This window comes from Nuphar pumila, chromosome 3 (genome assembly GCF_984573655.1).
Source record: "Nuphar pumila chromosome 3, dmNupPumi1.hap1.1, whole genome shotgun sequence".
Lineage (NCBI taxonomy): Eukaryota > Viridiplantae > Streptophyta > Magnoliopsida > Nymphaeales > Nymphaeaceae > Nuphar > Nuphar pumila.
Window position 1 is genome coordinate 21,184,780 of NC_143251.1, and position 72,089 is coordinate 21,256,868.

The 72,089-nt window shown below is 37.7% G+C and overlaps 2 protein-coding genes across 5 annotated transcripts in view; both read left to right on the plus strand.

Annotated features, from left to right (window-relative positions):
• Positions 1 to 21,421: 21,421 nt before the first annotated feature.
• LOC149842237 (calcium-transporting ATPase 10, plasma membrane-type-like) lies at positions 21,422 to 44,332 on the plus strand. 2 transcript variants are annotated; one of them, XM_089999024.1, is made up of 8 exons: positions 21,422 to 21,492; positions 21,771 to 22,226; positions 36,465 to 36,519; positions 36,609 to 38,557; positions 38,666 to 38,824; positions 42,725 to 42,896; positions 43,002 to 43,300; positions 43,656 to 44,332. In XM_089999024.1, exons 2-8 carry the CDS (start codon positions 22,050 to 22,052, stop codon positions 43,893 to 43,895), a joined length of 3,051 nt encoding a protein of 1,016 aa, XP_089855150.1. In that variant the 5' UTR covers positions 21,422 to 21,492; positions 21,771 to 22,049; the 3' UTR covers positions 43,896 to 44,332. The 2 variants fall into 2 exon arrangements, with proteins under 2 accessions (XP_089855150.1, XP_089855149.1); XM_089999023.1 differs by lacking the exon at positions 21,422 to 21,492 and having other exon boundaries at positions 21,641 to 22,226.
• A 24,462-nt stretch (positions 44,333 to 68,794) lies between these two features.
• The window catches only part of LOC149842238 (Radical SAM superfamily protein), a 7,023-nt gene continuing 3,728 nt past the window's right edge, over positions 68,795 to 72,089 (plus strand). For 2 of the 3 annotated variants that reach the window (XM_090001330.1, XM_090001331.1), the window contains exons 1-4: positions 68,795 to 68,954; positions 69,227 to 69,389; positions 71,551 to 71,661; positions 71,788 to 71,922. In XM_090001330.1, coding sequence (XP_089857456.1) covers positions 68,863 to 68,954; positions 69,227 to 69,389; positions 71,551 to 71,661; positions 71,788 to 71,922 — 501 coding nt within the window. In that variant the 5' untranslated portion in view covers positions 68,795 to 68,862. The remainder of the gene's footprint in view (positions 68,955 to 69,226; positions 69,390 to 71,550; positions 71,662 to 71,787; positions 71,923 to 72,089) is intronic. The other variant, XM_090001332.1, reaches the window with a different exon arrangement.

The window sequence follows — 72,089 nt, forward strand, 5'->3', positions numbered from 1 at the left end:
TAAAAAAAACTAAGACAATACTTTATATAATCCAATGAATTCAAATCCATATTCAATAAGAATCAACATATATAACTTGGAAACTAATTAAATAACTTGAAAACTTATTATATAACTTAGAAACAAATTATATAATTGTGAAAAAAACTGATCATACATATTTTTTATACAAGGGCTACATAAATTCTATATAAGCCATATAGATGAACCTATACAAGCTTGTTGATGTAACATGGCTATTTAAGGGATATAACTAGCCACTTGTTTGATGTCAAAAGTAAAAAAGAAAAAAGAAAAAAAATGTGAAGTGCAATAGCTATTAACAAGGCATAAGGTACAAATGATGAATTATGAAACCTAACAGTTGCTGAAGTTTTAACCACAGATTACTCTGTTATTGCATATCAGAATTTTGTACCCCAATACACATATTTGAAACTCAATCTAATTCTGGACAAGGCATAAGGTACAAATGATGAATTATGAAACCTAAACAGTTGCTGAAGTTTTAACCACAGATTACTCGGTTATTGCAAATCAGAATTTTGTACCCCAATACACAGATTTGAAACTCAATCTAATTATGTTTTCTACTATGCGACATGCGCCGACCCCAATTGTTTTGGGATGAAGGCGTAGTTGTTGTTGTTGTACTATGCGACATGCAAAATACAAACAATGGTCATGTAATGAGGCATAAATACCATGGCTTGAAGATGAGTAACATTAAAGCCACAATTAAAATTATAAGAAAATAAGGTGTCAAGCAAACTTAGCAAGAAAAGAAAACAACAAAAATAATTTAGAAACAGCAGATAGTAAAAATCAACCACTAATGTTGTTCTTTACCAGTTTTAAGAATAAACATTATGACCAACAGCAAAGTCAAACTAACAACTCAGACATTCACAAATAATCATTATGTTATACCGAGTTTTTAACATTAAATTAGTCGCTTGGTATTAGTTATGTAACAAGAATTGAACATAAACTAAGTTAACAAAGATCACACTAAGGTTTAAGATCCTGGAGTGCAGCCTATAGATTTAGGCTACATTTACTGAAAAGCAATGCAAGATGAGACCAATTAACCTCAAAGAGGATCACTTTCACGGTTTCACCTGAATCTTTATCAAGTGAACCCCTTTAGCAGATGATTGGAAAACCATAGCATCAAAGGACAAAATATTAATCAGGAATCAGATCCGAACCAACTCAACTATAAATTTCGCCACATCTTTATTAAGTGAGAAGCCCAAAATGCAACAGCTAATGACACAAATTTACAAAAAAAAATTGTCAATCAAACATTCAAAGATATAGAGAGGTGGAAGATCAGGTATACCTTTCTTCTTCTTCCGAAAGGCAAGCTCGGGTTAGGTTGACAGACGAGACAAAGAGAGGTGGGAGAGACCGAGACGAGAGGTGGGAGACGAGTGAGAGACTAGTGAAAGGCGAGTGAGAGATCAAAGAGAGATGAGTGAGAGACAAGAGAGAGATGAGAGAGAGCACTGCGAGTGAGAGATGAGTGACATAAGTTATGTCACAGAACAAAAATTGAAAAAATAGGTGTATACGCCTCACCTTGAGGTGCACGCCTCGGGGATTTTACGCTTTATACCTGCGCCTCAAGACATGTTTCTTGCCTTGAACTGAAATTTACCTGCGCCTCAGAGCTCAGATGTGTTGTCAGAGAAATAAAAATATCAAAGGCTCATATTCCGCTGAAATTTAATGCTGAAACATTTCTTTTTGGTAAAACAACAACAAAAAGCAACAACAACAACAACTACGCTTTCATCCCAAAATAATTGGGGTCGGCGATATGAACCAAAAAAGAAAATCATTATGGGTCTTCCACATGAATCCTTCTCCTCCAATCATTTCTATCCAATGTCATGTCCTCGATAAGGTTCAAAGCCTTCATATCCTTTCCTATCACCTCCATCCATGTCTTCCTAGGCCTACCCCGACCTCTTTTAACTAATATATTTTCCCATTTCTCCATCCTTTTAATTGGAGCATCATTAGGCCTTCGCCGATTATGTCCAAACCACCGTAAATGATTCTCTCTCATCTTATTTTCAATGGGTGCAATGCCTACCTTCTTACGTATCTCCTCGTTCTGAATCTTATCTTTTATTGTATTTCCACACATCCATCTCAGCTACACTCATTTTTTGAATATGATGTCTCTTGGCAGCCCAACATTCCGTACCATATAGTAAAGCAGGCCTAATAGTCGTCGTATAAAACTTTCCCTTCAACCGCAATGGCATTCTACGATCGCACAACACTCCAGATGCACTTTTCCATTTCATCCACCCAACCTTTATCCTATGATTTACATCTCCATCAATTTCTCCATACTTTTGAATGATAGATCCCAAATATTTGAAACAATCATCCACCGATATTTCTTGCTCACCAAGCTTCACTACACTCCCATCACTACTTTGTTGCTTACTAAACCGACATTCTATGTATTTTGTCTTACTCTTACTCAACTTAAAACCTCTTGCTTCCAATGTTTGTCTCCATAATTCTAACTTAGCATTAACCCTAGCTCTAGACTCATCAATCAAAACAATATCATCAGCAAACAACATACACCACGGCACATTTTCTTGAATTGATCTCGTAAGCTCATCTATCACTATAGCAAATAGGAAAGGGCTTAAAGCAGATCCTTGATGTAACTCAACCGTTATAGGAAAATTGGTTGTCACCCCTCCACAAATGCGGACATTGGTTACTACTCCTTCATACATATCTTTAATTATTCTAATGTACTTGAGAGAAACACCTTTCTTCATCATTGTCCACTAAAGAACGCCCCTAGGTACTCTATCGTATGCCTTCTCCAAATCAATAAAAACCATATGCAAATCTTTATTCCTTTCTCTATTTCTCTCGATAAGTTGTCTAAGAAGATGTATAGCTTCCATAGTTGATCTTTTAGGCATAAAACCATATGCAAATCTTTATTCCTCTCTCTAAAACAACAACAAAAAGCACATCTCTCAAAAAGGATTCATGTGGAAGACCCAGAATGATTTTCTTTTTTTGGTTCATATCGCCGACCCCAATTGTTTTGGGATGAAGGCGTAGTTGTGGTTGTAACAACAAAAAGCACATCTATAGGTACAGATTAAGCAAAAATACCTGCAACTATGATTTTTTATAGGGTCTTAACAAACAGATCACTCGTGTATATAGTTACTTGAACTTTAGTATTTAACCTCTCAAAAATTTAACACTTTATTTTCGTTTGGGATGGTAAACAAACTGAGCCACTTTTAGCTTACTCAGTTCAGCCCAGATCATAATTATGGGCTGACATAGTCAATAGTATACACCAATTTACTATTGATTATTCCTGCAGTACAGTGAAAAGTCATAGCATGTTGTTAAACATGCTATGATTTTTGCAGTATTGATGCCTACAACTTGATATAATAATGAAACAAATTCTAACCATGCATGAAGATGGTAGGTGTTTGTTAGCAAAATTCAAAGTGTTTTACTTGCGAGGATAACCATTAAGTGTTGCTTAATGAATGCATGTAACATTGGAAGAACTGTAAGTTTTGATTTACAGTTGCATGTGACTAGTCTCACTAGTGAAGACAACCAATGAAGTATTCATTACCAAATGCACAATTGGCAGTTCTACTCGTGCATTTATGTAATCAGCAATTCTTCATTAACATTATCTTTTTAAGTGAAGCAGTGGTATTTTAAATAAAATAGAAATATTCAAATAAAAGGCATCAACAATGACTTCAGCTGAAGAAGTATTCTGTTACAACATGGTGTTGTAACATGAGGTGCAACCTTGAGATTGTGTCTGATTGGCAAGATGGACTCTGAGATGTGTCCATCTTCAAAGATGTGAAAACCTGCAATACTTACGAACTGGATCATTGTTAAGTATCATCACCACCAAGCAATGGACATTCATCACTTTGTTTTTACCAGAGCATGTGATGATTAGTCCTCTTTATTTAACTTCTGTGGAGAGGTTGTCTTTTCTCTCTTCCTAACATGAATTGTAAAAATACTTTTTTGTGTCATTTCTATGTGATGGATATTGCTTGATGTTACAGACTGACTGGGATGGTGGTTACTACCCCATAACTCTCCACTTTAGCGAGGACTATCCAAGCAAACCCCCCAAGTGCAAGTTTCCTTCTGGTTTCTTCCATCCCAATGTATACCCATCTGGAACCGTGTGCCTCTCTATTCTTAACGAGGACAGTGTAAGTAAAAACATCTCATGTGCTCCATAATGCTTCAGTTTTTTGGGTTTTCACTATGATTTTCCAGAAGGGGCTCAGGTGGCTCAGGCGGACTTGATTATCATTTTGAGTTGAGAATCTCATTAATTCTCTGAATCCTTTGGCTGATCTTGATCTGGAGTTGCTGATGAACTCAAATCTGATTTTGGAGCCTCGGCGATCTGGATCGTTGCACTCCGATGGTAAATCACCCTTCGAAAACGATATTTGTGAATGACTGATGCAGAACTCTCATTTTCGGGAAACACCCACTGAGAAGCAAGAGAGAGTAGGGAGAGAGAAAAACAAAATCTCAAGAGTCACTAACGTCTATGCAACTGCAACCCTCTAACCATGTTTTATAATCCCTGAACGGATACTAAAACATGGAAGAGATCCGTTACCTGTTACAAAGTAACGTGATCCGTCAACGGAACAATTTGTTAACCATTTTCTCTTTTCTTTTTTATTTTATCCAAATAAAAAAATTAATGTGGGACAAAAATGACATTGGAGTTAGATTAATGGATATGGCCTTAAATGACCAATTACCCGAACCCAAACCCAAACCCAAACCCGGACTTGGCTCGGCACAGCACGGTGGGCGCACGCGTGTGTGTGTGGTTACCATACCATCCCCTTATTATTTGGAACAAGTGATTGAATCACCAAGTAGGATATAAACCCCACCACCAGTTTGTGATTCTTCAATATGAGACTATTCCACATCATCAAAGTCCAAAAAGTACTTCACAAAATGAGTGATTCTCAAATTGCTTTCTTCTTTGAATTATTTATTCATCTTTTCTCACATCCAACATTCTTCCACAAATTCAAAGAAAGAAAACAGGAGGAAACAAAGATGGTCGCAACATCGGAAATCTTGTAGTTGAGAAGATTGTTGGAGGACATAGTGCATATGCAATTACCCTAAAGGTTATGCCGTGACAACAAAAACGCCATCTACATAGCCGACAACTACACATTTCATCAAAGTACCAAGCATATTGAGATGGATTGCCACTATGTTTGTGAAAAATACCTTAAGAAAACTATTATTCTGTCTTATGTAGCATCTGGCTGATGTCTTTACAAAAGCGCTTTTTCATGATTTCATTTCTTACTTGGCAAATGCACTTTATATTGATGTAATAGGTAAATACCCATTAAGGGTATTTTGATATTTTCATTGATATGCAATAGGCTGTGCCCATTAGGGGCACATTGGTTACTTTGTATTTTTCGTTTTCTGGTTTTGTAATTTACATTTTTGTATCGGGCATTTTTATCAAATGCCATGTATAGTCGTTGGGAGCTCCCAACGACTCTATAGGGCTGTGTATGTATATATAGAGGGGTGCTTCCCCTTGGAAGAGTTATGCTTTCTCAAGCACCCTCTCTCTCAATAATATTCAGCCCATAAGTGGCTTATGTGTGTGCTTTTGTATTGACCAATAAGTGGACATTGTGTTCTTGTGTACTTGTAAGCCCGTAAAAGGCATCTACTTGTATTTTTCTTCTTTCATTACAAAACTAGGAAATTTAGGGTGGTGAATGTTGTAAAGAGAAGAGAGTCACAACCCATGTTATATCTTTCATGAACGCACTTGGTAATTTTGTCTCTTGAATTGCAAGGACACTATGGATAAACGTAATTCTTCCACAGCTACTCATGGTTTTCCTAAAACATATAAGTTTTTGAAAAAGTCACGATTCTTCCAAAAACAAATATCATATTCTTTTAGATTGACCACTTATTCTCTATAAACATGGCCTATCATATATTAAATAAGGATCTTAAATTTTCTTATGGTGTAAAACCCTAAGATTTAAAACTTGGAAAAACGTGTAAAACCTTTTTTTATATAGTAGCGGAAAAACAACCTTTTTCATTCCGTTTGAAAACATCGGGTGGGTTACATAATCGATCGATAACAGTAAGACATAATAACACTTATAAATAATTCAGATCAGAATCAGAGTATTTTCATTCCAAAATAAACCATAAGGTTTTTACAAAATTAGTATAAACAAGTACTCAAAAACTCCCATCTTTGGAAATGGAAGATGGCTGGCTCTTGACGCCGCCACAGCTTCCCGCTACGCTCTTGTAACTATTTAATACTTGTAATTTGTAGATGGTCAATATCCACAAGCCTTGAAATATAATAATAACACATAATTGCATAGAAATAGACATCATGCAATGATAGACAATTACAGTGCAATCAAATATCATATGCAATAATCTTATTTATGAGTGATTATTCAATTCATGATGACTTATCTGTATAAGTGAAATATTCATAATAGGCATCAATAACTTACAATTCTTTCATTTATATTTTCTTTCTTAGATAATGCATGCCATGCTTCACTGTATGTACAATACACTTTTTTTTCTCTTTTACAATACTCCTCTCTATAAGAATACGACTGGTGTCCCTGTATCTCAATTAAGATATTCTCAGATTATTGAAAGTTTGATGTATCTTGCAAATTGCACTCATTGGAAGTCATTGGATAGAGTACTTAGATACCTGAAAGGAACAATTTCCTTGAGTTTGCATTACAAGAGATTCATTGCCGTTCTTGAGGGATATAGTGATGCGAGTTGGATATCCATGAACTCTGAGAGTTATGACATAACAGGGTATGTATTTACCTTGAGTGGCGGCGCAGTCGTCTGAAGAACAGTAAAGCAGACCATCTTGTCACGATATACTTTTGAGGTTGAGCTTTGTGCTTTAGATATCACAGAAATGGAAGCTGAGTGGTTAAAAGGACTTCTAGAGGAACTTCCTTTAATGAGCAAACCAATTCCTTCAATATTTGTGCATTATGACAATATGACCACAATTACAAAAATCAAAAGCACAAAATATAATCAAAAGCAGAGGAGACACATCCAAGTTAGAATAAAATTTGTAAGGAAACTGGTGTCTCAGTTAGTGGTTGTTGTGAACTATGTTGGATCCAAAGAGAACACAATTGATTCATTAACGAAAGGACTAGATAAGTCATTACTCCTGAAATCCAAAGAGAAGATGGGATTGAAACCCATCAGTAGTTCATCTACAGTAGCAACCCAACCTATCTGAGTGAAGATCCCACAAAGTAGGTTCAATGTGGTAATAACAAGTTGTAGGGTAAACTGGATAACACATTCTTAATGTGATACTATGTATCTGTGTATTTTCCTTTGATTACTTTAGAAAGATGTTGTAGCTGCATGTTAAGGAAGAGTTAAAACTCTGAATGGGTTCAAAGCCTTCTAGGCGAGATGTTAGCAGTGCATCTCTAAAGAAGCTCACCTATGTGAGTGTGAATGTGTGGCCGCAGTTTAAGGAATTGGGTTATTCCTGAAGTCACTCATAAAACAGGATTCAGGCGCATGACCATTAACGTGTCGCTCTTAAAGATTACAACCAGAACCTTTATCGTGTTGTTGCTAATGGACACTCCTACACCAAAGGTTCAAGTTCAAGATTTTAATTCACTTCATTTCTGTGAGGGTAAAGTTAGTTAACTAAGGTAGTAGTTCAAACTGGAAGATACCATTACTGAAAGCATGATATGTTCTACTGCAGATTACTCCATCTTGCATCATGGTTTCTTTCTGTTTTATTCTTTTAATTTGTGACAGAATGTTGGATGTAAGAAAAGGAGAAGAGAGAATTCAAATAAAGAAAACTTTGGGAACCACTCCTTTATGGAGTGTGTTAGGACTTTGATGATGTGGAATAGTCCCATATTGAAGGATTTCAAGAAAGTTGTGGGCTTTATAACCTACAAGGAGATTCTTACACTTGTTCCAAAGAACAAGGGAGAGGGATGGCTACCACATGTGTGCGCGCGCGCCCATTGGGTCGTGCTGAGCTGAGCCAGGTTTGGGTAATTGGCCCTTTAGGGCCATATCCATTCTAAGTCCTATGATCTTTTTGTCTCGAATTACTATTTTTTATTTGGATTAAATAATGGTTAAGAGAAATGGATAACTGATAGATCAGTTATCGGGTCACGACCCCTCGTATTCAGTAACAGGTCTCTTCCACGTTTTGTAACCGTTCATGGGTTATAAAACATGGTTAGGGCTTGGGTTACAGACACATAGAGGAAGTCGCCTGACTCTTTGACTCTTCATTTTCTCTTTCCCCTGCTGTTATCTCTCTCTTTGGCTCTCCTCCGTTTTACAGAAAGGGGTTTTCTGCAACAGCAATTTCGAGAGGTTGTCTCCGAAGGATGATCTATCGTTAGAGTGCACCGATCCGAATCGTCGAGGCTATTGTATCTTGGAGGAAGGACGTCGAACCATGTTTGCACCGTATGTGGAGGCGAATCTTCTCTAAGGGAAGTACTTTCATACACCTTAGCCTGTTACATAATACTAACATGTTATTGTTGGTTTTATTATCATCTGAGGAATCCATTTAAATAGGTCACCATGTCTAAAAAAACAAGAAAATAAAAAATCAGTAAGACAATAACATATATACAATCATAAAAAACATTATAACTAAATAAAAATATGAAATTAAAATTGAAATAGACAAAATAAATTACATGGACACATTGTGACACGATTTCGCACTACTGCAGGTCTCCCTATATCATACAATGCATTATCATAAGTTTTCATTTCCTTATGAATTTGATCTTGAATGCTATACTCGGGGTTCGACCTTTTGATGTAATCCAAAAGTCCTTTATTGACTTTTTTGTCTATTTTAAACGTAGAGGAGTATCTAAATGCATGATTTAAATAATATGCTGCAACATGGAGAAGTTGATGAAGTTACCCGGTCCACCTATGATCAATGATGTTTTATATAGGTATGTACAATTTTTTCTTTCCCTTTAAATTATCTCTAATGACCTCTTTTGCTTTATCCATGGCCTCGTATAGACCACCTATAGTTGGTCTATCTTCATTGTTAACCAATCAAAGCACCTTCACCAAAGGTATAGTTATTCTTAACAACTTCACACATAAATCATAAAATACACTTCTGAATACAATATCTACAATTTCTTTGGGCTTTCTTTTTTGTGCATGAGAAAACATTTTTTTTAGTGCAACTCTATTCTTTACTATACTTTGCATTGTCAAAAAATTAGTAGCAAATCTAATAATGCACTATGAATCAACTCAGCACCACTAATGTATTTTCTCATTAGGCTCAAAACCCTTTCATGATTATAAATAAATTTAGTAATTTCTTGGCAGCATTCAACTGTCTGTTTTATCTCATCCATGGTGCTAATATATTTAAGCATGGGGTCTATGCAATGGGCAACACACGGGGTTCAAAAGAATGATCCAAAGTTTTTTGACAATTCTTTACCTGTTGCCCTATAATTTGTTGTGTTATCAGTAATAAATTGCATAATATTTTGAAGTTAAACCTCTTCTACAACAAACTCTGAGCAATACATTTGTTGTCTTGGGCATATCAGATAGATCAATTGACTTCAAAAACATAGTTCTTTTGGAAGCAATTGACAAGAAAATTGATCAAGGTTTTTGACTTTTTGTCTATCCACTCATCTGCCATGATGCTACACCCAGTTTCTCTCCATGATTGCCTCGTCTCATCACAATGGGCCTTCACTTTTTTCACATTAATATCTAAAACTTTTCCTCTTAAAGCATGATATGAAGGCATTTTGTATCCAGACTCAATATTGGTTATGACATCTGCTATGGCCTGAAAATGAAAGGAATTTGCCACATCGAAAGGAATAGAATCATTATAGAACCATCTCCCAACTGTGACATTTGCCATCTCGACTAAATGTTGAGGAGTCATAGTAGTACAAATGTCAGTTTGCACCCCAGGGGCAGTCCTAGGAGGGAAAAGCTCCTAATAGAGCCTTTAGCTCTACCTCCTCTCGAAAAATTCTCTCTTTTTTCTCCTATTCTTTTGGTGCCCACAACGACACTACTACTGGCACCAACTACATATTTTTCCTTCGTTGCAGAACTTCTTGCTTCTCATCTTATGCTAGGGGTTGTAAGATTAGAAGTAGGGAGCTCATCTTTGTAACACACATCCTTCCAAGGCTCTACGTGTCCTATTTCTACCTCATTCATCTCTCTTTTGTGTTTTTTCCCTCTTAGATCATCAATTAATTGTTGGCATTGCCATTTCACGACATCCGACAATTTTCTTGATGTTCATTCATGTACATGATGATGTGTCCCAGCTAAATGATGCTTCAACCGAGAGATACCACCAAAAAAAGAATTTTGACAATAGTTGTACTTGATTTTTAATCGGTTTTCACTAATTACTTGAGTGCCCCATTGTCATGCCAGATCCTTTGATGCCATCTTAAAAAAAAACTCAATAAGAAGCAAAAAATAAAATTTTTTAACCTTAACCTACTTGAGTGAAAAAATGGTGGAAATACACTTTTACTTGAGAAAATCATAAAAGCCCTCTCATTTGCGCACGAGTTGGCCCCCAAATCGATCTCAGGGCTCATAGGGTGCATGGGTTTCCTTTTAGCAACCTCTAGACAAATACAGAAGTCGGCCCTTAAGAGACCCCTTAAAACTCAAAACTTAAAAAGTAAGTTTCAAGTCTTTTTTAAGTGCGTCACACTTGTATCGTACGATACATCCTATATTGTGCAACACGATATATGGGTGTATCATACAATACTTTTGATACGAGCACAATACACACTCGTATTGCAATACAAGTGTGTACTGTATTGTATTTTAAAAAAGTAACGATATATATCATACCATATCATATGATATAATACAATACAATACGTAAAACACTGGTAAAAACCAAATGTGATGGCTCCTTAGAGCGATATAAGGTTAGGTTAGTAGCCAAAAGTCATTCACATGAATATGACATTGATTATGATGAAACTTTTGCACAAGTAGTTAGAATGACTTCAGTTAGAATCCTCGTAACTATAACTGTTATTATGAACTGACATGTTTATCAGATGTATGTCAAAAATGCCTTCTTAAATAGAGAATCAAAGGAAGATGATTACATGGATCCTCCACCAAGATATGAAATTTGATCATGAAAGGTTCTTCACTTAAAAAAGGCTCTGTATGGTTTGAAACAAGCTCTTAAGGTTTGGTATGATAGATTTAACTTTGTTATAGTTAAACTTGGTTTTAAATCTTGTTATACTGACATTGCTATGTTTGTTAAGAAATCTAATTCTGATGTTGTTATCCTTCTTCTCTATGCTGATGATATGATCATTACTGGAGGAGATAAACAAAAAGTAAGTTATATAAAAAACATTTTAAAGCAAATTTTTAAAATGACAGATGTAGGTTTCCTTAGATATTTCTTAGGAAGTGAGGTAGCATATTCTGCATGTGGTTATTTTCTAACTCAATCCAAGTTTGCCACTGTGATTATTGACAAGTCCGTCATTATAGATGAAAAGTGGGTGGATACTCCTGAAGTTATTAATGCAAAAACAAAGATTGGTAATGAAACACCCTTGCAAGACCAAACTTTTTATAGGTAGATGATTGAGGCTCTTACTTATTTGACTATTACCCGACCTAACATTTCTCATGCATCACATACAACAAGCTAGTCTCAACACTCACACATATGCGTATATGAGTGTTGTTATGCTCATTATTAGATATTTAAAAATTTTTGTCTCTAAAGAAATTTTATTGTCTTTCTTTTCTCCACTTGAACTAATTGCATAGACTGACTTGTTAAGTTGTACATGTAAATATATATTCACACACACACACACACACACACACACACACACACATATATATATATATATATATATATATATATATATATATATATATATATATATGTTTATTATTATACATGTATGCATATATTTTATAATGTTGTAATGGGTAATGCCCATTAGGGGTAAATTTGTCTTTTCATATTATTGTAATAGGTTGTGCCCATTAGGGGCACAACAATCTTTGATAAAAAAAATTTTTGCATTTTGTTTTTTATATTTTTGTTATAGGCAATTTTGTAAAATGTCCAAGGAATTGTTGGGATCTCCCTAACGGCTTTATTTCTCTCCGTTGGGGGCTCTTGGAGCCCTCTAAGTGTCTATATAAAGGGGTTAAAAACCCCTTTTGTTTATTAATGCTTTTCCTATTTCTACTTAATAAAAATTATATTTTTTATGTTCTTGTGTCTTGTATATGCACTTTGTGCTTGTGCAGTGCCTTAGTACTTTTGTATTGCTCTTTATTGGACTTGTAATAGTTCTTGTGCACTTTGTATTTGTTTTTTCTCATATTTCATTACATGACTTTGACTAAGGAGGAGATCCTAATATAGATGCTAAAGTAGAGGTTTTTGTGTGTTTATGGGTGATTCATTGCTATTTTGAAAATGCAAGAAACAACTTAAAGTGTCTCTATCGTCAACAAAAGCCGAGTATCACACCAAGATTGATGGGACATCACAAGTTCAAAACCCTTGCTGCAAGGTCGAAGCGGGGTGTACTCTCGGGAGGGTAAGAGAGACCTCAAGGGTCAACAGCCTGGTCAGCCAGGTTCATTAGCGAGTCGGGCTGGCCCGATGCCGACCCCTAGGTAAGAAGGACCTCAAGGGTTTTACCAACAGGAGGCCAGCCAATGTGCAGTCGGTGAGGATGGTGTTTTCTTGAATAAATAAAGAGAGCCTTAAGATTTATTTAAATAAAGAGAGCCTTAAGATTTGTTCACATGTGGACAAGGGATGCTTGAATAAATAAAGAGAGCCTTAAGATTTTTTCAGCTACTCCGTCACATCATGAACCATAATATTTTTTTTTTTGCTAGGCAAAGGGAAAAAGCGACCATCATGGTAAGGTTCAATTGATTGAATTGTTTAAAATACTTTTCATAACAGTGACTTCTTTAAAATATACTATTGATCTTCAAAGTTAGAAGGTTATTCTTATCTTTATGATAAAACTATAATTATTTTTTAAAATTTGTATTCGTTCTGTTATGTTTATATTAGAAATGGCTGATTGAAATTATTAAAATATTTTTAAAAAATATATTAATGATTTTAAAAGTTTAAATAATACCCTTATGTGTAAGATAAAATTAATAGTTTCTTTTTGAAAATTGTAGCATTTTTTTTTTGCATATATGTTAGCAATATTCAACTAATTGAAATGAGTCATGACTACAATACTTTTCAAAGAAATGGCTTTTTTAAAAATATATAACATACTTTTAAAGTTAAAAACTTGTGCTTACTTTTAAGATAAAATTACTAATATTTTCTGAAATTTTTATTTCACTTTTAGTTCTAAGAAAAGCAATTATATATTTTCAAAAATACCACCAGTTTGAGGGTATTTTGGGTTCTTCCATTAATAAAACACCACTAACATTTAAAGCCAGATTAACCCATTATTATATGGCGAGTTTTATTTTGTGCAACACATAGATCTCAAATTAAAGTTTGTGCTTCGATTGACGGAATTTGGTGGAATTGGAATCCACTAAATTCTTTGACAATTTTTCAACCAAAGAAGATTTCTTTTAGATAGCCAATACTGGGGTTAGGCAGAGCCTACCCAGGGGGACAGGGTGGGCAAGTGCCTACCTTGACCTGAAAATGGGTCCCTGACCCGAATGTTCTGCCCTTCTCTCTCTATATCTATCTATCTATCTATCTCTATATATATATATAGAGAGAGAGAGAGAAAAGAACGTAGGTGCTTGAATGTTAGGTACTTGTGATACGTGCTTGATGTATTTTTCTGCACTTTAGGTGTTTTTTTTGCAGGCTCATAAATGTTTTGGTCATGGTCAATTTAGGAGGAATCCATACTTGGATCATGTGTTTTCCATGAAAAAAATGATATTTAGAGCCTAAAAATTTTACAAAGATTTTAGACCGTTGATTTTTCGAACCTCATAAAAACCCACACATGTGTTGGAATCCAACACTTTAAAAACTAATCCTTATAAAATCAAGTACATAACAGTCAGAATTTAATAATAAAAGCCAAAAAACTAAAAATGCCATCAAACACTTATTGCAAGCACCTATGCTCTACTCTATGTATATAACCAACATTAGGTGCTTGCCATATGTGTTTGTTGAGCTTTTCTGTTCCTTTGATTTTTTTTTTTGCGTTTCTGACCCCATAAATGTGTTGGGCATGGTCGAATTATAAGGAATCCACACCTGGATCATGTGTTTGATATAAAACAAAAGATATTTGGAGCCTTAAACATTTACAAAGATTTTGGACCTTTGATTTTTATAACCATATAAAAACTGACTCATTTGTATGGTTAACATTTAAAAATAAAACCAAAAAACCCATCAATCACGTATCACAAACACCTAATGGTCAAGCACCTACACTCTACTTTATATATAACGAACATTAGGTGCTTGCGATATGTGTTTGACGGGTTTTTTTGCTTGTTTGAAATTTTTTCCTAGTTTCAACCCCATAAATGTGTTAGGCAAGGTCGGATTACGAGGAATCCACACCTGGATCATGTATTTTCAATGAAAAAAAAATATTTGGAGCCTTAAAAAATTTACAAAGATTTTGGACCAATGATTTTTTCAAACCTTATAAAAACTCAACCTGTATCAGAATTGAACACTTCAAGAGTTGATCCCTATAAAATCAAATACATAGATCACATTTGTATGGTCATAATTTAAAAATAAAATGAAAAAACCTGAAAAACTCATCAAGCACAATGTTGAAGCACATACTCTCTATTCTATATATATATATAGAATAGAGTGTAGGTGCTTAAACATTAGGTGCTTGCTATACGTGCTTGATGCGTTTTTCTACTCTTTCAGTATTTTTTTTTACAGTTCCAACCCCATAAATGTGTTGGACAAGGTATTTACTTGGAATCCACACCTGGATCATGTGTTTTTGATGAAAAAACTGATATTTTGAGCTTCAAAAATTTACAAAGATTTTGGACTGTTGAGTTTTTGAACCTTATAAAAACCCACCTGTCAGACAAAGAAAGAGTGTAATGCGTTGGTGCTGCCCACTTTTCGTTTTGCCCCCATTCTGCAATCTCAAAATTGTATATTTTTGGTATTTTTCTCATATCTAACACTCTATAGGTTTTGTTTAATGGAAACCCGTTTTTGGATAACGAGAATCTGAGCTTTAAATAGGTGTTTCCAATGACGTGAAATCAATGGCTATGAAGATACCAGTTTACAAGGCTCATAAAAACATTTTTTTCGTCTAAAAAACATAATCCAGGAGTCAATTTCCACTAAATTGAGCATGCTAAATACATCTCGCGATTCAGATCTATCATAAAACACTTCAAAACCAGAGGACAGAATTAAAATTAAGGCCTAATATCTTCAGTTCTTATATATATATATATATATATATATATATATATATATATATATATATATATATATATATATATATATATATATATATATAGAGAGAGAGAGAGAGAGAGTAGTAGGTGCATGAACATTAACGCTTGATGGATTTTTTTGCTCTTCTGATATTTTTTTGGCAGTTCTAACCCTATAAATGTGTTGGGGATGGTCAATGTATGAGAAATCACACCTGGATCATGTGTTTTCCATGAAAAAAATGATATTTGGAGCCACAAAATTTTACAAAGATTTTAGACAGTTGATTTTTCAAACCTTATAAAAATCTACCCGTGTTTCCGAATCGAACACTTCAAGAGTTGATCCCTATAAAATCAAATTCATAGATCACATCTGTGGAGTCATAATTTAAAAAAAAAAAAACCTTATATATATATATATATATATATATATATAAGTAATGCATTCCTTAGGCTGTTTCAAAAACCATAATTTTTAATATTTTTTCTCACATCTAACATCATAGATGTGATTTGTAGGTTTTGTTTAGTGGGAACCGGCTTTTGGATCGCCAGATTATGATCTGTATATAGGTTTTTTAGGTAATCCAAAAATCAATGGCAAGACATCAGAATTTTTAGGCTCATAAAATTGCATTTTTTCATCGAAAAACATAATCCAAGAGTCGATTCTTACTAAATCAAACCTAATAAAACACATCTAACAGCTCAGACCTATCATAAAACACTTCAAACTATGAAGCCTAATGAGACCTTACAAAAAAAGAGCCTAATATGTTAATATGTTCAGTTATATATAAAGTAGAGCATAGGTGCTCGAACATTAGGTGCTTACTATACGTGCTTTATAGGGTTTTCAGGTTTTTTCATTTTATTTTTAAATTCTTGCTGTACATATGTGATCTATGTAATAGGAATCAGCTCTTGAAGTGTTCTATTCCGACACATGGGTAGATTTTTATATGATTAAAAAAATCAATGGTTAAAAAACTTTGTAAATTTTTGAGGCTCCAAATATCATTTTTTTTCATTGAAAACACATGATCCAGACATGGATTTCTCGTAAATCAACCATGCTCAACACATTTATGGGGTCAGAACTACAAAAAAAAATAAAAGAGCAAAAAAAACCCATCAATCTTGTAACACAAGCACATAATGTTTAAGCACCTACGCTCTACTATATATATACATATATATAGTGATTGGAAGCTGCTCACACAGTTCTAAATGAGCATGCTAAATGATTTTTTTTTGTTTTTTTATTTATAAATAAATTCTCATCATACATATGTGATATATTTTCTTGATTTTATAGGGATTAGCTCTTGAAGCATTCAATTCTGACAAATGGATGGGTTTTTATAGGGTTCAAAAAATCAACGGTCCAAAATCTTTATAAAATTTTGAGGCTCCAAATATCATTTTTTCATCAAAAACACATGTTCCAGGTGTGCATTCCTTGTAAATTGACTATGCCCAACACATTTATGGGGTCGAAACTGCAAAAAAAATACCGAAAGAGCAGAAAAACCTATTTAACACCAACATGTGAGCAATTATCAATCTCTCTCTATATATATATATACATATATAAAGTACATAATTTAATACCCCCTCCGCTAGCCGGTACTCGGTGGGAACATATGGAAGTTGAATGGTGTCCCGTAAAAACTCATCACGAAAATAATGGCAGTCCATCTCTACGTGCTTTGTTTGTTTATAGAATGTGTGATTGCTGGCAATGTAGATAACACTCTTGTTGTCGCAACATAACTTCGAAGGAATGAAGAATTGTTATCATGCAAAATTTTACTTTTGCAAGTCAACTGACCTTTTGAAAAAGTTTTTAAAAAAATCATTTTCATTTCGAAAAATATGAGAAAAAATTGAGAAATTGGGACTCGCCTGTTGGTACGAGGTTTAACCGTTCTTGACACCTTAACCAGGGGTAATTAAACCAATGATTGAATAATATGCCTTATTTTATTTAAATGCTTAAGAGGTTATTTTAATTCCTAGAATGCAGAAAGAATCAAAGACTCATATGTTATGATTTTATTTTATTTATAAATTCTGACCATACATATGTAATCTATGTACTTGATTTTATACCGATTAGCTCTTGAAGCATTCAAATTTGACAAATGGATGGGTTTTAATAAGATTCAAAAAACCATCTGTCCAAAATCTTTATAAAATTTTGAGGCTCCAAATATCAATTTTTTATCGAAAACACATGTTTTAAGTGTGCATTCATTGTAAATCGACTATGCCCAACACATTTATGAGGTGGTAACTGCAGAAAAATACCAAAAGAGCAGAAAAACCTATTTAACACCTAACATGTGAGCAACTATCAATCAATCTCTCTCTCTCTCTCTCTCTCTCTCTCTATATATATATATATATATATATATATATACTCTCTCTCTCTATATATATATAAGAGAGAGAGAGAGAGATTCACTAGAATATGAGAACCAAAAGATGAGAAATTGAAAAATAGGCATTTTCAATACTTTTTTTGTAAATACAACCATGTGGGTGTGCTTGGGATGATGAATTTGCTATGAATCAACCATTGGATTGTGTATTTTTGATGAAAAAATATGATTTTTGAATGCTTGAATATTTATGAAGATTGTGAGTCATTGATTTTTTAAAGTCTTATATGATGATTCAAGAGCGTGTTCTTATAAAATCAGGCATGTAGATGACATCACTATAGTTAGATTCAATAAAATAAAATAAAAATTTTAAGTTCACACATTAGTTCTAATATTTTCAGTTCTCATGGTCTAGAAACTCTTTCAAAAAAATTTATATATATATATATATATACCCCCCCTCCGACAACTGTGCACATTAAGCATTCCTCGGAAGAGGATGCCCATTGGGTGGCTTATCATTTCAGATCTCCTAGCTGCTTCTTTGCCCCTGCACACCTCCCAATTGAAAAACAATAGTCATTCTCCTCGCGTAAAATTATTATAAAAGAATCGACCATCAACCCAGGCTCAATAAACGTCTTACTTATTTTGAATTGATTGAACATTCAAGGCATTGATCGAGAGTTACTCAACCATGTTCTTTCTTGAATTAATTTTTTTATTCAGGCACAAAACTTTGCTACACTGTCCTGTCAGAACAAAATTTCGTGGGCTTATCCTTCGATAAGCTTGGGCTTACCCAGGGGAGTGATGCATGTGAGATTTGAACTTAAGCTACCAGTCAAACGACCTACGCCCCCATCCCTGCTCCTTCCATGGTACAACTTAATTTAAAGGGACAGTGGGAGGAGAGGGTGGTGTATGTTCGCCCCCGATGATTCACTGAATCCCACGTCTGTGTTCGGGGCTTTGAATGAGCACCACGTATACAAGCACATGGGGCTCGTATTCCCGTGTATGTTGACATAACTTTGCATTAGACTCTGGTGTTGTTGCAAAGACTTAAGTACCCTTTCTTGCTATTCTTCTCATAAAGTGATGGTTTGAGAAAATGACAAAAATGTCCTTTATTCAAAAAAGAAAAAACAAACAATTCAAAAAAAGGACAAACATGTCTTCCATCCAGAAAGTCGAGGATGATGTTGACTCTTCAAAGTCTTCTTCTTCTTTCTCTGTTCAAAAAAGGACAAACATGTCCTCCATCCAGAAAGTCGAGGATGATGTTGACTCTTCAAAGTCTTCTTCTTTCTCCGTAAAACACTGTAAAACCCTCTCTCTCTAGAGAAGAAGTCAAGGGAGACAAAAAGTTCTTCCTGGAGAAGGCCATGAACATCAACCCTCTCACTCTCTCTCCCTTCTCTCTCTACTTCTGTGCACATCCAATAGACGATCCTACATTGCTCCATCGCCATCTTCTTCTTCTTCCTTCTTCGTAAAACAATGTAAAACCCTCTCTCTCTCTCTAGAGAATAAATCAAGGGAGGTAAAAAGTTCCTCTTGGAGAAGGCCATGAACACCAACCCTCTCACTCTCTCTCCCTTCTCTCTCTACTTATGTGCCTGATTTAGAGTTTTTGCCCTTACAGGAGGGGGGTTCGGGGGCTCCCCCCCTGGCGGGGGGCTCGGAGGGCAGCGCCCTCCGGACCAAATTTTTTTTGGGCCTTCCAACAACGGTTTGTAGTATTATCGGGCTTTCCTACAATAATTTGTAGTATTTTTGGGTCTCCAACGAAATGCTATAGTGATTTGCGGAAGACACTACAAATCGCAAATCGCTATAGCGATTTGTAGTGTCTTCTGTAAATCGCTATAGCGATTTGTAGTGTCTTCCGCAAATCGCTATAGCGATTTGTAGATTCTTCCGCAAATCGCTATAGCGATTTGTAGTGTCTTTCACAAATCGCTATAGCGATTTGTAGTGTTATTCAGTAAACAAATCGCTGTAAATCGCTACCCGAATTAGGACCAACTTGTCAGGGTCATATCTCCCTAACCGAAGGTCATATTCCAAAACCGTAAAAAGTGGTGTCTTCGTTATTGAGTCTAGTTTATTTCTGTAAATTTTCAGCGATTTCTATTGTCATTTCATTCCTCATTTTAACTAAAAACCAGACCCCTATTATTTTGTATTATTTGAGTTGCACAACACCATTCTTGCTTGACATCCACATCTTGATTCTGGCATGCTCCTTGTTGGATTTTCCATTGATTTCTTCCAACCTTGCCTGGAACAAAAATATGTCTTTCTCACCACGATACCCTGTGCATTTTTTGACCACGACACCCGGGACCCGTGCCGGGAGGAGCCCCCGGACCCCTCTCCTGTAAGGGCAAAAACTCTAAATCAAGCTCCACAACGAATCAAGTTGAACGATGCTACCCACGCTGGAAGGAGCCCTCAAACCCTCCCCCTATAAGGGCAAAAACTCTAAATCAAGCTCCACAATGAATCAAGTTGAACGATGTTATCCACGCTGGGAGGAGCCCCCAAACCCTTCTCCTATAAGGCAAAAACTTTGAATCAGACTCCACAACTCATCAAGTTGAATGATGCTACCCACGCTGGGAGGAGCCCTCAGACCCCCCTTTCTGTAAGGGTAAAAACTCTGAATCAGACTAAACAATTCTTCAAGTTGAATGATGTTACCCACGTTGGGAGGAACCCCCAGACCCCTCTTCTGTAAGGGCAAAAACTCTAAATCAGGCTACACAACGAATCAAGTTGAATGATGATACACACGCTGGGAGGAGCCCCCAAACCCTCATCCTGTAAGGGTAAAAACTCTGAATCAGGATCTACAACTCATTTAGTTGAATGATGCTACTCACGCTGGGAGGAGCCCCCAAACCCTCCTCCTGTAAGGGTAAAAACTCTAAATCAGGCTCCACAACAGTCAATGTGCAGGTTAGCCGGTGCTTGATGGAGCAATGTAAGTTCTTCTGTTGGATGTGCATAGAAGCAGAAAGAAAAGGGAGAGAGAGAGAGTGAGAGTGAGAGGGTTGATGTTCATGGTCTTCTCCAGGGGAGATTTCTTTCTCAGATAATCCTGCAGTGCAGAGATTGGGTCTTAAATAATCATCTTTGGGGCACTTAAGTCTTTACAACCATTCTTTTTCAAGAATCGTCATTTTTTTTTGCACTAATGGAGGAGAAGGTACTTAAGTCTTTGCAATCGCATCAAACTTCAATGCTAATTAATGCTGACAAACATGGGGATACGAGATGCACATGCCTATATACGTGGTGCTCTTTGGGACCCCCGAACATGAGATGTAGCTAACTGCCCCGGGGGGGACATATAACCTGCTTTGCAGTGGGAGGTATGCACCCATTTTGAGAGGAAAACTGTTTTGTCTGCTTCGTTCTTTGTAGGAAAGATGCCCTACGAAAGTCGCAGGAAAGGGTAAGAATCACGGCCTTTCCCAGTCAAAAAAGAGGGGCTTTAGCCTTTCAAGGAGATCGCGGTAATTTCAGTATTGCAGACCCGGTAGTTCCTTGGGGCGAAGCTCCCATTTCCTAATAACTACTCAAAAGGGTGTGACCTTCCTCTCTGATTTCCCTATTGGTGGGACTGAAAAGTGAAAACCCATTTTGTGATCAAAATGATGCATTGCAGTCAATGAACCCACTTTCCTCTTTGTCCCACTGAAATTCTTTCTTTCTTTTTTTTTTTATCTCTAGAGTTCATGGCGTTTCTGTTGTCAACGTCTGCTAAGAGGTCACGACGTTTCAGCGGCTTTTGGATCTGAGCGTGTTATCTGAGAATAAAAAATAGACGGTATTCGGATGATGTTTCTTGGAACCTTCATGGGGTTTTCTGTGTAGCTTCATAAATGTGTGGTTGGTGATTAGAAGTAGCTCTTTGGACTTTCTGCTTGGAGAAGGAGCGAGTTGGTTTTAAACTACGGTTTGAGTTGGGGAAGTCGAATTTGCTGGTGACGGGGGCGTGAAGGAAGCAAGATGGAGAGCTATCTGAATGAGAACTTTGGTGGGGTGAGGTCGAAGAACTCGTCTGAGGAGGCATTGAGACGATGGAGGAAGCTGTGTGGTGTCGTCAAGAACCCCAAGCGAAGGTTTCGCTTCACTGCCAACCTCTCCAAGAGATCAGAAGCAGATGCCATGCGGAAAACCAACCAGGTAGTCTCTCTCTCTCTCTCTCTCTCTCTCTCTCTTTCTCGGGCTTCTTTGGTTATTAATGCTTGTTTGTTTGGATTTTTGTTGGTCTCGGAGGATTGTGATCATAAGAAAGTGCGGAAATTCCAAGTTTGGATTTTCCCTTTTTATGGGTAGAAAGAGCAAATTCATGATTTTGATGGAAATTTGAGAGAAGTAATGCTGTAATGATATTTCTCACTTGGTTTGTTGATCGTTGCATGTGTTTATGGAACACCATTTTGATGTTTGGAAATGAATGAGATGAGGAGATGGTGTTATTTGTTGCCCTTTTATCATTCTGTTCACCACATTTATTCCACTTCTCAACTGGCCATCAATGTCTGTGCCTCAAACTTCAGTTCATAGCTGCAACTTCCGAGCCTGCGCCAACCTGAAATTGCCAGAACTGGAAAGCAAGATACAGGCGAGTATGAAGAGGAAGGAGAGAAAGAGAGAGGCAGCCAATGCTGGATGGTAAATGGATGGGGATCAATCTCACTCAACTCTCTCCACCAGAGATCAGTAAAATCCTAAAGTAGTGTCTGTATCTCTCTTCAAAACATGGGAACATTTGGGTTTTCAGATTTTGTGAACGATAGACAAGAGGATGATGAATAGTTTCTATGTAATGCTTCTGCATTCCCAAAGCAACGTGTTGCACCCGCAACTATGTGACTGTGACATAGGTCCATATATATATATATAATCACTAGAATATGAGAACTAATGTGTGAACCGTGATTTTCATGGATTTTTGTTCTTTTCTCTTGAATCTAATCACATGGATGCAGTGTTTTAAAACTCGCCGAGTCAACTCGTTGACTCGGCTCGGCCCTCCAGCGAGTCAACCCGGCAAGGCAAACTCGGTTTGCCAAAACTCGGGCTTGACTCGGCCTGACTCGGGCGAGTTCTGGGATGTTTGAAATTTGTTTTTTGAGTTTCAAATGGTAATGATATATATACATATATGCAGTCTACTGTTTACTGTCTGTACAATCTAGTTGAAAAATCATAGGTGCAAGTTGATTTGTGAAGCCCTTGAGAAACTTGCTTACATGTTGACAAACTATTTGAAAAAAAAAATTGTGTTCTAATAGATTGTATGTACATTTGACTGTGTAAAAACATACATTGAAAAACTTACTCTATTGGCAAAACCAGGAGATTTTTGTATGCATTTGCTTTTGTCAAATAAAAAATGGTCTATTTTCAGTTTCAGACCTTGTTTACCTCAAAATTGGGATTGATATGAAAAATCAGATAAACTGTTGAAATGGAGAACCAGGTCTTGAGCAAGGCTAAAAGAGTCTAGTACTTTCTGCAAGCTGATGAAATGGTTTGGGAGTCGGGACTTAAACTAGCAAAATTAATGAATTTTTGCTTGTCGTGACCAACTGTTCTACATCTAATAAACTTTTAATCTTTAAACTCCCAGATTTCTGTGGCACATGACAAATTGACTGTCAAAGTGCTTGTATAGATATCAAATTCAATTATTCAAGCAAACCTCTATAGCTCTTTGCAGTTGTTTTTATATTCTTACAGACATTTGGAGACTATGTTTACTCAAAAACATGGTTTCCGACAAATTATATATTGTTTTTCTTTTAAAATCAAAAGTTAACAAAACCCGGTCCGAGTCACCGAGTTGACCCGCCGAGTCACGAGTCAATAAAGAACGAGTCGAGTTTCGAGTCACGGGTTTTAAAACCTTGGTTTATGCACCTCAAGTAGGTTTAGATGATTCCATTAAGCGTCAATTTTGGGAAGATTTAGATGGAGTAGTACAAGGGATATCTTATGGAGAAAGGCTTTTCATCGGCGGTGACCTTAATGGGCATGTAGGCATTAGTAGGGATGAATTTGAGAGTATCCATGGAGGCTATGGTATAGGAGAAAGAAACGAAAGTGGAGAAAGGATTTTAGATTTTGGTTTGTCCTATGATATGATCTTAGCAAACACTTGGTTTAGGAAGAGGGAGTCTCACCTAGTAACATTTAAAAGTGGGGTTAATACGAGTCAGATAGATTTTTTCCTACTTAGAAAGAGAGATAGGGGTTGTTGCATCGATTGTAAGGTTATACCGGGAGAAAGTGTATCTACACAACATAGAGTCTTAATTTTAGATCTTAGAATTAGACAATACCGCAAAAGGGATAGACATATGATAGATCCTAGAATTAAGTGGTGGGCACTGAAAGAAGCTAAACAAGGAATGTTTGTAGAGCGGGTAGTTAAAGAAGTTGATTGGTGTCTCGAGGAGGATTCAGAATCTATGTGGAATAAGATAGCGGGTGGCATGAGAAAGGTGGCTAAGGAGGTATTGGGTGAGTCTAAAGGCGGTGCACCGCTAGGTAAGGATACATCGTGGTGGAACGAGGATGTCAAATTAGCTATTAAGGTTAAAAGAGAGTGTTATAGAAATCTAAGTAAAAATCTTGATAATGAGAATTTGGAGAAGTATATGATAGCAAAGAAGGAAGCTAAAAAAGTAGTTCGGAACGCGAGGGATAAGGTATATAAGGAGGTTTATGACAAGTTGGATACCAAAGAGGGTGAGAAGGATATTTATAGGCTTGCAAAGATGAGAGATAGGAAATCGAGGGATCTGGGTATGGTTAGATGTATCAAAGATGAAACGCAAAGGGTTTTAGTCAAAGATGAGGAGATTAAGGAGAGATGAAAATATTATTTTGATAAGCTATTTAATGAAAGTCATGCTCAGGATCTTAGAGACTTTTCAATTCCTTTTCATGAGATGAATCGTGACTTCATGCACAAGATTCAAAAGAAAGAAATTGCAGAGGCTTTGAAGAAAATGAAATCAAGAAGGGCAGTTGGCCGAGATGGTATACCTATCGAGGCTTGGAAATGTTTGGGAGAGAAAGGTTTAGAATGGTTGACAAATCTTTTTAACAAGATTTGGCGGACAAATAAGATGCCTAATGAGTGGAGGAAGAGTACTTTGGTGCCTCTATATAAGAATAAGGGTGATATACAAGATTGCACAAACTATCGTGATATAAAACTCATGAATCATACTATGAAACTTTGGGAAAGGGTGATTGAGTCTAGGTTGAGGAAGATTGTCATGATATCGAAGAATCAATTTGGTTTTATGCCTTGAAGATCAACTATGGAAGCTATACATCTTCTTAGACAACTTATTGAGAGAAATAGAGAGAGGAACAAAGATTTGCATATGGTTTTTATTGATTTGGAGAAGGCTTATGATAGAGTACCTAGGGACGTTCTCTGGTGGACAATGATGAAGAAAGGTGTTTCTCTCAAGTACATTAGTATAATTAAAAATATGTATGAAAGAGTAGTAACCAATGTCCGCACTTGTGGAGGGGTGACAACCAATTTTCCTATAACGGTTGGGTTACTCAAGGATTTGCTTTAAGCCCTTTCCTATTTGCTATAGTGATGGATGAGCTTACGAGATCAATTCAAAAAAATGTGTCGTGGTGTATGTTGTTTGCTGATGATATTGTTTTGATTGATGAGTCTAGAGCTGGGGTTAATGCTAAGTTAGAATTATGGAGACAAACATTGGAAGCAAGAGATTTTAAGTAGAGTAAGAGTAAGACAGAATACATGGAATGTCGATTTAGTAAGCAACGAAGTAGTGATGGGAGTGTAGTGAAGCTTGGTGAGCACGAAATACCGGTGGATGATTCTTTCAGATATTTGGGATCTATCATTCAAAAGTATGGAGAAATTGATGGAGATGTAAATCATAGGATAAAGGTTGGGTGGATGAAATGGAAGAGTGCAACTGGAGTGTTGTGCGATAGTAGAATGCCAATGCGGTTGAAGGGAAAGTTTTATAGGATGACTATTAGGCCCGCTTTACTATATAGTACGGAATGTTGGGCTGCCAAGAGACATCATATTCAAAAAATGAGTGTAGCTGAGATGCGTATGCTGAGATGGATGTGTGGAAATACAATAAAAGATAAGATTCGAAACGAGGAGATACGTAAGAAGGTAGGCGTTGCACCCATTGAAAATAAGATGAGAGAGAATCGTTTGCGGTGGTTTGGACATATTCGACGAAGGCCTAATGATGCTCCAGTTAGAAGGATGGAGAAATGAGAAAATATATTAGTTAAAAGAGATCGGGGTAGGCCTAGGAAGACATGGATGGAGGTGATAAGAAAGGATATGAATGCTTTGAACCTCACCGAAGACATGGCATTGGATAGAAATGAATGGAGAAGGATTCATGTGGAAGACCCATAATGATTTTCTTTGTTGGTTCATATCGCCGACCCCAATTGTTTTGGGATGAAGGCGTAGTTGTTGTTGTTGTATATATATATATATATATATATATATATATATATATATATATATATATATATATATAGAGAGAGAGAGAGAGAGAGAGAGAGAGAGAGAGAGTCACTAGAATATGAGAACTGGAAATATGGGCATTTCCAACACTTTTTGCAAATCCAACCATGTGGATGTGCTTGGATGGTGAATTTGCTAGGAATCAACCATTGGATTATGTATTTTCAATGAAAAAATATGATTTTTGAATGCTTGAATATTTATGAAGATTGTGAGCCATTGATTTTAAAGCCTTAAAAAAATCTAGTTTATGCATCAAAATCGGATGATTCAAGAGCGGCTTCTTATAAAACCAAGCATGTAGATCACATCCATGCAAGGTTTTAAAACCCGTGACTCGGAACTCGACTCGTTCTTTATTGACTCGTGACTCGGCGGGTCAACTCGGTGACTCGGACCGGGTTTTGTTAACTTTTGATTTTAAAAGAAAAACAATATATAATTTGTCGGAAACCATGTTTTTGAGTAAACATAGTCTCCAAATGTCTGTAAGAATATAAAAACAACTGCAAAGAGCTATAGAGGTTTGCTTGAATAATTGAATTTGATATCTATACAAGCACTTTGACAGTCAATTTGTCATGTGCCACAGAAATTTGGGAGTTTAAAGATTAAAAATTTATTAGATGTAGAACAGTTGGTCACGACAAGCAAAAATTCATTAATTTTGCTAGTTTAAGTCCCGACTCCCAAACCATTTCATCAGCTTGCAGAAAGTACTAGACTCTTTTAGCCTTGCTCAAGACCTGGTTCTCCATTTCAACAGTTTATCTGATTTTTCATATCAATCCCAATTTTGAGGTAAACAAGGTCTGAAACTGAAAATAGACCATTTTTTATTTGACAAAAGCAAATGCATACAAAAATCTCCTGGTTTTGCCAATAGAGTAAGTTTTTCAATGTATGTTTTTACACAGTCAATTGTACATACAATCTATTAGAACACAATTTTTTTTTTCAAATAGTTTGTCAACATGTAAGCAAGTTTCTCAAGGGCTTCACAAATCAACTTGCATCTATGATTTTTCAACTAGATTGTACAGACAGTAAACAGTAGACTGCATATATGTATATATATCATTACCATTTGAAACTCAAAAAACAAATTTCAAACATCCCAGAACTCGCCCGAGTCAGGCCGAGTCAAGCCCGAGTTTTGGCAAACCGAGTTTGCCTTGCCGGGTTGACTCGCTGGAGGGCCGAGCCGAGTCAATGAGTTGACTCGGCGAGTTTTAAAACACTGGCATAAACACTAATAATATTAATAATATTCGTACCTAATACTAATTTAATAAGTAAAATCCTATCACCCTTCCTACGGACCTCAACTACATTATCTATAAACTCACGACTCATAACAATCCCTACTCGATTCCTATTTCTATTTATTCCTGTATACCAAATCTTATATCCCCAAGGTTCTATCACTTTTGCTTTCTCACCTACCCATTTGGTCTCTTGTAGACATAAAATATCAATCTTTCTCCTACATATAACATCTACTAACTCTACCAACTTACCAGTTAAAGATCCTATGTTCCAAGTGGCTAACCTAATTTTATGGTCTTGGACTAACTTCTTTACCCCCACCCGTCCAACAAAGTGAGGGAACCCTTGCCTATTTGACACCACACCCGGGCGCCGGTGTGACGCGTCGCTTCCGGGCGACGACCTAGCAACCCTTGCCCATTTATCACTGCCTCCGGGCCTATAGAGTACAGCGCGTCACTCAGTAGGGAACGCCCCAACGAAATTCTCATATTGGTTCATATTCATAGGGTATGACTAAGTTTTTATGCTGGCTGTCACAGGCCTACCGCAACCCTCCGCCTTTATCCGGGCTTGGGACCGACAGTGTATAACTAAACAGTTATACACAGGCGGAGTTATATATATATAGATAGATAGAGAGAGAGAGAGAGAGAGAGAGAGAGAGAGAGAGTTCTTCGGAATTGCAATGTTTCACCCGTATCGGTTTATTCGCAAGTTCACCAAATTTAAACTTGAAAATATTCATGGGTTAGTTGTACTTTAGGTAATGATCGACTGCAGGGTGAATGCTAATTGATATGGATCCCATCTTTCCTCTCATTTAGGTGGATAGGCCACTAGTTTTCCGAACAGAGGGAGAGTTGCTTCTCTTTCAGGAAGGTCAGTCTCGCTATTTAAGGCATCTTTTATTGTGTACTTTATGAATTTATTGAAATTTTTTGGTGGAATATATAACTACCATTACATTTCCAAATGTATTAGGGGTCATCGACATTCATGGAAAAACTTATACAACTGAACAGAGTTATGAATGCCTGACATGCCATAAAAAGATTTGGATCACGAAACACCTCCGACTTTGCTATGGTGTTGTTCCTCAGTTTCATTCATATAAAATACCAAAAGTTGACTTGAGATAAAAAATTAAGCAACGCTTTCCATTAGAAGTATCTCTTTCCATTAGAAGTATATCTTAATGCCTGATAGAATGAATCCTTTTTTATGATCTTGAAAACTATCTGGCTCGAGATAAGTTCAACCTGTGGAGGAAACTTATAGGAGCTGGTTGTTAAGAATATTGCGTACCTATCACAAACTCAAAATAAATTTAAAAAGATCAGAAAAGAAAGTAGCACGAGGAAGACACTAATGTTATTCCAAAACCTGACTGCATTTGATATTGTGATTTGCTTTCTTAAATTTTAGATGTTTCTAAAGACAGTTACCTTACATCAGCTGTGGTGTGTCAAGGCTGTTGGATTTGGAATTGATGAAACCAAAGGAACCAAAAGTCGTACAGGAGACAACACTACTCATCTGTGTTGTGAAAAGCGTTGAGGCGTAGCGAGGCGCTCCACCAAAATCTGAGGCGAAGCGTAAGTCTTGAGGCGTAAAGCGTAAGCCTAAAAAAAAAAATTAACTTAAAAAAAACTATAAAAATATCTAAAATTTCAAATAAATAAAAAATGCCTTATTGATGAAGCAAATACTGAAAATTAACACGGGAAAGAAATAAAAAATCTCATGCAAATACTGAAAATTAACATTGGAAATAGATAAAAAATCTCAAATAAATACAAGCAAGAGAGAGAGAGAGACTTTTTGTGTGTTTTATGAGAAAACATTAAGTACTGGAAACACTTTTTTTTTTAATTTTACAGATATTTACCAGCAGTAAAGGTAGTTTAGATCATCTATTTAGTCATCGATCTTACATGTAAAAGAAGGGATTGACATTCCATCACAGGTTGCCGATAAAACATCCAGAAGATCAAACTGATTTGTGAGCACGCAAAGACAACTGTTTCACATGTGTTCATGTTGATAAACCTGATATATCCATCATCACCATAGATATAGAACATTCCTAGAGAGATCAATATACTAAGCTGAGAATTCCTTTAACTGGCCGAATATGATGGCTTCTAAGAAAATTCGAAAAATTCACATTAAGTTGTTAAAATCACCCCTTCAATACTTGACAATTGTCACAAATTCATTTGAATAGGTTGGCAATAGTTTTTCCCTATTATGGACTCAGGATATTTTATTGGTTTTGGAAATCAGGTGCAGAAAAACTAACTTTAGGCTATGCACGTATACCTTTTTTTCTCAAGAAAAGATGCATGTACACCATTTTCATTTTCCTTATTTTGTCTATGGGAAATGCAAACTGCAATGTCTAGGCAAGGATGAACTCTTTTCTGCAGGGAGATGAGAGAAAGACAATATCTGTTTTCGGGCTCGCCCACGAGAGAGAGACTATTGTGAGAGACGAGAGAGAGTGTGTGTGGCTGTGTGAGAGACAAGAGAGAGAGAGAGTGTGGTTGTGTGAGAGACGAGAGAGAGAGAGAGTGTGGCTGCGTGAGAGATGAGAGAGACAGAGGCTGCGTGAGAGAAAACCAGAGAGGCGTGAGAGCTATCAAAAAAATAAAAGGGCCCCGATCTCTCTCTGGTCAAATGAGGGTTTTGACCCTCATTTGACCAAAAGAACGAGGCATATGTGCCTCATCTTAAGGCGCACCTCGACTTGAGGCGTGCGTCTCAAGGCGTATGATGCGCACGCCTCGAGACTTTTGTGCTTTATACATGCGCCTCAAGGCATAAAGCCCCTCGCCTTGAGGTGAGGCGCGCTTTTTGCGCCTTGAGGCGTGTTTTTAATAACACTGCTACTCATCATGATGATTTTTTCACTTCTTTGATTGTGTCACGGGCCTATTTCCTTCAATGGGCCAGCGCAGCGCGACGGTCCTTCCCCACCGCCGCAAGCCTACTCGTCAGCTCGCTTGCCGATCGCGGAAGCTTGTAATCAGAGTGCAAAAGAGCAAGAGAGAATAGAGGAAGAGAAATTGCAATCACAAGAAGCAATCACAACGAGGGTGAACAAAAGAAAGTTCAATGCATTTACTTCATTCACAATTTTGCCCGCAGGCTATTACAGTTCAAGTATACGAGCTGCCCCTTCGGGGTATTGATTCACCTCAACCGGGTAGACTCAACAAAAGCAAAACAGACTCTAAGCGCAACTGTACACTGTAAGTCGCAAGGGAACATGCTCACCCCTTCAAATCATGCGCCGTCCTCGGCGCCATCTGTTTCGTGGTAAGTCCTGACTTCAGCCGGGTAGCGACTGTTCATTCGAAATGCAGGCTCCCACGTTGGTTCCGCTGTTTCCTCCCACTGCACCAAGTATTTTTTCGCTTGTCTCAAGTAGTTGACCTTATGGCGAAGGATTTGACTGAGGTGCTTCTCGGCCCATTGTGCTGTCGGGGCCCTCTGCATGATGGGAGCGCGTTGTGGCACGCTGCGTTCCGGGTCTCTATCATCTGGATGGAACTGCTTGAGGTTGCACACGTGGAACACCGGGTGCACCTTGAAGTCTGGGGGCAACTCCAGCTTGTATGCCAGCTCGCCCACCTTCTTTGTGATGGTGAAGGGTCCCTCATACTTTCTAAGTAGTCCGCGGTGCCGCTCGCGGAAGATGCTTGTGCGACCAGGATATAGCTTCACCAACACTTGGTCCCCAACTTGGAACTCTACGGGCCGACGGTGTTTGTCCGCCCACTTCTTCATCCTCTTTGCCGCTTTGTGTAAGAATGCCTTCGCCAACTTATTCTGCTCGTGCCAGTCACGAACAAACTGCTAGGCGAAGGATGGCCTTCCCTTTTCTTGTGCGGCAAGAGTGTGCGGGGTCATTGGCTGCTGCCCCGTGGCTATCTCAAACGGACTGTGGCCTGGAGACTCGCTCTTCTGCAGATTATAACAAAATTGTGTCACATCAAGGAGCTTCACTCAATTTTTCTGATTGGCACTAACAAAATGCCTAAGGTACTACTCTAGTATCCCGTTGATACGCTCTGTCTGCCCATTTGTCTGCGGATGGAAGCTTGTTGAAAATAGCAACTCAGAGCCAAGTAGCCGAAATACTTCACGCCAGAACTTGCCCGTGAAGCGAGCATCGCGATCACTAACAATGCTCTTTGGTATGCCCCAGTGCTTCACCACATGCTTTACGAACAACTCTGCAGTCTTCTCTGCAGGACACTCCTTGGAAGCAGGGATGAATATGACATATTTTGAGAAACGATCCACCACAACTAAAATAGAACTGAAGCCTTCTACCTTTGACAGACTAACAATAAAGTCCATGGAGATGCTATCCCAAGGACGTTCTGGAATTGGTAGAGGCTCAAGAAGACCGGCAGCCTTCTGGTTTGTCCCCTTATCTTGCTGGCAGATGAGGCATGTCCGCACATACCCCTCAACGTCGTCTCTTATCTGCGGCCAATAGTAGCCGCGCTCAAGGAGTGCTAAGGTCCGCTCCTGACCAGGATGGCCGACCCATAGTGTATCAGGGCACTCCTTAAGCAATTCTCGGCGGAGGCTTCCCCACCGTGGTACGAAGATGCGTCCCCCTTTTGTTACGAGGAGGCCATCCTGTAGCCAAAATCGTCGAGTCTTCCCTACCTGCGCCAGAGAAGCAAGGTGTTGTGCGGTCGGATCCTGCTGCGTACCTTCACAGATGCGGCTCAACAATGCACCCTCCAGGTGCACTTCAGAAGGCTCTACGCGCACAACCGCCAGTTCAGCCCTACGACTCAGGGCATTCGCCACAACATTGGTCTTTCCAACCTTGTACTCCAAGGCAAAGTCAAACTCAGTCAAAAACATCTGCCATCGAGCTTGTTTAGGTGTTAACTTCTTCTGCGTCTGAAAATAGCTCGTGGCCACATTGTCCGTCTTGACGACGAACTCAGCACCCAAAAGGTAGTGCCGCCAGGTCCTGAGGCAATACACAATGGCGGTCATCTCACGTTTATGCACTGTGTAACGCCTCTCTGCATCTTTCAGCTTGTGACTCTCATATGCGATCGGATGACCATCTTGCATGATAACTCCATAAATGGCAAAGTCTGAGGCATCCGTGTGGATTTCAAAGGGTCTCAAATGATCAGGCAGTCGCAGCACTGGCTCCCTCACCAAGACTTTCTTCAAGTCATCGAAGGCATCTTGGCACGCTCCTATCCAGAGCCATACTCGATTCTTCTTTAACAAATCTGTGAGGGGCACAACAATGAGGGAATAGCCTTCGATAAAACGCCGATAATAGTTTGCCAAACCGAGGAATGACCGCAATTCTGGCACTTTGCTTGGTGGAACCCATTCCTGGATGGCCCTTATCTTCTGCTCATCCATATGCAGCACACCACGCCCCACAACGTGGCCAAGGAAGCTGATCTCCTCCTGCCCGAAGAGACACTTCTCTTGTTTGATACAGAGGTCATTCTCCTTTAGCACCTGAAACACTGTTCGCAAGTGCCCGACATGTTCCTCCATGTTGCTGCTGTAAATCACGATATCATCCAGGTAGACTACCACGAACTTGTCTAAGTAAGGGTAGAAGATCTGGTTCATTAAAGTCGTGAATGTGGCTAGAGCATTTGTCAGCCCAAATGATATTACTAGAAATTCGTAAGCACCGTAGCGGGTGACACAAGTTGTTTTCGGCTCATCACCTTCAGCAATCCTCACCTGCCAGTAACCCGATCGCAGATCTAGCTTGGAAAAGATACGGACACTGCCTAGCTGATCGAACAAGTCCGCTATCAATGACAATGGGTACTTGTTCTTCACTGTGACCTTGTTCAAAGCACGGTAATCCACACATAACCGTTTAAAGCCATCATGTTTCATCTGAAAAAGGACTGGGGCACCAAATGGGGCTTTTGATGGACGAACAATGCCTGCGTCCAACACCTCGTCTAGCTGCCTGTGCAGCTCCTTCAGGTCAGCTGGTCCCATACGGTATGAAACCATTGCGGGAGACTTCGCTCCCGAGGTCAACTCAATCTTGTGGTCGACCTCACGTTTTGGCGGAAGACGCTTTGGCAATTCCGGAGGCATCACCTCCCGAAACTTCTTCAATAGTGGGGCTAGGGTCGGCGACACTGCTGCTTCTATCTTCCCTTCTTCCGCGCACACTGTAACTAAGAATGTCTGCTCCCCATGCTTGACACCCTTCTTCAGTTGCATTGCTGATAACACTGAAGACTTGCCTTTCTGCGTAAGACACTGCACTGTGTGGGACAAGTCTGACCCCATGATCGTCAACGTGTTAAACTTTGGCAGCATCATTACATTCTGGCTTCGCATAAACTCCATACCCAGAATCACCTTGAAATCATCTAAGGGCACCACAGAGAAGTTGGCTTTGCCGACCCAACTCCCCACTTGAGTAGCCACATCTCTTGCTTCACCAAGGATAAGCTTGACCTCAGAGTTTACTGTTTTGATGATCCTCTGCTTTGGCCTAGTTTTCAAGCCCAACCACTCTGTCTCTTCCCGCGAGACAAAGTTATGTGTGGCCCCGGAGTCTATCATTGGTGAAGTAGACTTTTTATTCATAATGACTTCTACGTACATAAGTTCCTTACTGACCTGCATGTTCTTAGTTGCACAACTTCTAGCTGCGTTAATCGATCGCATGTCCCCCATCCTTGGTTGCATGGTCTCAGTGTCATTGTATTCAGTATCGTTGCATTCTTCCTGTGCAGCATTGGCTTGCCCGTCGTCCTTTACAAGGCGCTTTGGGCACTGCCTGGCGATATGTCTATCGCCACAGAACCAACATGTCACAACCGCACCCTTGTTGCTGTTGTTATGCTTTGTGAAGTTCTGTTTCTTTTCGGATTAATGGCGTGTCGACGCCTCACCTTTATCGTTGCGCTGCTCATCCTTCTTGCCTCCGTGGTCAGGCTTCTTCCCAACTTTGGTTGATGGAGTGAAAGGCTTGCGCTGAGTGTCAACTAAGCGCTTAGCCGTCACATATGCATCTTCCAAAATACGGGGGTTGCTCCTTTCCACTTCAGACTGTGCCCATGGCTGAAGTCCCACAATGAACCAGTTGAGCATGTCGTATTCTGGCATGTTAGGTATCTCCAGCATAAGCTTCTGGAACGTTCTGACATAGTCTTGCAATGAACCATCCGGTAAGCCTGCCTCTGTGCATTTCTTAACATGAAGTAGTTGCGCAACTCCATTTTGAAGTCATCAAAGGTGTCTATCACACATTGACCCCTCTCCATGTCATTGCGCTTCCGCCTCCACCAAGCGATAGCATCTCCATCAAGTAAGGCTGCTGCAGCCTTAATCCTCAGATCTTCGAGGGTCACATTCTGGATATCCAATTAGTCTTGTACTTGGAACAAGAAGTTCTCAATGGCCTTGCTGTCACGAGAACCATTGAATTTTGCGGGTCTTGGTACATCAATCCTTGATGGTCTCTCACCATTTCCGCCATTTAGGGTCACCGTCCGCTGCAACGTACGGTTCTTCAACTGAAGCTCCCCTACTTCAGTCTGCAAGTCGACCACTGTAGTTGTCAACGAAGTGACCTGCCCCATTAATAAGGTTACCTGCTCTTGCAAGCTCGCCACCACATCATTCAGTCCATTGAATGATTCACATGCGCGTGAAATCGCTTCCTCATGCGAAGTCACCTCTTCCACCAGTTTGTTAACAGTTGCAGCCAACTCTTCTTGGCCCCGAGGTGAACCCAACTCCTCAGCTTCAGCAACTGCCTTGTCTTTGGTGTTGCGCAAGTTTTGATAAGGCGCCACGATGTCTTGCTCACAAATCGCAGCCTGTCGGCGTGTCTATCGACACCGACTCTGGAGTCCCTTCTCCAGCACGAGAACGGGCTCTGGTACCACTTGTCACGGGCCTATTTCCTTCAATGGGCCAGCGTGGCGCAACGGTCCTTCCCCACCGCCGCAAGCCTACTCGTCAGCTCGTTTGCCGATCGCGGAAGCTTGTAATCAGAGTGCAAAAGAGCAAGAGAGAATAGAGGGAGAGAAATTGCAATCACAAGAAGCAATCACAACGAGGGTGAACAAAAGAAAGCTCAATGCATTTACTTCATTCACAATTTTGCCCGCAGACTATTACAGTTCAAGTATACGGGCTGCCCCTTCGGGGTATTGATTCACCTGAACCGGGCAGCTTACATAATACTCAACAAAATCAAAACAGACTCTAAGCGCAACTGTACACTGTAAGTCGCAAGGGAACAAATTGTTTCATTTGTTTTAAATATGTTGTCTTATATGACTACCACATTTGACTAATCTTCTTTCTTGTTTTCTTGTATCTCAAGTAATCCTAACAATTCAATTTGTCCTTCATACATGCTAATGTTGTCCAAGTGGACTCATTTTTTTGCGAATAAACGGTGATGAACTGATGATCATATAAAAGGGTCCTTTTTTGTTTGCTGCTTCAATGCTCTTGAAGCAACCTAATGGATGCTATTCACATTTAACAATAAAGAAAATTTATCTTAGTGCTCACCTCTGCTGTCATTTCAGGAGAAGTTAAGGATTGCTGTTTTGGTTTCAAAAGCTGCACTTCAGTTTATCCATGGTAAGCTTTTCTCCATCAAAGTTTTTTGTTTTAAAAACCAATCCTGTACTGTAATCATTAGTTAATGTCCAATTTCTTCTGTTTTGCAGGTATTGGTCCAAGTGAATATGTGGTCCCTGATGAAGTCAAAGATGCAGGTTTTGGGATATGTGCTGATGAGTTGGGTAGCATCGTTGAAGGCCATGATGTGAAAAAGTTGAAGGGCCACGGTGGTGTGGAAGGTATAGCTAACATGCTTTGCACATCATGCACTGATGGGATTAATGCAACAAATGATGCATTACAAGTCAGGCAAGATCTTTATGGAACCAACAAATTTACCGAGAGCCCACCCCGGGGATTCTGGTTGTTTGTATGGGAAGCACTTCAAGACATGACTCTTATTATCCTTGGTATCTGTGCAATTGTGTCTTTGCTTGTTGGAATCACCATGGAAGGATGGCCTACAGGTGCCCATGATGGGCTTGGAATTGTGGCAAGTATATTGTTGGTTGTATTTGTGACTGCAACAAGTGACTATCGCCAGTCTTTACAGTTCAAGGATTTGGACAAAGAGAAAAAGAAGATTTCAATCCAAGTAACTAGGAATGGATACAGGCAAAAAATCTCAATATATGAATTGCTTCCTGGTGATCTAGTTCACCTGTCAATTGGTGATCAAGTTCCTGGAGATGGACTTTTTGTCTCTGGATTTTCTTTACTAATAAACGAATCAAGTTTAACAGGTGAAAGCGAGCCTGTAGCCGTGAATTCCAACTATCCTTTTCTTCTATCTGGAACTAAAGTCCAAGATGGATCCTGCAAGATGCTGGTGGCAACTGTTGGAATGAGGACCCAATGGGGCAAATTGATGGCAACACTCAGTGAAGGAGGGAATGATGAAACACCTTTACAGGTCAAGCTCAACGGTGTGGCTACTATTATTGGAAAAATTGGATTGTTCTTTGCTGTTGTGACATTTGCAGTGCTTTCGCAAGGCCTTTTTAGCCGGAAATTGCAGGAAGGAACTCATTTGAGCTGGTCTGGAGATGATGCTCTGGAGTTATTAGAATATTTTGCTGTGGCAGTGACCATTGTTGTAGTTGCTGTCCCTGAGGGATTACCTTTGGCCGTGACACTGAGCCTTGCTTTTGCAATGAAGAAGATGATGAATGATAAAGCACTTGTTCGCAATCTTGCCGCTTGTGAAACTATGGGCTCTGCAACATGCATTTGCAGTGACAAAACAGGAACCCTGACCACCAACCATATGACTGTTGTGAAGGCCTGCATTTGTGGTGCCATTAAGGAAGTGGACAACCCAAAGGATGCAGATAGTATTCGGACTGACATTTCAGATTCTGTGCTTAAAATGATTTTACAGTCCATATTCAACAACACTGGTGGTGATGTGGTAAGAGACAAGAATGGAAGGGTTGAGATTCTAGGGACACCAACTGAGACTGCTTTATTGGAATTTGGCTTGTCACTTGGTGGAGATTTCCACTTAGTGCGCCAAGAATGTAAACTGTTAAAAGTTGAGCCTTTCAATTCTACTAAGAAGAGAATGGGTGTGGTACTGCAGCTTCCTGATGGAAGTTTGCGTGCCCACTGCAAAGGTGCTTCTGAAATAGTTCTGGATGCTTGCAATAGGTATATAGATTCAACTGGCAAGGTTGTTCCCCTTGATGATGCAGCTACTAATCATCTTAAGGATACAATTGAAAATTTTGCTGGTGAGGCTCTTCGAACACTGTGCCTTGCTTACCTTGAACTAGGAGATGATTTTTCTGAGGAAAAAGAAATTCCAAGTAGTGGTTATATTTGCATTGGTATTGTGGGTATCAAGGATCCAATACGTCCTGGTGTGAAGGAGTCAGTTGAGATATGTAGGTCAGCTGGTATTACTGTGAGAATGGTAACTGGAGACAACATAACCACTGCAAAGGCAATTGCCCGGGAATGCGGTATCCTAACGGATGATGGATTTGCTATTGAAGGGCCACATTTTCGGGAGAAGAGTCTGGAGGAAATGACTAAAATAATTCCTAAGATTCAGGCAAGTCCCAAGTAAATTTGAATTTTCTTTTTTCGGTCATTCTTTTGAGTTTGTAGTCCCAGGAAAATCATTGTTGGAAAATTCAAGGTCTATCCTTCATGTTTACAGGTGATGGCAAGATCCTCACCTCTAGATAAGCACACCTTGGTGAGACACCTACGCTCTACATTTGATGAAGTTGTTGCTGTGACTGGTGATGGAACAAATGATGCACCAGCTCTTCATGAGGCTGATATTGGCCTTGCAATGGGTATAGCAGGAACTGAGGTATGGTAACTCTTCTTTCTGCTGCATTTCTAACATCGTATGTCGAAGGAGAAAAACACAGGTAGTTTTTGGTCAAAAGATTTCATGATTTCTAATAAGGTTAGGTGATCAAAGTGTTCTCGTTGACTGACCTAGTTGTGTTGTCTGGCTTATTCTTTTGATTAGCTGCAATACATGATACTTGAATATTATGTTTAGTAACTTGACCTACGGGTTTACTGCAAATCTGTCCATCCCGTTTTTTTCTCACAAATGTTAGACATGGGAAATACCCATTCACTCGTTTTTATAGCAAATGAATGACACTATTTTTTGCTGAAATAAATTACTAAGAGGATTGAAATAATAAGAGTATGGAAGCATGCAAAAGGAAATACAGTGAACGAAAGAGATAGAAGTGTATATTTTGAGAGTAATGATATGGTGAGCTAATTGGACAATTTCTCATAAAATAAGAAAGGAAACATAAACAAAATTTGGCGTTAAGTCTTAGGTTTAGCTATCAAGAGCTGAAGATTCAGAGCGTCCATGGCTCTGGAACAGTCAGACAAGCATTCAAACCCTTGGCGACCCTATGTATTGTCATTGGGCAGACAGGTCCTATTGCATTCATTTATGGGTCGTTTGGCCTATTAATCCATTGCCAGTAGGCCAACACAACAGAGGTAATGATTTGCTATATTTTTGTGCCTTGAGAGCTTCAGTTTGAGAAACTGATTTTGTAGATCATATAGAGATGTTAGAGTATATGTTACTACTGATAATTGATGTGGATAAATTTGGTATAACTGTATAAGATGAAGGAACATTATGGTATTTTTATATAGTACACATTAATATGGTTAAAAGGCATATGACCACTAAAATAAAAAAGTTATTTTAAGCACCCACTACAACAAAAAAGACATTTTTATCGTACATATGGTAAAGAAGCATGTGCATACAGGACACTTTTATTGGAAAGGCCAATTTTGAAAGGATAATTGATTATGAGATCATTTTTGGCTAGAACTTAGGAGCATACTTGCTATTTCATTGGTGGCTTCATTTGAGAAGGCCCAAATTGCATCCCAACAAACAAAACATATATCCTAAGAGCAAGCATTTGCTACATCTGGATTGAAAAAAGATGAGGCGAAGCTTTCTTGCTTCTTAAAATCAGGCATTTAGATGGTGCTGCTGCATCTACACCTACATAAATGGCTATCCTCAACCGTGCTAATGAGGCTTCATTAATCCCAAAGCTCCTACCTCTTTGTACACATTGCAAACTCGATTTGCAGCTCAATTTTAACCTAAGTCACAGGGATTCGGCCAAGTGGGTGCCGCACCCGCGTCGACGTGACGCAACGCGGGTCCGTGTGCGGCACCCGGTGCGGTCAACCGGACCTTGGGTGCGCCGCACCCAGGGTCATTTGTGTCCAATTTTTGGACAAAAAAAATGCCCCATGAAAAGGGCTGGGGGGAGGAGGATTAGGGCAATTTTTTTTGCCCTAATCCTCCCGAGTTTGCTTCCTAAAGCCGAAGCTGACGCCGACGCCGACGCCTTCCAACCGCTCCTCAGTTATCAGGTACGCCTCTCTCTCTCTCTCACTCTCACAGTCTCTCTTCTCTCACTCTCAGTCGCTCTCTCTCTCTCTCACTGTCTCTCTCTCTTAGTCGCTCTCTTTCTCACTCTCATTTTTAATAATGTTATTTGGGAGTTTTGGGCATTCCAAAATTTTTTCAATAATGTTATTTGGGGGTTTTGGGCTTTCCGAAATTTCTTGATGAATTGATGATGCTATATTCTGTAATCGCACGTGCGTGAAAGATGCTGAACTCTGCATTTGCTAATGCTGTGATTTGATTTTTTTATGACTGATTTATGTGATTTTGTTGTTGGCTATCGGGTTGTTAACATTGAACGTTAAGTAGAAAAAAAATTTGTGTAGGCTATACTTTTGGTATGTAATTATGCATTTTTTGTTTCTTTTGTTAGTATACTATATAATTTACTTCTTTTCTGCTTTACTTATTTGATTGTTTTTATAATTGTGGTGTTGGTTTTTATGATGTGTAATAGAATTGTAGATTGTTAATATGATTTATTGCATGCATGATGATGAATTGATTTGATGATATTGTGATAATTGTTTTTTATTTCATCAGTGTTAATGTTGTTAACTGTTAAAACTTAAAAATTATATATATATATATATATATATATATATTGCCGCACTCCTGCACCCACACCCACACTCGCACCCATGTGCCATAGATTTTAACATAGGACTGATGTTCACCTTCCCAAAGCTCATCGATGTTGGAAAGTTTGCTGCTCCTATGATAGTATAAGGGGGTTGCCACTTAAAGCTACCATTCAATTAATATTGGAGAGTTTATTTCTTGGTTATGTTTCAATGTTTTGACTTATGCGTATATGGCAACATCACCTAACATGGATTTTTTATCATGAGACCTGGCCTGTCTTATTAACCATTCCGTTTATGAAGCAAGCTACTGATGGAACAATCAGCTACTAAATTCTGCTCCTAACTCCACATTTAGTTCCTCTGATATATGTGCCATCCTGACCATGGATCTATCTTACATTGCCTGATGGGAACTATGATGTTTTTTTTAATTAATGAAATAATAGTGTAATGGCCTGCTGGTGCTGGGGCATCATGTGTCATGTCATTTATCTTTTTCCCCGTGTTCTGCATAACCTGGGATTGGAAGTCAATAGTTAAACCATAAACAAAAATAGTTCACCTTGAAGAACAAAATCAGTGTGAAAGATTTTCCAGTTTCAACCCCTTCAAATATACCATTTGGTCATTTTTCCTTTAGAAGGAATGACAAATCCAATTTACTACAGAATTAAAAATTTTCTGCATGTGTTCCCAGTTGCTTTAGGTGTTATTTTATATAATCCCCCCCCCCTTTTCTTTTTTACCCCATGGTCGCTGAAGAATGACTTTTGTTCTATTAGCAAGCATATCCTTTTGATCAACTGAAGGAAAAAATGAAAGACTTATATCAATGGTACTCTTAGGGTCATAGCTAGGTTGTGAAAAGAATCAGTATTTGTAATTTATTCGAGTTTGATTGCTTCCATATTAGGTTTCTCAGCCCTGCGTTTGCCAAACTGTTCACTTGAAATGAGGTTATTCACGATTGATTTTTCATTAACTGCAGTTCTAAACCTACCATGCTTGTTATATAGGTAGCATACTTGTGTCTCTGGTTCAACAAACAGGCAGTGCATGAGCTATCTGTTTAGCATCCTCTGCTGCCAAAGTTAGGGGCTTCAAATGGTTAGGAAACTATCGATGTCGGGAAAAAATATTTAGGCAAAGTGATATGATCCTCTGTTTTTGGTTTCCTTGCAGATGGGCAGTGTGTGGCTTGTATGTTTGTTGAAAGCAAATCACATCATCCTTATTTGATTTTTTCAAAATGCTTCTAGCAATTCCAGTAACTGCATGAAACTTTCTGTCCCAAGGATTGCGTCTCATTGAAAATGAAAAATATGTCATAGATTGATATCTTAACAGGGGCGGGAATGTATTTAGTGAAGAACCATGCTTTCACTTGATGTGTAGAGGATTATTATGCACAAGAAGATTGCCCTATGATAGGAAGTGAACCTTGATATCTTTATGCTTATTCATTCAAACATTGATAGCAGCCCTTATCTCATTGATATTGAAATTGTTTACTTGGGGTGATGAGTCAAAAGATACTCGTTTTTCCTCGGTCCTTTACTCGGCAACCCCTCCTTTGCAAGCTCTCTGTTTTATTACTTCTATATTTAGCTAGGTGCCAGAGAATCTTCTTTGGTTAGAGTGACTTTTCTTTATCATAAACTTTTGTGTTGATCAGGCACCCTGATACAGCCTCATTATGGTGCAGGTGGCAAAAGAGAGTGCAGATGTTATTATATTGGATGATAACTTCTCCACAATAGTAACTGTTGCTAAATGGGGGCGTTCCGTATATATCAATATTCAAAAATTCGTGCAGTTCCAGTTGACAGTTAATGTGGTAGCTCTTGTTGTTAATTTTTCATCTGCATGCTTAACAGGTATGGCCTCTTAGTGTCCTGTAAACAAATTCACCTTTTGAAATCAAATTTCCTCTCCCATGTAATGTAATTACTGTTGTTGATGGTTTTGAATGCATATTTCAGGTAATGCTCCCCTCACTGCTGTTCAGCTTCTCTGGGTCAACATGATCATGGATACACTGGGAGCACTTGCATTAGCCACTGAACCTCCAAATAATGAGTTAATGAAAAGAACACCAGTCGGAAGAAAAGTTAACTTCATCAGCAATATAATGTGGAGAAATATTCTTGGACAGGCTATCTATCAATTTATTGTAATTTGGTTTCTCCAAACACATGGGAGGGAAATATTTCAGCTTGATGGCCCAGATGCAGATCCTATATTGAATACACTGATTTTTAATTCTTTTGTCTTTTGCCAGGTAATTTGCAGATATTATAGCTATTCAGACATACTTCTAAAAATAGGAATAAAATATTTTTAACTCTAGACAAGGCATGAAGCAAGTTTCATCACAATGAAAAAATTGCAATTCTTTCAAAAATACAGTTTTATGCGGCTATTGTTTAAAGCTTGATATATCTTAAGTAATTACAAAGTAGTTGCTTGGATATAGCATCGTATGCTGGATAATTCACAATTCCATGCCTACTGCTGTATACAGCACGGGCTGTACTGTATAGTACGGACTGTACTGTGTAAATCAGTTCACTGCCAAATTTTGCTTTGTATGTTAAGGCTTTTTTATTTGACTCGAATTGTTTTTCGTTTTGCAGGTTTTCAATGAAATAAACTCTAGAGAGATGGAAAAGATAAATGTACTTGAGGGAATACTGAAGAATTATGTATTCCTGGGAGTCCTTTCATGCACGGCCATATTCCAAATTATAATTGTTGAGTACCTTGGGACTTTTGCAAACACCATTCCACTCACTTTGCCCCAGTGGGTTGTGTGCATCCTTTTTGGATTCCTTGGTATGCCAATTGCTGCTGCAATTAAGTTGATTCCAGTTTGAGTCTGCAAAGCAAGACAAAAAAGTTCAAGGAATCAATTTTAGGAAGCAAGGATAAACTCAATGGCAAGCACCTGGATCTTCTCTCTTGATGTGACTTCAAACTGTACATCCTGAGGGCATGGTAGAATAGAGACCTTTCTGACTTTGTCTACACACAATTATAATGGATTTCTGGTTTTTGTGAAACCACAGTTTCCCAAATTTACTGGATGCTCTTGTATTCGACTTTTTTGATCTCTAAGTTTGTAATGGTTGAAGGTACAACATGAATTTTTGCATCTCTGAATCCTGATCTTGGGTTGATGAACCAACTCAAGTATACAAGGATCACTCCTTGAAGATTCTTCCTTTGTTGTAAAAATATCTTTACTAGCATGCCTAGAGCACTGTAATTCTGGTTAATGCTTAAATAAAGAAACCTGGAATAGTTATAAGAATTGTTTTAATGAGAAACTAATGCTGCCAAGGCATGATGATTTTAAGATCTTCAACCAGTATGTAATGAACATTGAGTTAGAAGATACCCTCCCAAGCAAACACAATAAATACCTTTATGTAGTAACATTGCAGATTTATTGATCTAGAAACTTGACAGTGAAATTCAGAAACATTCATTGGAGTATTTCTTTATAAAGGTATCTTTTAGCAACATTCCAATAGCATAATTCCAGTTCTACGCTGCTTTAATGCAGGATGATGGATCTGATGAATTTGAAATATAGCAATTGTCATATCTAGAAACTTACAGAAATTTATAATATGTTTTGACATTGACTGCAGGAACCAACACAAGTCTCCATTTTTATGAGCTGTGGGTTAGTTTTATCAAGGAATGCTGATTTGAATTTTCTTTTACCATAGTGAAATTAATACTTTTTTGGGTCATTGCTATTACATTAAGAAAATATTCAGCTAGCATGAAGCATCTCTCAGCTTCCCAAAAATCCATCATTCCTCATAAATGTGGAAAGTTTCACTTGAGGGCTGTCAAGGGTTCAGGTATCCGACGCATTAGGCTGCACCCAAAACCAACAAAATAACAAGCTCCCTGATTTGCGTTCAAAGTTTAGGTTATGTCATGTCATGAAAATGGAATCCCAAACGCTATCCAAATAATTTAAAGGATATTTAGAATATGATTTTATACATAAACATATATGGTCCAATGTATGGGACAGATGTTGCCCATTTACTGAAACATAATGTCCCTTACCTCATGCATTGGATTTGTGGTCCAATGCATGGGACAGATGTTGCCCATTTATTGGCGATTTGCAAAATAGTCCCTGCCTTATTTCGGTATTATTTATTTCAGATTTTTTTATATACGTTATTTTTTAAATCTCAGACCTGCACATATTTTCCTTGGAATTTCCTAAAAAAAAAAAGTTCTAATTTATCATGATTTTAAATGGTGGCTTGTCAAGAAAATCCTGATACTGAGATTTGTGGCACTACCTCCATTCTTAGCAATTAAAGCACATTTAAATCTCCGAAAAATTTGTACATAATATTCAAAGTTCTTTAACCAGCCGAAGAGATCCCCGTCCTTCCGAAGCATTATTAACAACAATTAGAACCAATAAAAAAAAAGTTACAACCAACTATCATAGGTTTTTTAAACCATGCTTATGATTTGAACTACCAATAATGACTTGAATTTAAACTCAAATGAAGTATACAAGTTTCAGTCCTGGACAAATTGACTATGCTTCCTCTGGTCTTAGCATTGATGAAAGAACATTGAAGGATCCTGGAAGTACTGATCTGGTTCAACCCTGCAAATTTTAATATTCATCAATTATTTGACCAACTGCGGGTATCCAACCAGCCATGACTCAATAATGCTCTAAAATTTATCAATTATAAAAGCTGTTTGTTTTCTTTTCCCCACAGTTTGCTGAAGGATTGTTATTGCATGTCAGATGAGTTGGTAACTTCATGTAGAACATGCACGGCCTACTGTTTTCGACCTTAGTTTTGTACGCCAGCTTAATTTCAAACATAGAAGTATATTACTTTTCACACCCTTTTATATACAGAGTGATACTGCGCAATCCATAGGAACGCAACTGGGAGTGGAGCCTTGCTGAGCGATGGACGCTCAGTGTTTTTCCCTCGAAAAAACTGAAAACAGAGTCAAAATCGCGAAAATCAGGATTTAGCAGCGGTTTTGGACCACTGCTAAAGTTCCCACTTCCACTGGGACCTGCAGTCCAGAACCGCAGCTAAAGAAAAAAAATGGACCACCTTTTGTGAGGTTTTATGCCGTTTTGCATGCACGATGGATGACCAGCATCGTTCACTGTAGCTGCACAACCCTTAGCACTTAAAGGTTGTGCAGCTACACATTTTTCTTTATATATATATATATATATATATATATATATATATATATATATATACTGGTATGAACCAAGATTTTCATAGGTTTTTTTTTCTAAATTTTTACTATGTGCACTTGCTTTTATAGAAACAGACACTTGGATAATCCAATTAGGATGCACAAGAAGGATCTTTTAAGGGTTGAAAATCAATTGCTTAAAATTTACAAAAATATTCAAGCATAAAAAACAATATTTTTTTATCTGATTACGATGATCCAACAGTCGATTCCTAGCAAATGGACTACACCAAATGCATCTGCAGGTTTAGATTTGCAAAAAAAAAAAAACCCATAAAAATCTTGATTCATACCAGCAAACATATTTGGTTGGTAAACATATTTCAGTTTCTTATATATATAAAATGAAAAATGATCGTACTATACCAATAAAATGATGTGTTTTAAAAAATAACCCACAATTTACAAAATCCAGCAAATGGACAATTATGCAAGTTCTCACTTTTCTCTAGGCGCTTTCACCCCTTGCAACTGCATTTTTTTTTGTGGGTCACGATGCTAAAAGTGGATGGACCCATGAAACTTGTCAAAAAATTCACATATGAGGTTACAATATTCTAAAACACTTGCAAAAATTGCGACGAGTATCGCAAGGTACGTTGCGAAAATCCTTTAAGTGTTGCAAAAGTTTGTACCTTACAAAATTTTAAATGAGTATCGCATGAGGTATTGCAAAATTACAAAAAACTTGAGAAATTTTGATATTGTGAAATTGCAACGAGTATTGCAAAATTCTTTTTTCTTGCAAAATTCTAATCTATATAAATGATGCTTTGTTCTCAACCCTTTATTTGCATTTGAATACCCTATTTTCGCAACCCTAGGGTTCTTTTGGTCTTCAATCCTTTCAATGACATTCAAGCTTTGCGAAAAATTTCAAACCAACAATGGTTCATCGACAACGGTTCACCGGCGGTGGCAAACCCCGAAAGCATGGTTAGAGTACTTTATCGATGGTGAGTTTTTTCGCTAAAAGCATGGGAGACACTTCATCAACAATGAGTTTTTTTTAATAAAAGCATCAATGATGAGAATATCGATGACACTTTATCGACGATAAGTTTTTTTAATAAAAGCATTGGTGGTGAGAATATCGATAGTACTTCATCGATGGTGAGTTTTTTTTATAAAAGCATCAACAATACTTCATTGACAATGAGTTTTTTTTTATAAAAGCATTGACAGTGAGATCTTATGGTATGAGTGGGATAGAAAACCAAAAGTTTGCGAGTTAATGTAGAAGGCATCCGCTCTAATGAATTGTGATAGCCAAAAAGATGTGTTCAACTCGTTTGATCACATGGTAAGGGTGTGATAGAAAAACAACACAGAGTGTAGAATCAACAATGATATACTGTATTTTCTCCCTATCAAAGATGTGGTGCAATTTAGCATGCTTGAGGCCAAAGAGATCAAAGTGCTTTTGCATATACTCTCTTTTCTCCCCAATTAAAGAGGCAATGAGAAGCAACATTCTTGTGAAAGAATGAAATTAATGCAATGTATGAGCGACTTCATTTTGTGAAAAAATAGAATTAATGAAATGTATAAAAAACTTTATTTTGTGAAAGAATAAAATGAATGTAAAATGTATGAGCAACTTCATTTTGTAAAAAAAATAGAATGAATGAAATGTATGCGTGCCTTTATTTTGTGAAAGAATGTAATGAATGCAATGTATGAGCAACTTTATTTTGTAAAAGAATGAAATGAATGCAAAGTATGAGTGACTTCACTTTGTAAAAGAATAGGTCACACACATACATATGGATTTTCTATATAAATTCACACGTATATGTGTAATTTTTTTCCAAAATAAGTGAATTTTTATATGATATTTTTGCTTTAAATTTTTTTGTTACAAAACAAATCTGCATGTTTAACAATTTAACAATACATACAAACAAAACTAAAATTTACAACTAAAATTCATCTATAAATATAATAGAACAATTGCAACTTATGCAAACCTTAAATGCAAAATTACAACCAAGTTTTTAAATAAAATTATGAATTAACTTTACATCTAAATGACATCCAAGTTTTTATTCATTCATCCACATAGGTCATCCAGATACAATAAGGGGTTGAGGACAAACAAGACCTCCAGGGTTGCGAAAATAAGGCGTCCCGATGCAAATAAGGGTTGATAAACAAAGTGTCATTTATATATAATAGAATTATGCAGGAAAAAAAACCATAATATTTGTACGATACTTATCGCAATTTCGCGATGCAAAATTCTTTTTTCTTCTAAAATTTTTTATTTGCCTTCACAATTTGTAGGAGATTCACCAAAAAAATCGTTGGAGGGAGCCCAAAATTCGGGGTTTGTGAAAATAAGGCATTTACATGCAAAAAGGGGTTGAGAAATGAAGCAACTCATACATTGCATTCATTCTATTATTTTACAAAATAAAGTCTCTTATACAGTGCATTCATTTCATTCTTTCACAAAATAAAGTTGCTCATACATTACATTCCTTCAATTATTTCATAAAATAAAGTAGGTTATACATTGAATTCATTCCATTCTTTCACAAAAATACTATTTCTCACTGCCTCTTTGATGAGAAGAAAACATAGTATATGCAGAGGTAGCTTCATCTCTTGGGCTTCAAGAATGTTGTATATCACTACATCTTTGATTAAGAGAAACATTATACTATGTGTTGTTCTGCTGATTTTCCTGTCCCACCCATACCATGTGATCGAACGTTGACTTTGTATTAATGGAGAGAAAACACATATATCCAACTATTATAGTTCGTTAGAGCGGAGGCCTCCCAACATCGTTCCCATTCTATATAATGAAAATGGGTTGCATATTTCATTTCTAATGCCACTCATACCATAAGATGCACTTATCGAAAAAGCTCATTGTTGATGATTTTCTACTGATGAAGCATCATTGATGCTTGGCCGTCAGAAAATAGCCATAAATTTTCACTGGTTGGAGATCACAAAAATACTAGTTTTTGTGAAACCTTAGCTTTGATTTTATACACTGGATTTTGCTTAAAGTGGGCAAAAAAAATTATAATAAAATAAAATATAAAACTAAAATATAAAGGGGGCAATATAAATTTTTATAATAAAATAATAAAAAATTTCAAAACTTTCTTAAAGGGGGGCAAAAAAAATTATAATAAAAAAATCTATAAAAGTAAAATATATCCAAGATTTTGCTTAAAGTGGGGCAAAAAAAAATATAATAAAATAATAAAAAAATTCAAAACTTTAGGAGGGGCTTGAGCCCCTCTTTGCCCCTAGATCAGCCCTTGCTTTTATACTATGCTCATATGAAATTTTGCAAGGAAAACAAATTTTGCAACATGCGATACTCGTCCGTAATTTAGCAAATTTTGGACTTTCGTAAATTTTATGATTTTTGTAGGTGATCGCATACAACTTGTCATGAGTTTCACAAATTGTTTGAAATTTCATAAACTTTTTTAAAAAATTGCAACCTCAAATGTGATTTTGTTAACGAGTTTCATGAGTGTATTGTTTTAGTGTCATTACATGCAAAAATCATAAATTCGTACCTAAAAGAGATAAAAGCGTCAAGAAAAAATTGAAAACCTGTGATATTGTCTATTCAACGAATTTGATAAATTGAGAGGCATTTTAAAAAACATGTCATTTTTTCATACAATACGATCATTTTTCATAAATAAAACGGAGCATGTGTATGATGTAGACATTCCAAACTGCAACAAAGTACCAATGTGTACAAAATCACATGGGTGTTGTGGGGTTGACCACTATGTATAGTAAATAGTGGGCTGTATTTGGTTTGAGAATAAAATAAAAGAATTTTAAGAGACAAGAATAAGAAGAAAAGGAGGGGAGGGAATGGGAAAGCAAGAGGGAAGATAGAATTGGACAATGAAACATTGTGATATTATGTTATTTATTTCCATTTGATTAACCTATACTCATTTTTTTGTTAATCTTATCAAAGAAAACAAGGATAGGTGAACAAATTGAAATAATATCAACCAACTAAAATTCACCACATTATTAACGTTCTTCAAAATAGAACCAGAATGTAAAAGTAGGAATACATATTGATAGATGCCATGGATGAAACTAGCATACGCGGGTGCTCAACATTCTCCTCAGCCTATCAATGCCCACGATGAGCCCAGGCCGTCAAGTCAATGTTGGGTAGGACCCTGAACCAAAATGAGAGAAAGAGAACCCCCTTGGTTGTTCTCATCAAGCATCCAAGCCTATTTTTATAGACTTCTAAGAGAAGCCTGTAGTGGGAAGTTACCACAATCAGTGGTTACCCGCAGTTGCAATAATTGTCCTGTAACTCCCATGAGTCATGCCATGCCATGATGTACTGATCATGCATATATTTTAGAGTTTAATTCATATTAAACTATGCATGATTTTCTAGAAAAATGTATTAAAAATCCAAGTCTGTTGTTAGTTTCGAGAAAACATGCAAACAGAATAAAAAAATAGAAAATGCATGAAAAATAAGTTTATTTTACAATTTATGTCATAGTTTAGTATTTTCAATTAATTGACGGAGAAAAATAATAATAAATGTTTTAAATTAGTTTTAGTCGTGGCAAAGGGTTGTAGATAATATTTTTTAGAAGGGGGTGGTTTTTAGAATTTTCAGAAACTAATGGGGCTTCTATGAAAAAAATCAAATAACAAACCCAACAAACTTTCTTTAAAGCCTTCACAAAGAGGGAAGAAGGGGGCGTCTTCTCTCAAGCACATAAGCTCTCTTCTCTTCCCCTTCTCTCTCATCCAGAGTCTCTTCTTCTTTTTTTTCCCTCCTCTTCTTCCTCTTTCTGTCTTCCCTTTTTCTCTCCTCCGGTGGAGCTTCAGATCCGGCGACAATGCATAAGTGGAGGCCATCCTCTCTCTCAACTCTTCCAAAACCCACAGTAAGTGTGCTCTTCCTCTGATTTCTTTCTTCACCTTCTTTCTTCTTCTCTACCTCTTCTCCTTTCTGTTTGCATTTTAGATTAGTTTAGTTTGTTTTTAGAAAAATGAAAAAAAATATAAATCGAATTTTGATTTCTGCATCATCTCTTCATTCCCGGTTTTTCGCATCTTCATCTTTCTGCATCTCATTTCTACTTGCATCAATGTCACTATATCGATCTTCTGTGCATTCCTTCATTTAGTTTATTTGATGTTTGTGTTCTGCATAGCACTCTGCATCTTCATCTCCCTGTTCATTGTTTCTTTAATCCTGCAATTTTGTTTTGATTTCACGGTAAGCATTTTTGTTTTAATTTTCCACTTTGATTTGATTTCCATTCTACATGTAGATCTTACTAGTTTTCATGTGTATATCATTAGCATTGTGTTTTGATTTTTTTCTGCATCATTATTGCATCTGATCGACATCATTGATTCAGCATATGCATCCAGTTTTTTCTGCACATTTCATTTTCTCTTTATTCATTACCTGCAATATCTGTAGTGTTTTCGTTCTGCTTCTCATCATGTGTGTTTAAGTTCATGCCTTGCATCTGAATTGAATCAATGATCGCTTCATTGCATCTCATCTGTGCATTTCTGTTTCACCTGCAAATCGCATCTCAAACTTGCATCAGCATCATTTGGATTTATGTTCATTGCATTCTTAAGCATCTGCATAATAATCTACGTGTTGTTTTGAGTTGCATCTGCTGCATTTCTTTTGTTCTTTTGAATCTGCATTTTAGTTGAATTGCATCTGCATCTCTTTATTAATATCCTCATTAGCATCCATATGCATTGCATAGCTCTGAGTTTCGCATTTTGTTTAGTTTTTTTACCTGTGCATAGTCTGTATCGGCATTTCCTGCATAGCTATGTCATCAGCATCGTGTGTTTGATCTCATCACATATGCACCAAAACATTTCATCAGATCTGATTTTAGTCCTGCAGATTCTTTGTTGCTACATCAGTTGACGTTGCTGCATCTTAATCACATTGTCATCCCTCTGTTATCGCACTTGAATTTGTTGTGTTTCATTGCATTGTGTACCTGAAATAATCTGTAATTCACAGCAGCGCAATGTCCTATTTTACATTTGTTGTTTTTGCATTTTCACTTAGTAGCGGTTTGCATTTCCTGTTTTACATTTGATTTTTCGCATTTTCATTAGCATTTGTAATTTGCATATTTTCACATTTAGCTTCTACGTGTGTGATTAATTTCATTTAGTATATTTTATATTTAGGTCTTGCGCAATCATATCGTGGATATTTTACGTATATGTAGTTTTTCATTTTCATGTATCTTGCATTCAGTTTTACTTAGCCTAGTTTCACATTTTCACTTTTAGCATAGCTCTAGTTTTTCTTCTTTCGCTGTTTGTGTGTTTCGGGTTTTGCAGGAAAGCGTGGAGCAGGAGCAAGCAAGTGATATCTTGTGTGCACTTTCAAATACGCTACAAGGAGGCACAAGCATAGAAGACCAGTTTACTTTTCTTTAGATTAGAATTTAAATTTTAATTAAATTTTGGGTTGTAATAAAACCATTTTAAACCCTCTGCGTAGGGTATTCATTCGTTGTAATAAGTATTTCATTTTGTACTTTTTAATTTTGGCAATAAAGAATAGTTAATTGCGTGTTTGAATACAAAGTGAAAACCAGACACCAAATATAAAAACCGGTTATCACTAGTGGTAGAGACCGAGTCGAACTCAGGGAACGTTGAATACTTTCTATTCGACTACTCTTTATTGACAAAATGAAAAAGTATGAGGAAAGTCAAACTAATTAACTATTACAACAAATGACTACCCTACACAGAGGGTTTAAAAAATGGTTTTATTACAACCTAAAATTTAAATGAAATTCAAACTCCTAATCTAAAAGAAAAGCAAAAGGTCTTCTATGCTTGTGCCTCCATATCACGTGTCGAATGCGTTCGCAACAAGTATCACTTGCTTGCTTTCTCTTGCTCCATGCCTTCCTGCATAATTCAAAAGTACACGAGCAGCACAAGAAAAGAAAAATAAAACTATACTATATTCTACTATACATACACAAATGAAAAGTGACATAGTAATTGCTATACACATCAAATGAAAACAAATGCTAAAGCTAAAGCTAATGCTAAATGCTAATGCTATATGATTTGAATGCTAAACAACTAAAAAGCAAACACTAAACAACAATGTGAACACAGGTAATGAATGAAATACACACAAGTAAACAACATGTACTAAACATATGCAAATGCAAGTAGCAGCAAATGCTAAACACACTCACTCACAAATGAACTCACAACATATAAGTTGTTGTACTCACTCACACTCACTCACAGATAAACTCATTGTAGCAACTGCAATTTCTGGAAATGTACTGCCGCAGATATAGCAAATCAGGGCTACGATATGAATGTTGAACACAATTTCTCAGAGTGCGATGAAATTAAACTACAAATATCACTCCTGTAAATGCATAGATGTACTGAAATCAGTATATGCACTTGCCAGGAGAATGCAGAGCAACATGTTGTTGCTTGGATGCTGAAACAAAAGATGCTGATGACATAGATGTAGAACAGATGGATGTATAAATGAAATCAACAAAATGCAATGCCCCAAATGTGATTCTAATGCAGAACAACTATAATGATTAATGAAAACTATATAGGTGACCAATGAAGCAGAGAGCAACAAAATGCACAAATGACGTAGATGCCAAATGTTATGAATGCAAGCAGTGCAGAAAAACAAAATTGAACCATAGAATGCACATGTGATATGATGCTTGATTCAATTGATGCACTCTATTGAATCATTACACAGCAGACCAAACTCTATTGACCTGCTAAATGCTATGATGAAATTCAGAATTCGGTTCATCAAAAGAAATGCAATGTTGAATTAGAACCGGTATGCAAATGGATGCACAACAGCCGTGAAGTGTTGGAACTCATAGTCAACTGTGAGGTGAATTCAAAGCAGTCGGTGAATGAATGCACAAAATATGATTTCACGATAACATTTCACTGTGCTTTCACGATTGCTAATAGATTTAGCAGTAGATCCAAAGCAAATCAACTTCAGATCAACAACAGGTGCTAAAGCAAACCTTGTGATTCTTGCGATAAAAGATGATCCGACAGAGCAGAGGACTTCTGGCTGATCAATCTGACAGATCTAACTAAAAATCCTCATAAATGCTTAATACTCTATGCATATGCCTATGAATGTTGGATGCAAAGGACAATTCTTATAAAAAGAAAATGAAGAATGCTTTTGATGCAGAGTTGAAGATAAAATGCTATACATGAAAATTGATTCTACGAAATGAAATTATCCTAAAAATGCAAATGCACAAAACAGAAATTCAAAGGATGTTGCGGAAACTGGAAAGCAACACATACATAATTCGATCTACTCTTTTTTATTTTTTATTTTAAAAACAAATTTCAATTAATCTAATACAAAAATACTAATAAGAAAGAAGAGATTACCAGATGATGCTAAGAAGAGTAAGATTGAGAAAAAGAAGAAGAAGAAGAAGAAAGAAGGAGAAGAAAGAGGGAAGAAGAAGAACACACTTATCGTGTGAGTGGAAGAGTTGGGAAAAGAAGGGGCCTCTCCCCTGCGTCCACTTCGTTCTGGTGAGTCAAGAAGCTCTGACAGATTAGAGGAAGAAGAAAGGAAGAAAGAAAGAAGGAGAAGAGAAGAGGAGAAAGAGGAGCCGGAGAAAAGAAGAGGGGTTGAGAGGAAGATGGATTTGGTTTCTTTAAGGGAGGACCCCACCTTCCTCCATCTACGTTGGGTTTTAAAGAGAGGTATCTTTCAAAAACACCCCCTTTATTTTCCTAAATTCTAAAAAATGCTTACTAACCCTACTCCTTCTAAAAAAACTCATTTCTAAATTATTTACTAAACTTTCTTAACAAATTTGCCTCTTTATTTATTTTTCTTTTCGAACCTAATCTAGTTAAGATCTAACTACTAAAAGGAAAACAAGTGACTAACTTCTAAAACTTATTAAATCACCAAATAAACTTGCAATTCATGTTCTTTCTGAATTTTATCTTTTTGTGCATTTTCTCGAAACTAACGATAAACTTGGGATTTTAATATGATTTCCTACTGGATCATGCGTGAATTAATATGAATTGAATGCTAAAATGAATGCATGATTATGTACCCATGTTAAATAGGGTCACATCAGGTTAAATCTGATCCATATTCCAACATTCTTTCACTTGACTCATTAACATGAAAAAATACTTCATCATGGTTTTACTGTTATCTCGATTCAATTTTCATGTGGGTTCATATGGTATCCTGTATCACAAGAATGAATCATACGAGTTATAAAGATGAACACCTTTTTATGAAATGTCATATTTTTATGTTGTTGCCCTACGCTTTATGCACATTTGCTGTTTACTTTTCAGCACTTTACTTTCTATTGTCCTGCACTTTATGCGCATTGACTGTTTACTTTTCAGCACTTTACTTTCCATCGCTCTGCGCTTTACGTGCCTTAGCCTTGTTCTTGATTTGCTTGTTTGTGCTCTTACCGCTTTATTTCTTGTCTGCTCCATGTAAATTGCGATTATGCTAGTGCTTCTATTTCTCAAGTTTCTTTTGAGAATGCAGACAGGTTTGACCTTGTTTTGGGTGCCTCCTTGTGGCCCTTCGCTATCAGCATAGTCACATCCCTTGGTGATGATATGGGATCCTACGATGAGTAGCACGAGGTAGATCAACCTCATGGTATACGATAAGGCATAATTGCAGATATTTCATTAAATGATAATCATGCGCCTTTACAGGCAAGATGCTCGAGTGAGTCGAATAGACCAGGGCATACAGAACAAGGCGATGATGGAAAAAAAACCCTCATCGTACTTGTTTGGGATGGTTCATCATGGAAGAAGATGGATGGTACAAAAACTCTGATGGATATGCCATTAATAGCTATTACGAACAAAGGTCTGGCTTCCCCAGTCATCAGAGGTAGGAGAAATGGAGGCTACCATAAGTATCCTAGGTGGTAGTCACCTGACACTTTTGCAGAAGTTGAATGCATTCTTGGGCCATGTTTGCCTTTTGGGACTTACTCTCTTGACCACTGGTCGTCCCCTTAGGAGCGGACTCAGTCAGTCATTCGGGGTATAATAAAATACATAGCATAATGGACCCTCAAATCGATCTCGGTTGTTTTTACGTTTCATACATTGTGCGTACCCACAATGGTCAGATAAAAATTAGAACAAAACATGACATGCTCACAGTATTATTAGATTGACACATTGGTAATGTCCCAATAGTTCTTTGCTCTTGAGCTTGATTGCATGTTTTACCTTGCTACTGGTTTGTATTTGAGATAGTTCAAAAGTATGCATGATTAGCCTTAATGCAACTGCTTACAGTTAGATTTATATTACTATACGATTAGCCTGGTTATGCTCATGATGATATTTATGTTAGCTTTGCTACAACCTTGGTTAGTCACTTGCTTTTTGCCTGTTGCACCAGTCTATCTGCTTAGATATGAGCATGCTTTAGATTAGTTGTTGTTCTTCTTGTCCTTTTTGCGCACCTACCAGTTTTCACATAACTGACTTCATTTTTATGGATGTAGGTGACAAATAGGCGCTCCTTACAGGGGGTGGTGCAATGCTACATGATCAAAGCCTCATATTTCTTGTCAGCGTTCTGGTTACTTCACTTCGGGTTTTTATACTTTTGTTGTTAGGGGTGGATGACCCCACTGTTCTGTACAGACTAAACCTTTTTATGGATAAAATCTTTTCTATCTTTTTTTTTACTACTTGGCTTAGTTAGGATATGGGTTTGTGTTGAGTCTTTTTGCTAACATTCTCAGAAAAATCAACTTGTGCTTTTATTAAAAACCTTTGGTATCACTAAAATTCTTTGCTGCAAACTCTGACTTTCGAAGGAAATTTCATTCAAATTTTATTGCCTCAAGTCGAACTTTTGGGGCGTTATACTAACTGTCTCATTAGATTTCCAAACATGCTGGAAATTCAATATGGAGTGGGCCCCACCATGATCCTGGTGGTACATATCTCAATGACCCACTAAATGGGTCATTGGATTCCATTTAGACCCATCTGGTCACACTGGATCCATATCAGGATCCAACATCTCTCACTTGACCATATGGGGCGAACACCCATATTTATCATAACCAGTGCATTATGTGTTGCACTCATGACATTATGAGGTTTACATACGCTAATTTGATTTTCCCTTCATGATATGTCCCTATCATGAGGTTATTCACAAACTAGGTTGTTTTTTCATCATGTCATAACTTTCAAGTATTCACCATTCACTGCATATTAAGTCATGCAGTCTACAAATACATCATAATGTGGGTCTCACATAGTCATGGGTTTCTTTGGCTCTTCCATGACTATACCATAGGCATGCACACTAGTGGAGTACCATGAAATTCATAAATTTATGATTTGCCAAAACATAGCAAATACTCCCACTTTTCATGTGTTTTATCACATATTGATCACTACCTGATATTCGGATCCAAATAGTCATAAGAGTGACTCACCAACACCATTTAACATTTTATGCATGAAAAATAAAATATCTCTTCATGCATTTATACAAACATAATATAGGGAGCATTATGATTATTTATCATTATTACTGATAAATATCCTCACATGCATGTGCAAAAATATAATTATGCTCCCACTTTTCCATGCATTGCACTTTAAGCAATATTTGCATTAAACCATGACATCATGTGGTTTTACATACGCTAGTTGGATTTTTCCTTCATGATATATCTCTATCATGAGGTTATTTGCAAACCAGGTTATTTTTCATCATGAAGTAAGTTATAAATCCCATACCCAAATCCAATTTGGATATGCACCAAATTCATATCCAATAAGAGTTATCTCATTATCATTTGGATATGCCACAATATGATAAGCCAATTATCAGGCTTTAATCAAACCACAAGTTTGAACATTTAAGTTCAGATCTATTACCGAATCCACATATATGTATCCAATTTTAGTGGATTTGTAAGATTTCATATCCAAATCTGAATTGAGATGTTATCTATCAAGTCCAACACGATCCATATTAAAATGGATCTCCATACAAGTTTAAATAAAACCATGGATCTTACAGGATTTGACTATAATCTAAATCCATATCCAAAATCATATATTTTAAATGTCAATGGATCCATATTACACATCCAGTATTCCACTTATCTGGATCTAACCGTGTAAATCCCAGATCCATATAAGTATATATTATTATTAGATCCAAATCTCTGGCCTGATACTATCTAGATTCAACATGGATCAAAATCTAGATCCATACAAAATATATATATATATATATATATATATATATATATATATATATATATATATATATATATATATATATAGATTTGTCTATAGATTAATTATGGATCCACATACCATATCCGAACACAACACTTATCCGAATCAATCACAATCTTGGATCAAATCTAGATCCATATCCTCTACCCGAGCGTGTCACTAACCTGGATTCAATCTAGATCAAACTAGATCCATATAACATATTCAGACATAACACTCATTTGGACTCAATCACAAAACGGGATCAAACTAGATCTATATCCCATATTCGAGTATAACACTCATTCAAAGTCAATCATAAAACTGGATCTATATCTCATATCCGAGTATAACACTCATCTGGATCCAATCATAAATCTTGAATCAAATCTACATCCATATCTCGTATCCGAGTATTTGAAACCAACACTAAATCTGTTCAAGTTCAACAAGATCAAATAATAATGTCTGGATCCAAAACTAATTGAAATGGATCTATAGTAAGTCATATCATATCCAGATCCATATAAATTAGGACCCACAAAATTGGATCGATGCTAGATCCAAAACATGAATCATAATGTGAAGCATAAGAACAATGCAATAACTCAAAAGAATTTCATGATTCAAAAGTTTTACCAGATCCAACGAGGTCTTTTATAAAAATACCTGTACCAACTGGATCCAAACCTGTAAGGATGATGTTCTGGGAGGTATTCCGCTAACCAGAAGTACTTTTCTGCAAAATCAGAAAAGTAAGAAATAGTTCTGGGTAAAATAAAAACAAACCAGAACATTAAAAACATAATATCTCTGAGTTAAATAGAAAACTTCAAGTGGTCTTCTGTAATTTTTGAAAAACTTTAAGATTGTTCTGAATAAACCAGAAAATACGAGCTTGTCTCAGGAATTAACGAGAAGACAAGCCTTTTTTTGAAAAATCCAGAAAACAGAGCCTCTGTTTTAAAAAAAAGGATTGAATCAGTTTCTTAAACTAGACCGGTTCTTTAAAAGTTTTTCTTTTGTAAAAAGGGGACTTAGCTTAGGGTTTCCCCTTTTTAAGAAAAGGGGAAACAGAGTGAGGGAGAGGGACGGGGGTGATGACCGTCGCTCTAGCCGTTGCCTCCGCCGAAAGATCCGGCAACTGCTTGGCTAGCTGGTGGATCTCGTCCTCGTCGCCTTCGCCGTAAGATCCGACAACCGCTACCATTTGGGAGATCTCCTCCACTCTGCAGCAGTGTCACCGCCCTCCGGCTGCCGTCAACCAGCGAAGGAATTTCATCATGCTGGAGTCCTGTTGCTCGTCGACAGCAATGGCATCGTCTCCAGCTATCATTGTTTGCTTTCTCGCACTGGCAAGCCGGCCGATGTCATCGTTGACGAAGGTGTCATCCAAGCTAGGGAAATGGGGGTAATGATCGTAACCATTGCTGCTGCTATTTTTGTGATTTTTTTTGTTGGTGCAACCACCCCACAAAAAAGGGTTTTCCACCATCTCTGTAAAAATGGCTACACAGTGTGGCCGATCGGAGAGGTTCCCGACGATGATGCAACATCATGCTCCTGATCATTTGGCTAATCTTCTGCTTCCAACTTCCCGATTTCCCAGTCACCAGTGTCTCTGTCTCTGGCTTCAATGTCTCAGACAACCAATTGGCGGCCAAATGGGACACGAACATCATTGCCTTCTTGTTCCGAGTGAGGTCGAACATGAACCAGATCTGATCACCTGCAACTGATATTCCTGGGAACAACAAGGATGTTGCCCCCGTCGGGGATCTTGATGTCTCGAACGCTCCTCTCATCCAACTCCGTGAGTCTCCGCTCCCCCTCTTGTTTTTACTGAATCAGTGTCAAAAGTCGTCAGAAAAAACTGATAACCTTGTGACAAAGGAGTTTTACCTTATTGTAACCGTCAGCAGGGGTCGCCGGAGTCTGTCGACCTCTTGACGGAAAGGGATTTTCCTCTCTCTCTTTCTGATGCCAGAAGCAGGCCCCGAATCGGGTTTTGCCTCATAAGCATGTGTACCCCTCTAAGTGGAAATATGGTTTTCCCTCTGCTTTAGTCTTCAACAGCCTGTTGTCGGAGACTGGCAGGGATCGCCTCCCACGCAACCACCACCACTGACGAGAAAAAAAATATTTTGCACACAAAGGGGGTTTTGCCTCTTCTGATCTCAGTCAGGAAGCTGACCCGATTCGAGTATGCTGTTCCACTAAAAATCGGTTGCAAACACCAATTCAGGAAGGTTTTCTTTCTACCTCAGATGCAGAGATTTTTCTTCCTCTCCTGTTGTTTTCTTTTTCACAGGTTTCTCTGCGTCCGGCAGTGACAAGCAGTTTCATGATGTCGTCGACGAGAAAAACCCCTCCCACTGGCCGTGAAGCTGCCACCATCGACGTAAAGGCAGAACAAAAAACAAAAAAAAATAAAATTCATTACACTATTCTCTGACTCCACCAATGAGCCATCACCTTGTATCTCGCGGCACCATCAATCCCGCTACACGCAGAATCCCCGTCTGAGTTATATATATTTGTCGTTCGATCATCTAGTGATGATGAAGCTTCTGAAGCTTTACATGTAAATGTCGTGGCTGGGGCCATTGAGGTGCTTGCAGAGGGGTGCATGCCCTCAGAAAGTGGGTGGCTCCACTCCATATAGTCCTCGAGTTCCGATGATCGTTGTTCCTCGGTGATGCACTGAGGAGGAGGTGCCTCCGCCGCTGCCGTCGTTGGCTGCAGACCTCCTGTTAGCCCTTGCTACCACCAAAACCTCCAGTTTCAGCTCCTTTGCCGAGAACCCTATCCTCATCGGTGGACGTGGCCTCTTTGCAACAACAATCAGTGATTTCATCTCCTGTTCAATTCAAGTGAATGACAAATCCATTATAATGTCTGCACACCTACAACCTCGCTCTGATACCACTGTAGGATTTAGGATCGGGGTGTGTGCACAGAGGACTCGAGGAGAAGAGAAGAGGATTGTGAAGTTGATTAACGACCTGCATCAGAGGGGATCCTTGAACCTCTTTCAGTTGATTTGTAGAGGCATGGGGTTGGAGAATTTAACCTTCTCTGGGTAGCCGTTATCCAGCCTAACTGTCTCATTGGATTCTCAAACATGCTGAGAATCCAATGTGTAGTGGGCCCCACTATGATCCTGGTGATACATATCTTAATGACCCACTAAATGGGTCATTAGATTCCATGTGAGACCCATCTAGTCACACTGGATTCATATCAGGATCCAACATGAACTCTCCTGTCTCCTTTCTCCACGTAGACACACCAAACACACCAATTTTGATCTAGTTATCTTAAGTTAAAGGTCATACTTTCAAAAGTCATTTGATATATTCTTAACTTACTTCTTAATTTTAACTTATAAAACAACATCTTCAAGGTTTTGATCCAAAAGATAAATGAAACTAAGCAGCAAAAATGAGCCCTGAGGGCTCTCTCTCTCTCTCTCTCTCTCTCTCTCTCTCTCTCTATATATATATATATATATATATATATATATATATATATATATATATATATATATATATATATATATATATATTTGTGTGGTGGGGAAAGGGAGGATAACAGCCCTTTTACAACGAAGCTTTGGATTTTGCAGTGACCCATCGACCCATCCTCATTTTTCATTTGAAATATGCATCGATAAATTTCTCTACTTGTTTTGTTATTTGATTCTTTTAGAGGGTATCATTCAACATATTTTTTAATTTATTACAGTTTTACATAGTAAATAGGATGAATATTTTAGATTGTATTTTGGTTTTAATCATCATTGAGAGCATGTGTATTAGTTACATGTTGTAAATGATTGTCTTCTTTTATATAGACTTAATTTGTGTATATATATGATTATTTCCTTTGACACAATTGTGATTTGTGATAAATGGATTGCAATTGCTTAATATAGAATTGGGGACGTTATTCAATCATCTTAGTAGGTGATTTTGTTCTTTTTTCCTACTTTTGGGTCGTCTTACAAAATTTGCTGCATTAAACAATGAAGTATGGGTACCGGTGTATTTAATTTATATACATATTATTTATTTTAATAAATTAAGCAAAAAACTTTCACTCGCCCGAGTTATCAAGTTCATATGGCCAATCCAATGCCAAATTTCAAGAAGGACAACCATGACATTCACTACTATGACGAACGACTTAACTCACTTAACTTATGACTCATACAACTCCCCTCTATACTCTTCACATGTCATCTCAATGGCTATAAGCTTGACACATGACCCGCAAAGGTCATTAATAACTTGAGAGTTGCTCTGAGCACGAGTAACCTATGCAATTACTTAACATTAACACTTTTTTTTATGTTCATGATGATTATATTACCTAACTTTGCTCCTACACATTGACATAACTACTGACAACTCCTAATTGCATGATGATTATATTACATAACTTTGCTCCTACACATTGACATAACTACTGACAACTCCTGATTGCATTTGACCCACAACCCAAAAATGGGCTTACAAGGCTCCCCTTTTATGAAAGAGTCCAACACTTTTATAAAAGTTTGCCCCCGAACACTGAACCATGCCTCCCCTTCGGCACCGAGATGCAAGCTTATTTTACAATTATATATATTTATAAGCTATCGAACTATCGAAGGATATTTGCTTGTGTGCATCTGTGCACGAATTCACACTTTTATCGAAGAATTTGTGTGTGCACACTTCATTCTGGTGTATAACCTTTTGGAAACTAGGGGTATGTTTGGTTGTCTTTTTCAAAAGTAAAAATAAATCACGAGATTTAAAATCTCATGAACTTCAAAATCATGTGATTTGAAATCTCATGTTTGGTTGGCATGAGGAAAAAAACCCTTATTTCAATTGATTTTTCCAGTGTGGTAGAGCTCGCTAGTGGTGGTACTCTGGCGAGCTCCACCCCTGGCTGCCCTTCCTCTCGATTGAAAAAAAAAAAGCAAAGACGAAGGGAATGATATGGGGCAGTGGAGCTCACCAGAATTGAGATTTTGGCGAGCTCCACCATGCAACCAAGAAAAAGAAAGAAAAGAAGAAGAAGTGATTCATGCCGTTCTCGAGATGGTAAGGGAATGGCTGTCGGAGAGGACCCCGGCGATGAGCAGAGATTGGTTATCGATGGTGGTTTTTGGGCTCTCAAAATTGATCTCCGGTTATTCCGGCAAGTACGATGTCGGGGTTGAGAGAGAGAGAGAGACGTTGGGGGCTTTGAGAGCCCTAAGGTTCACATTCATTTTGATTCTGAATCATATGATTGAGATTTCATGGGTGGAGAGAAACTAAATCATATTTCATTCAATTTTTTACACCAACCACCTTTTTTTTGTTTAGTTTGGGAATGAGATTTGTGGTCATATGAGAATCACTCTCTCATTCATGTTATCGAACCAAACATGCCCTAGTTTTCAGCTGGTATTTCTTCCAACCTTGCGGATATGGCTTTTCATATAATTGTAATTTATATTAAAATGCTCTGCATCAAGCTTTTCTTGGTTGCTGAGTTGGGATCCTAAGGAAATAGGTGCGGCACTATGTCCCTTAATTTGATCGATATTAGAAATGTACAAACCACAAAACTAAAAGTTTCAACAAGCATCGACATTAAATGTCACTAGAGTAGGTTTTCGTTTTTAGCCCTAGTTAGGGAAAAATAAGTAAAGAAAAAAAGTAGGCATTTATCTCAAATATATATTTGAGAACTGAAATGGCTAGAAGTAGCTATACATTATGCCTTTTCATGTTTATTACCCTTATAAAAACTATAAATTCTCCATGTTGATGCAATTCCCCCAAAAATCATATTTTAATTGCACATCAATTATGCCAGCCATGCTTGAATTACTAACCCTCTCTGCCTCCTGAAAATAGGGTTGCAAATGGGTCAGATTCAGGAAGATGCATTTGCAAATTTTGGCTTTGGATCTAAACCGATCTGACCATAAAAAAATTTGGGGACCTCAAGGTGGCTTCATTTTGCCAAGGAAGGCTTTTTGAATGCGTTACAAGGTTCAATTGGCCCATGCAAGCCACATGGTTATCAGGCCTAGCGGCCCTTATGAGCCACTTTGACCTTACTAACAAGGGTACGTGCTGCACATATATACATATTTACAAGCTTGGGACATGATAGCCTCGCAAGACTAGCACAGCGGTGCACCCATTGGCATGCCGTTACAATTTTTTTTCGCCGAAGTCCAATATATTTTGGGATCTGAAATCCGAACTGTTTGCATCCCGACCTGAAAACCTAGATGTGGGTCAAGTGAAATATAAAAAGTTAAGATGGACGAGAGAGAGAGAGAGAGAGAGAGTTCCTTATAAATTTCCAATGTTCTAGCTCTTTTGAAAATGAGAGAGAGAGAGAGAGTCCCTTATAAATTTCCAATGTGCTAGTTCTTTTGAAAATGTGTCACTTTTGTCAATGTGTCACTTTTGAAAAGGATTGGTTATGGATCTATCATGCGATGGATGATTGGATAGGAAGGCAAGCATGACCGCATAAAATATAAGCACAGTCCAACACGCATTGCCAAAGATGAATTTGGTCAAAAGTAACTTGTTGGGGGATATGGATGCACCTCCTTGGATAAAGGCTGCGCAGGGTTTGTGATATTACCAAAACCACACCCAATCTCTACTTTAAAAACAGACAATATTGAGATTACCATACACATTTTTTTTAATAATATTTTCTTCCAACACACTTCGAATATATATGCTTTCCATTTAGCTTATTATTTAGAAACCTTTCCAATTAGCTGCCCATCTTTGCCTGATATTTCAGGTGATTTGAGAAGACATTTCAACACCCAGCTTGTTACTGAAACAGTCAAATAAGACACATTTGGTTGGAATGACTCAGGTCAACCATGAGTTGTGCATGATAAAATTACTAAACTTCTACCATTTCACAATAAAATGGCCAAAACAGGTTAAAAAATGATATCTTACATGGAGTTTAACTATGAAAGCAACTTTAACTCTCTATTTGACAGTTTTTAGTTAAAAAATTAAATTTTAAATGCCTCTTTAAAAAATTTAGAGTAAGTGTCTACATGGAAAGTTCCTCAGTTTTTGTTTTTGTTTTGATATTTACAGGAGAAACTACCTCAAAGACAAAGACAAGAGATCTAGTCACGCTGGCTTTGCCTGTCATACTTATGCATGGTCGCTGTTCTGACAGCTGAAAACTCCAACTTTGCAAGCTTACCCCTTGCCCTCATGGAGTCGTCACGCTTCTGCTTACGCAAGGGGTGATGCTCATGAAATTTAAGTCCCATTAAAGTTTCCCATGCAGTTATTTAAGAAGCAAGACGGCAATTCAGTAATCTAAATGGGAAGTTGCCTGTTATTTAAGAGGACAATTCCAAATTCCAATACTATCTATTCTACGTCTGTGGCGGCTTAAAACAACTGCTGATCTTTGACTTCAACCATATGACAGTAACAATTTCAACAGAAACCCTAAAAGCCTCTGACTGTTTTTAGCAGAGGTCTGCATGGGACATTTTTTGGCGCCTTGTTCACGTCTCTCCCAGTCCTCACTATAAATTAAAAGGGCAATCTGCACCTCACCTAAAGGCCATTGCATTCGTAGAAAAGACTCATCTTTCTTCTTCTTCCTCAGTGAGATTATCCTTATCATTTAAGACAAGCCACGGTCCATTGAAAACCCTCCTAAAAGAATCCATCTTTCTTCTTCTTCATTGTCATCTGTCGCAAAGAAGCCATGGAAGGTCTTATTCCTATGCTGTTTAGAGCAATCAAGAACAACCAAGTTGGTGCCAATTACCATCGACTCCTGTCTCGTAACTCCGGCAGCAGCCGCCACCGTCCGCTTCTCCTGGATGCCACGCCGTGTTACGACGACGACGACCGGTCCTGCGAGCTTCGATTCGAAGTATCGTCAGCATCGCAGTTGCGTGGGAGATCCCACTATACTGCACCAGGATCTGACTTCAGGAGCCGAACAGATGGGTCGTTTGGTCGCTCTTTTGGCTCCAAAGGCTATGTGATCGAATCAACTGCTGTTGGTTATTCAGGGAATCGTGGTGCTTACAAGTGATTGAGATGATGTTTAGTTTTAAGAAGAAGGAAGAAGAAGATAGCAGCCTCTTTATTGCGTTAAAAAATAGTTGCGAATGTTTTGCTCAATTGTAAATGTAAAATTCTTCAATTTGTCACATTAATAATATACAAGATTATTATCAAAGTTGTGAATGCTTTGCTCAATTGTAAATGTAAATTTCTTTAATTTGTCATAATAATATTCAAGATTATTATCAATATCATCGAGTCTCTCTCTCTCTCTCGCTCTACAACGCAAAGGAAAGCTTCTCCTTGCGTACAAAGAAAAGGAAATTGTTGGGTTATTTGCCGCATGAAGGGCCTTCCATCATATGCCAATCTTGACCACTGGTTCAGGCATCCAAATTGTGCCACGTGGAATACGTAGCACGAGGGGTTTTGATATTAACCGTCAGGATTGGCATATGATAAGGCCCGTCATATGCCATATGACCTGATCCCTGTTGGTTAAAGAGTAGAGAGGTTGTCAACCAGCAAACACGGAACATGGACCGAGAAAAGATCAGGTGCAATGTGATTGCACACTTTTGCTGTGCTTCTCTGCACATAATCACCCTCCATCTTCTGTTGGGTCCCACAGATGTCAGGCTGTATCTCTGATCAGGTGCAGCAGCACACTGAAAGCGTGCAATCACATTGCACATGATCCCTCCCTACATGGACCTGTCTGATCTTGGCCCTCCAAGGTTTAGGGGTGGGTAACCAGTCCCGGAAACGACCCAGCCCATTTATTTACGGGCTGGATTTAGTCTGTTTTTTGATGGATCAAGTCTCAAAGGCAGCCTGTGATCCAATCAGTTGGTGGATTTGGCCAATGAGTCATGTGGATCAGGCTGGGCCCTAACGGTGTAACTTAAGAAACAATTACAAATCAGAATCTATGGATAATTCTAATGAGATTCAATCCATGAATTTTAACACTTTGAGTCCCATGATTCGATCTCATGAAGACCGAATTTGTATCCCTGGATCAGACTTCCCACCATCCCACTATATATCAAGACCATGATGGTCCGAACCGTTTTGTGTCATTAACTGATTACTATGGGTCCAAGCTAATTGACTATGCATTTTACGAGCAACTAGATTCGGATTCGAATGTAAAGCCCTAAACCTAACCCAAATCCACTTATTAACGGATCTTGTTTTCTTTTCTAACTCCAAACTATAAATGGACTCGAATTTAGTCGAATATCCATTCCAGATCCTATCCGTTGACCGCCCCGGGCTACCAGAGTCCATCCCCCAGTTTATATTACTCAAAAAGACAGACCGAAATCCTTTCATTTAGGCCCATTATCCGGTTGACCAATCCAAATGGGTAGAGATGCAAACATATCTGATCTAGTACAGCTAAATACATATATAGGTAGTGGAATCCGATTAAACCCGAAACAGCCAAAAATTGCAAAACCTCCATCTTAGATTCAAGCCATTTGCATCACTACAAATGGGCATAAGGGTTAGAATGACAAATTGAGCCTACAGATAATTTGCTAACAAGTGATATAGTCCTTGTCTAGAGTTTGCTTAACAGGGGATGGGCCCATTAAGTAGGGATGTAATTGGTTTGGGTGCAACTCAATACCCGACCCGAATCTGAGTCCAATAAGGGGGTTTGGTAGCTAAATTTGGATCCGATTAATAATTATATCCGGGTTTGGTATTAAGTTTTTCATTCAAACCCGAATCTGACTAAAACCCGAATCCGACTAAAAACTTGACCCGTTCAAGTGTAAATATCGGGTTTTAAGCTAGTCAGATCCGGGTTTGGTTTTATCTTTTTTCCATCTAAATCCGAATCTGAATCTAAATTAGATTATGCCAAACCGATTAAGTTGGACTTGGTAATGCTTAGATCCGACCCGACCCGAATCTGAACCGTTTACATCCCTGCCATAAAGCCGCCCGGTATTTGGTGAGGGTTTTTTCATCATATAAAATAATAATAATAATACATTGGCGTTATTAACCCGTTAAGGTGGGCTTATCGACTTTAAAAACATAATTTTATTGCAGCGCGAGCACCTCTGGTGGAACGAACGCCGGGAGTCCCTCAAGTTTTTTTTCCCCACCAAATTCTCCCTATGTGAAGAAAGGAAGCATGGTGGTGCACTCAATTTTCGACGTTGGGGTGGTGAAGGCCGAGTTCCAAGAAGCTGGAATCAGCACCAACTTCATTCCCGTCATATGGAAGTACGTTTTTTCATCTCGTTTCTGCCCTTTTTCACCACACCCATTTATCTAAAACAAGAAATTATCAATGCCCAAGTAACGCCACCATCGGATTGCCATCGTTTTTTTCTGGTTTCAAGAGCTCTTGTCTCCTCCATTACCTGCATACTCCGAACACTCAGTTCACAAATCTCATATATTGTCTTTATTATCATGGTTGGTATGGTTGGTTTTTCCTTATACCCACTTGGGTAGTTGTGAATCGGAGTCTGAATCACCATTTTCGATTTCAGGTATGTTCTTGATCACCCTAACTGTCAGATTGATGACGTTCCCTCATTGCCTTCTGCTGCATATCGGCTACTTGTTTCCAAATTTAGGCCATTGACGTCTGCTGTTGAATCAGTTGCTGATTCTGAGGACGAGGTTACCACCAAGTTGCTTGTTAGACTGCAGGTGTGAAAATTTGGTCTATGTGTTCTTCGTTTTTTGGGACGCTGGGTTGTGCCTGATTGCCTGTGTTGTTTTAGGAATTGGACGTGAATTTCAGTCGGTTCATTTCGTGAATGATAATGTACTTCTTCTTGTGATTTTTATTTATATGTATGTAATATGCACATTGCTTGAAAATTTGAGTAATTGTTAAATGGGTACTGATAATTTCCATGTCTGATGCATACTCATTGGAAGCTTCTTAAAAGTTTGGAAGCTCTGTTTCGAGTAAGCTCACTTTGGAAGCGTAAAACTACATGGTTTTTTCATGCCTCTGAAGCTTTATGTGAAGCTCGCTTCTGGAAAAAGTGGAAAGCTTGATTCTCTCGATATGAAAATGAAATTCTTTGATATTGGAAGTATCTTGTTCGTGTTAGAAGAATTATACTTTCTTAAAATTGTTGTTCTTATTATAAGTCTACAAACAAGACCCATATTTTTTATAAGAATGCCTAAATTTACTTGATTAATGAAATGTAGGTTTTAACTATCTTTTTATGTCTTATCCTACTTGTTTCCATTGTTACTTCTTGCTGTTTTTCTTTGTGCTTTCTGAACATTTTCTTGAACACTTGCTTCTTGTTTCTTGCTTTCTGCATCACTATTGTCCCCTCTTACTCCTGTGTACGATGGTCTATTGACACCTACCTGGTATTGAAATCACTAGTTCATGATTAATGTTGGTTTCGGAAAAGGAAAGACATAGCAGCAGGAGCCAAGTAGTTGAGATGCAAAGAAGCATAAGAAAATGGTGTCACTCCTGTAGCGAATTTGTACATGGGTCCTGCTGACAAAAGATGTAGAAGCAACTTTTGGGCATTGGTGATAGTGTGATGTCCATCATAACATATTTGGCATCAATTTGTGTTCTACACAGGCATGTACTCCCACTAAATTTTTGTCAATTTCACCGATTGATGTAATGGAACCAGATTGAATGACCTTCCAGGTTTTTCCTTAATATCTGATTCCCTGAAATTAAGCTTATTGTAACTACACAGAAGAGAAGTCACTAAGGGAGCTTCTGGTAACGATATCTAAGACGTGTTTGAATTATAAGACTGTGGTACATTGTAGCCCTTCAAGTTTTGTGTTGAGTGGTCACAAGTCAATGATTCTTGTTGTCTTGGAATATCTTTGATAGGCTATCCAGTATTTGAGTGAAAATTTTCTTGGTGATTTTTTTTTGAAAACATATACATCTTTTCTTTTATTCTGTAAACTTCTTACATGATAGACATGTTCTGACTTTATCTAAATTACTCAAAATATTAAAAAACTTGCAGTCTTTTGTGTCACTGGTTTTTGTTGGTGTTCCTTGTCACCAATTTTTGTATAGATTATGTCTGCAGTTTGAACAAGTAAGATCTTCTCTCCTTCATAGGACATCTTCACTTTTCTTAGAAGATGTCGTTGCCGAAATATGCCAAGAAGAAACTCGTCTTGGCATGGCTAAAAAAGGAGATAAAGTAATGGTCGTATCTAGGCCCAGAAACAATGTTAGAGCATATAGACCTCCACAATTTGTGAGGTAAAATGGCTCATGGAACAACTATGGAGGATCAAAAAAACCTATTTGTCACTTTTGCAATGAGTCAGGTTAATTTGCTGCATCCACGTGCTGCTTAAGATGATAATTAGACAGGCTGATTTTATTTTCATTAATTCATGTGTGGCGAAATTTGGTTTAGTTTACATAATACTAAAAACTACAACACACAAAAATGAATTTAGGAGATTCAGCATATGGGACCAGTGAATTATAATATGGATATTGTTGACCCATTTTTTTCTGACTGTTGTCATTTTCATTTTTGTGGATATGTCTTTTTCTATTTAGTTTCTTCTCACAAAAGTGTTCTGCTTTCCATTCAGTTTTCACGCTTAGTTCCGTTTGTACTCACGGAATATATTCCATTTGCACCGAGTCCATAGGTTCCCTTAGATACTCCAACTGTAGCTTGGAATGCTTTTATCCTAATAGGAAAGCTTACGAGGGCATGTGATTAAACATAAAGTTCACTGGCAAACATTTTTGTTACCTTGTCTAGCATCCAGATATTATATGCCTAAATTCTACATCTCTTCAATTATTTGTCTACGATTAAAACATTTTTATCATCAGAATGGATCTCGTGTGGAAGCTGTTATCATGAGATATGATACACGTCTTGGGAAGTATGGTGGCAAACCTCGACCTGGAGGTCCAAGGTCAACTCTGTGCATATCATCTCAGGTGTTGTATATTTGGCTGACGTGCGTGCCTTCTTAAAAGATCTCTGTACTGCAGTTTCGATTACCTTGTTTGTGATTCCAGTTTGTTTTAAGTCTGGACGTGTTTGAGTTGCTTTGCTTTTCACAGGTGGGATGCAAAATGGGTTGCAAATTTTGTGCTACAGGAAGTATGGGGTTTCAGAGTAATCTGTCATCAGGGGAGATTGTGGAGCAGCTAGTCCATGCATCTTTTTTCTCAAATATCCGAAATGTGGTTTTTATGGTATAATCTTCTTAATCCGCATGATTTAGTCATATCTTACTGTCTTGATATTAATACAAACTGCATATCATTGGCTTGGTTCTTTTTTCTTAAAAAAGTCATATTTGGTTCTCATTTTCTTTTAGAAATCACTTGTCCCAAGCATGTACAGTCTTCTTAAAAGATGT

Excerpts from the sequence above, each read along its gene's own strand:
- LOC149842237 (XM_089999024.1), top strand. The coding sequence starts at position 22,050 with ATGGAGAGCTATCTGAATGAGAACTTTGGTGGGGTGAGGTCGAAGAAC. Across the intron at positions 22,227-36,464 it reads CCATGCGGAAAACCAACCAG|GAGAAGTTAAGGATTGCTGT; the intron begins GTAGTCTCTCTC and ends CTGTCATTTCAG. Across the intron at positions 43,301-43,655 it reads ATTCTTTTGTCTTTTGCCAG|GTTTTCAATGAAATAAACTC; the intron begins GTAATTTGCAGA and ends TTCGTTTTGCAG.